General features: G+C 41.2%; 4 protein-coding genes across 5 annotated transcripts in view; 2 read left to right on the top strand and 2 right to left on the bottom strand.

Annotated features, from left to right (window-relative positions):
- desma (desmin a) overlaps positions 1-1,943 on the top strand; it is a 7,354-nt gene extending 5,411 nt beyond the window's left edge. For both annotated transcript variants that reach the window (XM_070914839.1, XM_070914838.1), the window contains 2 exons: positions 460-551; positions 1,191-1,943. In XM_070914839.1, coding sequence (XP_070770940.1) covers positions 460-551; positions 1,191-1,232 — 134 coding nt within the window. In that variant the 3' untranslated portion in view covers positions 1,233-1,943. The remainder of the gene's footprint in view (positions 1-459; positions 552-1,190) is intronic.
- Positions 1,944-7,098: 5,155 nt separating this feature from the next.
- tmem198aa (transmembrane protein 198aa) lies at positions 7,099-19,158 on the bottom strand. Its single transcript, XM_070914911.1, has 6 exons — positions 19,020-19,158; positions 14,044-14,282; positions 13,367-13,579; positions 12,484-12,607; positions 8,060-8,364; positions 7,099-7,251 (listed from the first exon to the last, which is right to left on the bottom strand). Exons 1-6 carry the CDS (start codon positions 19,156-19,158, stop codon positions 7,099-7,101), a joined length of 1,173 nt encoding a protein of 390 aa, XP_070771012.1.
- A 19,138-nt stretch (positions 19,159-38,296) lies between these two features.
- On the top strand, positions 38,297-50,233 carry LOC139292265 (myc box-dependent-interacting protein 1). Its single transcript, XM_070914535.1, has 20 exons — positions 38,297-38,383; positions 39,323-39,403; positions 39,668-39,722; positions 39,867-39,961; positions 40,547-40,642; positions 40,986-41,096; positions 41,621-41,713; positions 42,048-42,133; positions 42,315-42,390; positions 42,586-42,641; positions 43,134-43,178; positions 44,068-44,137; positions 44,371-44,493; positions 44,699-44,782; positions 45,885-45,905; positions 48,266-48,670; positions 49,232-49,294; positions 49,727-49,801; positions 49,916-50,017; positions 50,132-50,233. The coding sequence occupies exons 1-20, from the start codon at positions 38,297-38,299 to the stop codon at positions 50,231-50,233; spliced, it is 1,926 nt and encodes a 641-aa protein (XP_070770636.1).
- A 5,342-nt stretch (positions 50,234-55,575) lies between these two features.
- Positions 55,576-60,791, bottom strand: LOC139292213 (indian hedgehog B protein-like). The gene is made up of 4 exons (XM_070914438.1): positions 60,486-60,791; positions 58,946-59,103; positions 58,476-58,579; positions 55,576-56,321 (listed from the first exon to the last, which is right to left on the bottom strand). The coding sequence occupies exons 1-4, from the start codon at positions 60,789-60,791 to the stop codon at positions 55,576-55,578; spliced, it is 1,314 nt and encodes a 437-aa protein (XP_070770539.1).
- Positions 60,792-67,560: the final 6,769 nt, after the last annotated feature.

Genomic DNA, 67,560 nt, shown 5'->3' with positions numbered 1-67,560 from the left:
ATGACATGTGAAAAACCTTCATGGCTCTTTGGTTCACAGGGCAATCATCGCCAAGCCACACATCAATAATCACACAACTTAGCCTATTCACTTGATGTATTAACTGTCCAAACGTGCAATTAATCTCTGCCAACACCTCCCCTCCGCTCCGCTTTGCAGCTGCTTAAATGTAATTTAGAGATGATGTAATTTAGAGATGATATATTAGGTACAGCCATGATTCATTAGCGCCATTGATTTTTAATATGAATTAAATTATTACACTTTTAAGCGGCAGTCATACTAGCTCCACAGACTGTTTCATGGCCGTCCCCTTCATGTGCAAAGCATGTCATCATGTTGTGCAAAGCCAGTTAACCCTCTTGGAGCAGTACTAAACTAATGTGTGTGACTGTAGCAAAGCTTACTGCTTATATGTTCATGAAGTAGTGTAAGAGCTGTATTAATGTATTCTTACAGAGACCAGCCCTGAGTCCCAGCATCAGCGCTCCTCAGAGGTTCACTCCAAGAAGACTGTTCTCATCAAGACCATCGAGACCCGCGATGGAGAGGTTTGAGCACACACACATGTGTATATATACATGACATACAGCATACTTATAAGCCCCAACACACACATAGCCTTATATACTGTAATAGAGTTAGAGTCAATAATTCTGCCACTGAATGACTTTGATTTGTTATATTCTCATCCAGATGAAGTATTCTATGAGCCAGGGCGCTAGTGCCCAGTCTGTAAGTCTGGTTCCAATATCCCACCTACGTTTATCATCTGTTCACTAATGGGCTGAAGCAAACTACCAGATTTGTTTTTTTGTATTATTTCCATGTCTAAAATAGGCTAAAGTCATACAGAGAGAATTAAGCAATCTATGTATTGAAATCTTAGCTGCAAAAACATTTCTAGTTTCTAACTGATCTTGTAGTTTGCGTCGACCCTGTATAGACACTTACTGTATACCTGAACTGCGATACTCCACACTGGCTTCCATGAACCAGCTTCACTGTCAGTGGCAACTGACACCCCCCCCCCCCCCGCCCCCCCGCACAGCACTCCAAACAATACCTGCTTCACTGATAGAAAACACTCTGAGGTGTTATCTGCAGCACTCTGCCGTCCTCAACATAGATAATGAATATGGTTTTCCTTCTTTCAGGAAAATTTACAAAACCTCTTCTCTCCTCCTCAGGTTGTCAGCGAGTCCACACAGCACCAGCAAGACATCATGTAAAACAGAAGAGGCGACATCAGAAATACTATATAAAATAAATTAATACAATTTTAATAACATTTTCCTACCACTACTTTGATGATTTCTAAGCTGAGCCTATTTTTAGAAACAGAAGGCTGAACATTTCAGCTGATTTAAATGGAAAAACAAATGATATGAGTGCAACCAGTGTACATCTTTACAGCATAGATGCAGTATGGAGGCACAATGCATTGCCTTTAGCCTGGTTTTAAATAGAGGTCATTCCAGGAATTATGCTTTACTCGTGTTACTTTCCTTCTTCTCAAAAACACCTGAATTTGTCATATCCTGTCTGCAAAAGTAATTAAATGGCAAGAGTAGAGTTTCAAAGTAACAACAACACTGTATTGGCCCAGTGTCCACAGGGACGTTTGCAAGGTGTAAGACAGATCAACGGGCCTGAAACACCACAGTGAAAAGTAACGGTTATTTACACTGCACATATTCCAAGTCTTCCTGTGCAAATGTGCAAGTATAGGACTTGATTAGGAAGGGCTTTTATCTTTGTAACTGATTGAAGGGAAGTGAGATGTTGGTTTGAGAAATGTCAGAAACACAAAAAGGAACTCAGCTTTGATTGAAGTTTGAGCTCAATAGCATGTGTTAGGTATTTGATTGTATGCGTACGGGCGACCATGTTATGCTGCTTCACTGTGCCATAAATCTCAAATAAAGACATTTGTTATCACCGTTTGTCTCTTGAGAGTCAGTCAGGTTCTGAAGGTTTTGGAAGAAAAAGTCTTTGTTTTCGTGTGTCTGTACATAGCACACGTATTGTGTAACACAGTCTCCTTTTCAAAGTATTTATTAGCAATCCTCAGATGGCGTGCGCGCCTTTGCATTGGTTCCTTTATGAACTGATGCCACCCACTGCATTCATCATCTGATGTGGGCTGTGTTAGCTGTCTAAAATGATACTAGCTTTCCCAGCCAAGCGTAACCGTCTTCTGTTAACATTTAATTCACTTTCATAAAAGGAAATAGGAGTTGGAATTATCCGTAACAGGACTGGTCTTGGTGCAGGGAGAAGTGAACAATGGCTTGTTAATGAGCTGGCCCCGGTTTTGCTTTGTTTCCAGCAGAAAGCAGATTAACACAGCAACAAGAATTATATAGCTGGCGCAGTTTGTGTCTGAAGTCACTGGACTGAAAATGTCAGCAGAGATAAAAAAAAAAAGTGGGGGTGGAGGAGGAGAGTGAAAGCAGACAATAAATGAGCATGCAAGAGAGAGAGCGAGGCGAGGAAGGTGACAGGGAGAAAACAAGAAAAAGAGTGGGTACAAATGTAATGAAAAGGTTATTCAGAGGCAAGATTTAGCAGGAGATAATTAGGCAGAACAGAGAGAGAAAGTGAGAGATTTCACTGCTTTTCCAAGAATTACTGGAGTATTGTTGGTCAGAACGTTCTGTCTCTGTTACTTTCTTCACAACTGCTGTCGACAGCAACAGCTTCCCAATCAGTGGAGGTCAATAAAAAGGGCGGCATGTTCCTCTGTTCCATTTCCTTTGAATGAAGTCAGCTTACCTCTGTGACCTCCCCTCGATCAGCTGGTGAAAGTACATGTTGTTGCCATTCAGGCGCAAAAAGAAATGTTAATTGTTACATGTGTCTCCCTTTTTGTGCTGATTAAAGCAATTTGTAGAAAACACTTCTTATATCCTGATTAGATTTGTGTTTGACAGACTCAGTGTACAACAAGTTATACCATTAGTTGTTACAATGCATAACTGCTGTACTGTAGTGTGTTATTAAGCTGCAATGCAAATGTAGCCTGAAACCTATTGTCCGACTACATAAATGCATTTGTGAAGTATCAGTGGAAGGGACGCATGAACATGAACTCAGCCAGCCAGCCAGATGCTTTGTTTTTCCATCTGTTCTGTTTCTTCTTAATAGTTATTTATCGTGGTTGAGACCTGGCAGAGCAGTAAGAAGTATTGCATAAATCAGGAAAAACCATACACTGTGTATCCCGACCAATACTGTTTTTGTGAGGCTGATACCGATATCGATATTTGGGTGTTTAAAAAATAAATAAAGATATATCGGCCAGTAGTATATATATTTCTTTCCATGAACACATACCATAAAAAACAATCTTAGATGTATTTTTTGTATTGTGACCAACAAACATAACGAGCGGCAGTTGAAAAATAAGCTTGTCAGTGCTCCCTGGTAGACAAACTATGTAACGGTAACACTGTTTCTAAACCACCTCAAACCTAGTTTGGCATTTCTGTTCTGCAACATAAGCCGACATTTACACCACTACGATATATCTGCTGCTATATCTGTCTGGCCGTCTAGCTCGAACTGTGTCATACTGGAATAAACATTATATAGAATCTGATTTTTCTGTAATATCTAGCTGGTTTGACTATCACTGGCCACTCCTAACAAACCTTATTCTGTTCTCTGAACTATGGCTCTTATGTAAAATGTGTGTGTGTGTGTGTGTTTCTGAGTATTTGGTATTTGTATTCATGAATGCACCTCTGTATACACAATGACTATGTAGGAACAGCAGAGACAACAGCACTATTAGATTGTAGAATCACAATGTTTATCATATTTTAGGTCCATATAAATTCATGCTCAATAATAATAATAATAATAATAATAATAATCAGATGATTTGTACAAATCTAAACAGGGTGGTAGGAAAATGAATTGCCATCTCTTGTGGAGCAATTATTGAATCACTGTTGGTTGCTGATAATCAGAGTCAAGGCTCAGTTTGTTTGCTGATTTTCAACATCACATGTTGAAACACCAGGATGACAATGATACAAGTGCATCCACCACCCAGACAAATCAAACCAACAGGACATACAGTAGTAACACAATATAAAACAGGCCTACTCCATTAGAAAATAATCAGCTGGATAAATTACATAAGCGGCATGAACATGAAAATGAAACAAAACATTTGTACATTTAAAAAGTTATTTACAGTTCAATATCTACAATAAGTGTTGCCCCAACATATATTCAGCAGTGATGAGCAATCACAGAAAATATTGAAAATAAAAATAATAAAGTTAAAAAAAAAGAATTGAAAAATGAATAACATTAATTATTTTTTCCCCCAAATTACAAACAAGAACGGGGCTCATGTTGTGAATGACCATTTTGTTAATTTTTATCTTTCCAAAATGTAAAGACAGTGATGATGTTATAAGCGCACCACAGTAAAACCACAAAAGAGGACCAAAACAGGACTGAAGTGTAAGCAAAAGCCCCAAGTAACACCTGAACAGCTACTACTGCGAAACATTATTGGAGTAACACTGACACAGCAGAAGAGAAGGTGAGCGTAATGCACGTCAAGAGGAGGGAAACGATTCAAATGCCTTTTCAAAGCCCTTTACCTGGACAGTGCAAACAAAGGAAGGAGAAGAGAAAACAGAAGGTGTGTTTCTCCTGAGTCCTTTAGTTGGACCTATTCACTGTGGCAGAATAGGCTACACTTGGTCCTTTCAAAATGTTCATTATTGAAAATGTGCACAGAGGTTACAAAAAAACAATGAAATTATAATATTCCTTTTCTGCATACCGTTGATATTGAAACACACCACACTTCATTCAGTCAATGTGGATTATGTTTTGTGCACCATGGGACCAAAAAAAACTAAACTGGAAATGTGAGGTTTTCACAAGACAACAGTGACACACTGAAACATTGACACATTGGAAACGGTTGCACAAGGATTATCATGCAGTAATGGGTTATGGTGAAAATGTTTGGTCCTCCAGTGCCAATCCCATCGCATATCATCAGGTATTTAGTATTTCAGTACAGTACTGTGGAATATTTTTGCTTATCTAAACTTCAGAAAGTAAAATCTCTAAAAATTACATAAAACATAAGGGGTCATAATCTGTTTTGCTGTTGAATTTCAATACATTTCTTCACTTGTGTATATTTTGGTCTTTCATCTGTGGCTCCTCACAGCAACATTTAGTCTCAGTTGTAACTGTAACATTAGGAGAGTTGGTGTTTATTGTGGGGACCTACAGTATACCCATTCCAAAGAGGTTCAAATAAAACAAAAAGTAGCTCCTGTGTACTGAAAATACATCGTATACAAATCTAACTCCTCCAACTCTCTGGATGTTCAATACAACAGCATCAATGTTCAGCGCACATTTGAATTTAAAAGCAAAATCACACGCAAATGCATGTACACACTAACATATGCACACATACACATTAAATCTAGCAAAAAAAAGGTCCAGTAGTAAACAGTAGAGGGCGCCATTTGCAAATGCTCTCATCTTGTCACTATGTCTCACCATTTACATGAGATTATCTTCATTTCAAACTTCCTCCTTTTCAGCATTTAACACTTTATCCAAACTAAGAGATTCACATTTTTAACTGGACCAGTATATCGGCAAAAAAGCATGTTTTACATACATTACAATGAATCCCCCTCTCCTTGTCCAATATTTGGTACAATCCGTCACTTGCCACAGGGCCCATGTGTCCACTCACACATGCTAACACACTATATTTAACATTTTCACTGTCATGTATTGTCCCCTCCAAGCTCTCAAACTGATTTCAACAGTCGTATCCCTGGATGATCGGTATCAGACAGCAGTTTCTTGTCTTTGTAGGCAAATTCTGCAAAGGTAGGTTTGTTTTGGGGATGAGAAGAGGAAAAGGGACACGAGAACATATCAACAACAAACAAATTACATACAGTAGCTTACAAATATGGTTTAAATGGAGAGAGGAAAGAAGAGGGGAGGTCTGGATGTATCTCCTGCTCAGGTCCGTGTTTAAAAAAGTCTGCGATCGAGGGCAAAAGGAAAGTGACGAGATGTGAGCTCATTCCCCTTGGAAAATGGCAGCAATGTAGCAATGGTAGGCAATGACACGCAGGGTGTTCATGGGTGAAATAACATAAAGATTGTCTTCAGTGTGAACTGTTTGATCCTGTACACACCCAATACCAGTCCCTGTTCTGCATGTTGAAACAGCAGAAGACTTGTGCTGCCTGTCTGGGTTCACAGCCTGTCAGTGAAGATAACGGGCTGACTTCATGAACACCTTGCTTCATAAAGTGACCTTTCAATGGAGAAAATGATGAAGAAGAGTTGCCTTTCTGTTTGTGTCTTTGCTGTGTTTCTTGTTGCTGTCATTTTCCACTGAGCGCTCTTAATGGAATCCTTGAAGCAAACTGTTTACTCCTTTGATTACCCTCGAACTAAAGATACTGTAAGGTTTATTGAAGGTAGTGCTACCTTGACTCCATGAAAGCCACGTGATGCATTCTTATCTGAAATGCTGCAAACTTCCTGTGAATAAATGAGTGTTTGGATTGTTTCCACACTGCAATCCCACTGGAAATTACTTCTTACAGCTTGAAGCAACAAAAATCTTTCAATCAAACGTTCTACAGAGATATTTCAATTAACTCCTCACTAGACAAGATCAATTTTTTCCAGTATCCTTCAGACAGTGACAGTAGAAGTTTGAAGTCAAATACAGTATGTGATGATTCAAGACTTGACCACCCTGCCTTCAACAGCAATCAGTTCTTGCTCCATCCAAAAGAAGAGGCTCTGCTCTTGTGTCTTGACATTCATAAAGAACAAAAACTGTACCAAACTGGCCAAAAAATACAACCTCTAACAGGTCTGAGAGGAGAAAACCGGTGTGGGACTCAGTCATACCACCTTATGGACATGTTGAGTTCCTGTTGGGTTAATAGGCAGTTGATTAGGTTGGCACGGTAAGGTTAGGTTGTCTATCCCAAACTGTTACAAAGAGGTTTGACGTAGCCTTGTGTGACTGTGTGTGTGGTTGGGTGTGTGCATGAGCATTTCGCTGTCTCAGATGCGAACTGGAGGTCCACTGGGGGCCGTGAGGGGCACTTGAGAGCCGCAGTCGTAGTCGAGTTCGCCCATCCGTGTGCGGCTCATCATTCGACTATGGGAGTACGCTCGTCTGTCTGTCTGTCTGTCCCTGAAACTCCTGATGTAGCTCTGTGGACAGACAGATGACACAGGGTTGGGGTCAGAATATATAGTGTACAGGCATGATGTGATATGACATAATGAAAGCTTACTCTCACGTACAGCCATTATTAAAGGAAGTGTTCGACATTTTGGAAATTGCACTTTTTCACGCTCTAGCCAAGAGTTAGATGACCATTCATTATGAAACAGGAGCTAGTAGACGGTCAGCTCAGCTTAGCACAAAGACTGGAAAAGGGGTAATGAGCTAGCCTGACTCTGTCCAACGGTAACAAAACTTGCCAGTCAGCATCTCTTAAGCTCATTAAGTAGCATGTTGTGTCTGGTTTATTTAATGTGTGCTAAAACAGAAGTGTAAAAAGTGTAAATTTGTGGTTTAACCATGGGTTATTTGCGACTGTTTCTAGGCCGGGAGCAGTGACTTCCTGAAGTCTCCGCTGGTTGCCGGGTAACTTCACTGAGACAACAAGACTCCAGGAACTGCTCAAGGCCAAGAAACAGTCCCACACATAACCCCCCCTAAAGGTGAAAAGGTGGATTTTGTTACCTTCGAACAGTGCTAGGTTAGCTTTTTTCAATCTTCATGCTAAGCTAAGCTAACTGGCGGCTGGCTCCTGTTGCATATTGAACATATTGACATGTCATCTAACTCTTGGCAAAGAAAACAAATAAGCACATTTCCCAAAATCTCAAAAAGTAACATGTAGCTTATTTTTTTATTTCTTGAAATATTTTTGGAAACCATGAGATTTTGACCTATGTAACCAGAAGCTCAACTTCATTTCATCTTATGAGTAAGGAGACTTCTGCATCTTACCGGTGACAGCACATCTCCATCAAAGCGTCTTTTAGGGTTGGCCTTGCGGGGGTAGCCAGGTTCAGTCTGAGGAGGAGGGACTTTTGGCGGCTGAGAGCTCTGGGCTTGATGATGAGGGTGGGATGCTGCTGGGTGATGGTACTGCTGGTGGTGGTGGTGGTGATTGGTATGAGTTTTCTGCTTGTGGCTGGTCTTCTGGCTCTGTCGTTTTTTCTTCTTCTTGTTCTCCTTCTCCTTTTTCAGCCTCTCTTCCCGCTGTCGGATACGCATGAGCTGGACCCTCCGTTGCTGTCGACTCAAAACCACTGGAGGCAAAGAGACCAGAGACGTGATAATGAGTGGAAAGAAAGAAAGAAAGAAAGAAAGAAAGGAACAATATTCCCTAAACATAAACCATTCAGCAACACATATACACACACACACACACACACACACAGGATATACTGTCTATATATAATTAATGTATATCAATCTTGATGTGCTAATGTTCATATTACTGTTATTGTGTAAATATCCAAATATTTGGACACATTGTATTTTGATGCTTTGGCAACATTGTTTTTGAAACTTTCATGAAAATGAAGCCCTTTGAATTTGAATAGATAATCACAGGAGAGTGAGAGGATGATGAAAACAGAACAATACAGCTTTTATAGAGGAACAAAAGTAAGTGATTAAGTCAAGACGAAAGGACACATTCAAAATCACTCAGACTGACAAGAAAAATAGGAGAAATCAGATGAGACTTTTTCTGAATATTTTAATTAGCTTTTAAATGCTGATGGGGAACTATCCCTGGGAGGGTTATCGTAAGTACAGACAACAAAAAGAAAAAGAAAGGAAAAAAATGTCCCTTTTCTCATTTCCTTCGTGCTATTCAGTCAGTTGGCAGACAGATCATTTTCCTTGCTGCATGTTCTCGTAGTGAGCTGCTCAGTCTCCTGACATATTGTGAGTGGGTGAATGTATTTGTGTTTTTTTCACACCCTCCCCTGCAAAGGATGTCCAAACCTCCATCCTGTCTCACTGTCCCACGACCTGTGTGGATATTTTTGAGTATGTTTTTTCATACAGTGGTTTAAAATACAGTAGTGTCAGGGATCTGTTTCATGTTCATTATGTGAGGTCAAAATGTTGCCAGAAGTACAACAACCCTGCTGAACTTCCATGAAGACAAGATGTACTGTATGCGTCACAGTAACTGTGTGTGTGTGGGTGTGGAAGTGTTATGAGGTCTATTGTTGTTTCTTTGTGCGGGCGAACAGCTAACGAGGCACCATCTGCCAGGGAAACTGCTTAATGATACCCCCCTTTTCTTTTCCTCAGCTCACCCCACCTCAGACCCCTCTGGCTACATGCTACTGTGTGTGTGTGTGTGTGTGTGTGTGTGTGTGTGCGTGCGCGCATGCTCTATCACTGTCAACACATGCAGACAAAAAAAGGGGGAAAAAAGAGAAAACCTTAACATATGCGAGATAATTCATTCATGCCCGTGTCCTGCATGCTATTCAGTCAGCTGACAGACAGATGATTTCCCTTACTGCTCCACTTGGGTGCCCAGCTTACCCGTTGTGCCCCAGTTCATCACCCTCCCCTGCCCTTCCCCCAGTTCACCAGCTCCTTCTTTTCCCCATCCTCCTCTCAATACAGTGCTTGTCACCACAAAGGACGCTTTCAGGAGTTTAAGACTACAGACAAACTCTCACTGCTGCACATAAGATGTGTACATGTACATGATGTACAGGTGCATTTAAAGATGTTTCTAAGTAATACAATAATGACCCTTACTGACCTGGGTCTTATCGCAAAGCAGCAGGAACTGCAATAACATTCATAGTACTCTTGCTAGAGCTTCAGCTTCATTTTTCCTCTCATTCATCTTCCCAATCCCAGTCCGTATCTACAGCAACAAGCACACAATGCTAATGGTGCTTTCTCCTTGTTATTTGTCTTTTTTCATTATTATTCTTTGTTAATTCTGTATTATTATTTTCCCTCTTTCTTTTCACCCCTCCTTCTGTGGGGGGGATTTAATTGCCACACTGCTGGAAGAAAAGTCTCACTACTATTATTTTTTGATGCAGTATTTGTTTATTATGAGGTAACAGGTGTAGTGTAGAGGGATATTGCTGTAAACATTTGTTGTATGTTTATAGAATCCACTTATCTGTGTGTGATTGTTTAACAGTGAGAAAGACCTCAATATATGTTGGACCAGCTCTTAATCATGTAGCCACATGATAAGGAATAAAGGCTTTTTAGCAACGTTTTGGACAAATATCTTGAATTTCTGGAGAATTGATTCCCTCTCTTATAGAGAGTTTTTAGCCGCCCCGTGCTTCCTTCATGTCTCTTTCCCTTTCTAGGTCTCTTTCCCCCCCACACTCAATTGCACATTTTTCAAAATAGCACTAAAAAGCTTCCTCTATCTCTTTGCCCACACCCTCTGACTGGAAGCCATGGCAGCCTGCTGTTTAATCCCATTATTTGAGGCCATGTGTGACTTCTTCTAAGACACTGTTTAACTCTGCGCGTCGTGCGCCAGCAAAGATCAAATGTAAGAGTTTATGTGTGTGTGTAGGAATGAATGACATGTGTGTGTTTCTATTTTCCTGTAGTTAGTATGTGAGTGAGAGACTATGCCTCAGAGTATTCCTGTCTCTGTCTGTTTGTGTGTTTGAGTTGTGTGTATTATGTTTGTGTGCGTGTGTGTGTGTGTGTAGGATCTTGCCATCTGTGTTGTGGTTGCTTTCAGAAAGGCTGTTTCCGTCAATAACACGTTCCGCTGACACACTGATGTTGGTATACTCGGACTCTCCAGCACACACACACGCGCACACACACACACACACACACACACAGTTCCCTGCCCTCATAATGATTTTGATTTCTAAAGATGCCGATAAAACTACAAATTTAATAAAATTAGGACAGATTAGTCAGTCTTGATAAAATGGCACCAGCTTGTAGCGGCCTTTGTGAGATCGATACTGAAACAAGCCACATCATCATTCTGTGTACTTGACATGCTCACTGTTTAAGACTAAACTTTAAATCTAATTCAAAAGTTGAAATTAAAATTTTGCGTTGCACATGTATTACGTTAAACTGAGTTGAAAGCATCCTTAATTACACATCTCATGCTCAAACTTCAACATATGCACACACTAGATTATCCCTCCCTGGCCAAACAAATTGTGATTTTGGCTTGATCGAATACATTCTGTAAACCTTTTCAAGAGGTCTGCTCCAGCCTTGCCTGCAGCCTTTGGCTGTGGCCTACATTAGAGCGGACACGGTGAGGTGAGCACCACTGCTCTTGAATCAGCTGTTTCTGAGCATATCCATCACAAGTTCCAGGTTGGTGCAGAAGCTGTGTCTGACTGTAGCTGTATTTCAGCAGTTAACTAATAGGCCGAATTTAAATTTAGGTAAATTAAATTTACTCTCTATTCATAGGATGTGTGTTGGGCCATTTTCATATATTCATTAGCTTTTCATGATGTTTTTATTCAAATCGAGGAAGAGATCAAAGTCTTTGCTACTGTCTGCCGACATGTTGTGAGGACACGTTCTCTGTCTCTGTCCCTACATTCAGCCTCAGACAGTCTCACTTCCCCCGGGCCCCTGAATCTTCATGGAGTTTTCCAAACCTGTCATTTCCATTGTCCAGAAAATGGCCCTGGTGTGTTCCTGCCTTCCATATGAGCTGTCCTCCACACCCACCTGCCAGCCTGTTCCCAATCCCCCCCATTAGCCACTCAGTAGCCCTTTAGCCATTGTTCCCTGCTAGATTAACTGTACTTGCTATGCCTGTATCCTGTCTCTGCCCCTATTTCTGCATATCTGCCAGTGTTTGGACCTGCTGCGTGATTCTGATCCCTGTTGGATTTGTTTGCTTTTGTATTTGTACTGATTTGAAAGTTCCTTTAGTCAACCTGCTCTGCCTACAAGCGTCTGCATTTTAGTCCTTAGCCATGTAGCCAGTACATTAACTGTGACAACTACATATTTTTACACAATATCCCATTATCAATGCAAAAGAAACTATCAAAAATTGCTTTTCTGGTTGTATTCTTGGACTTCAGTTATGTTTTGTACACGTTGTCATGACAGAAATTATGTTTTGGTCTAATATACCTTTAAACAGTTCTTGAAATTGTTCATATCCTCCACATATCCTACCCACTAAAAATGTGTGTTCAGTGTACTGACATCCTGTGACACCATTTCTTAGTCATAAAGTCCTTCACATTTTCATAAAATCAAAACTACTACTTCTTGTTGCCAAGAAGCAAAATAAGCAATCATGGCAAAATAGCTAAAACACGATGTCCCAACCACAACAATGTCTGTGTCGTAACTTAGCTTTTGAACCTGCTTAAATGAGTCTGGTTGCGTGTATGTGAAGCAGCATCACTCACCCTCTGTGTGAGAATATCCCTCTGCAGTGACTTTCCATTGGATCAGCACTCCGAGGAAGGCCAGGACAGGCCACACCCCCAAGATGACCCAAGTAAACCAGCACACTGGCCTCTTTGGCGCCACCTGCAAAGATTACACTTAGAATATTAGTTGAATAATTTCATTTTGATAAAGTGCTGTCCTCCATGATGATGACACTTTTGTCAATTTCCCAAAACCTCTTTGGAGTTTAGAGTTATTCTTGCACAAGAAACCACATATAATGGTTGAGACAGTGTCATTATTATCACAACCCAACTGAACACCTATAGGAGATTTTAGACTGACATGCACTCAGTTCAAAATCTCGTGCAAATGACTGTATTCCTATATACCACTCTGATAACATAAAATTTCATTTACTCTAATTGAAGATTTTATCCACATATCCCACCCTTAACTCCCACCTTTAGCCTGTGTTTAGCCTGTGTTTTCCACATCCACACACATGTCAAATGCACAGATCTCCTTGTTCTCAGATAAACACCCAAATCAACTGTTGATCCACTCCTTCCTCTCAATCCCAACATGCAGGCTCCTGGCAAAGCTTTGTAGGCAGTGCACCGAGGTCAAGTGTCTGGAATCGTGGTGTTAACTGCTCTATAAAGTGGTCAATATCAAAGACCGTATCTGTCAGCCTGCCCAACTGTCTGTCTGTCTCTCTCTCTCTCTGACCAAGGCAAACAGCACAATAACGAGGGACACAATAATGATGTATGCACGACCACCCTCGAACATATAGAAGAGAGAAAAAACCTTCTTCAAGGTGACTTCAGCTAAATCAATAGCATTTCTTTCTCTCTATCACTGACAGTTTCCTCTGAAACACACTGACAAACCTACCCTGAGCCTTTCGTAGACGTAGTGTACCAAGGCGAACAGCTCTATAAAGTAATCCACGGTGACAGTGATGATGGCGGAGCCGAATGTGGCGGTGGAGAAGGTGACAAAGCAGCGCTGCCATTGAAGAGTTAGGACGGCAAATAACGTCCCAGAGCCCAGGAGGATACCCAGGGGAACCCACACGGTTCTGGGGTGGTAGAACTCCTCCATGACCTTCGAGAGAGAGAGCGAGGGGTTAATTTTAGTTTGGCACTTGGTGTTTTTTTGAATGGCAGTTCTTTTTGTTACAATCAGCTGTCAATCAAATTAATTTGAGTGGAATCGTTAACGGCAGCAAAGTGGCCTCATGTTTAACGATACGACATTGATACCATCGCTTTAGAGCTCACAGTCTTCTTCCAAAATGGCGGAAGCTATCGTTTTAGCCGATACCATTTATGCTACTAAAATGAAACCTGAAGGCCTGCCCCGCCCATGGTGTGCTTTGCAGTCAATTATGATTTATTTACTTTGAGTAGATGTTTCAAGTGCAAATGTGCTGATTTTTAGTTGGCAAGCTGACTATTTTGCCGGCAGCTTAAATGACAAGCTAAATAGAGAGTTAGCTAGCTTTTGATATTGCCTATGCACTAATGGCTTTTCATCTAAACAGTGCACAGTCTAATATGTCTCCTCACCACCAGTGAAGCCACTCCAAGCAGCAGGCCCAGCAGCAGGCCCACCATAAACAGTCCCACACTGCGAACCAACATGGTCACCAGGCCGCACAGGGTCCCGATGCCCAGGCCGATGCCCACTGATGCCTCAACACTCAGCTGAGTGTCCATCACCCTCTCCTTGTAGCACAGCATGAAGATGACCACAGAGCCAAACATTAGGCCCGTGAGGAACAGTACGGCCTTGAAGCATCGATAGCCTGGAGGAGAGATGGAACAGAGACCAGTGTGAGGCTATCGCAAGCATACTGAACTGATACATGCTGTAGCATACGGTGACAGGGAGAATATGTATTTGGGAACCATTTCCCAAAGAGGCACATGTTATAAAGGGTTAAGACGTTGTAAGCATCAACTGATTGTAACTAGGGGTTAGGGTTAGTTATGCTTTACAAATCTATAATAAGCCATTAAAACCAATGACAACATTTGGGTTGCAAGGCTGTAAAACATTTTGGCTGATGGTTATCATCCTCCATCATATAACTTGTTTTTTCTTTCTATTTAGCTCTTTATTTCTTCTGGCAGATCCCACCAATCCACAGTTTGACCACTTTTTAAATACCGGCAGAGCAGCATCTGGACAAAAATCTGTTTACTAAGAACGTATTACTCTTTAAATCTGCAGTTGATGGATGGTTGTACAATTGTAGTAACCTGAAATTTTTTCCTACAAATGGTTTATGAGTGATATATATATTTAATAAAAATGAATAAATTATTTATTGACCAGTAATTACTAACTAAAAACCCTTCATGAAGCAGGCCTTATTAGAAAGTGGTTCATTCTACAGTTTTCTCAATGTAGCTGATTAAATGTAGATTGATTTGTGGTTATACAAAAGTCTCTTGAAAATAAACAGGTGCTATCATATCTAAACAGGGAAGATAAAATATTACAGGAAGGATGCACAATGAACAGCCACCTTCCTTCCACAGAGAGGCATTTCCTCATTGGAAGATGATGGGAAGAGCAGATAAACTGTCTCTACAAACCTTTATGAAACTGCTTAAGATATGATAATCATCATATTACAAAAAGGTCATCCACATTCATTAGTCAACAGGCCTGCTGAATGGAACAGCTGCTCTCCTTCCACTTTTTTTTTTTTCCCATCACATGGTCCCTCCTGTCCTTGGCTTTCTCTCTTTTTCTCTTTCACCGGTTTATTTCCATTTTAATGTGTTTTATTGCAACGAAAACAGGAAAAAAAGCTCAAATGATCAACGGTTAAAATCTCATTGGCCTTTGCTCCTGTGCTTATTAGTGTTTGCGTCTCGCTTTATTTTTGCTCTATATCTCCTTTTTCTCTCTCTGTCTGACTGGACTCAGTCTCGAGGGGAACCAACATGAGATTGTTATCTTTGTGTAATCAGGCATTGCACAGCTGAGCCGAACAATACTCTTCCTCTCATCCAGCCCACCGTCCATGTTCCTCCTGCGTGACCATACCTCATTTATTTGATGCACTTCTTCTGGCATTCTTTATTTACTTCTACTCAATCCTGTGTGCTTTCCTAGATTTCTCTCAACCACCAGACCCTTAAATAAAAAGTGCAGCGTCAATGATTACACTTGAAATATCATGCCTCTCCTTCGCTGCTTCTCATCTTCTGGTCCACTTTCCTAGTCCACTTTTCTCTGTCCTATCCTTCCCTCTCTTCTCCTTTCCCCCTTTATCTCCCTTATTGTTCCACCGCTCCACTCTTCTGCTACTCCCTCCTACTGCTTTTGTTCCTCGTTTCTTCCCTTACTTTTCCTCCAGCCATCAAACCCTCTATCCCATCTGTTCACTCTGGCTTATTCAGCTCTTGTCTCCCTCCCTTCCTCTCCCTTTTTCCTTTGCCTCATCCATCTCGTTCCTATGAACATCACTCATCGTTTCTGCTGCAACTCTGCTGTTTTTCTGGGTCAAATAAATTACAGCTAACCTTTTCTTCTCAAGACCTTGGGACTAAACCAAATTCTACAGTTGCAAGAGGCACCTGTCAGCAGGGAGAATCCATTTTCTTGAAAACCAACAGAAAATTAATTCACTCAAATGTTACTGTGGGGTTTCTGAGAAATGTCAACAATATGCATTTTGTCTCATTTGCAGAACAGTGATTTTGTTTGGTTATAGAGCAAGATCTGGCACTGAGGGTGAAAAGGCACTTCTTTGTCTTCTCTATTTCACAGAGTATCCTGTCAAACAAACACATACAATAGACAACAAACAAATAATATAGACAACAGATGGTGAAGGACTGAGAAGTTTCAGTATTTCAAGTAAAATGATGCCATTCCATCTTGTTAAGTGAAGCATGTCTGAAACAGACTTTTTAATCAGTGTGACTTTCTTAAGTTTTTTGTCAAACTTTCAGAGCTGGTGTTAATTGAACAGATACAGAAAACATTATCATGCTAACGTGGTTATTATGTAGCTTGCTAAATCAATGATTCTAGTGTTGGCATGCTAATGCTAGCAGCATGCTTTAAAGTACATTTAAAGTGGGACACAACATGGTCTTTTGTCTGGCACCACCCTGAGGGCAAACTTGACATTTTCTGCCGTGCTCGTGGTGGGGATCTACAAATAGCAACGTTCTCTACATCTTTTATCCACCCCACAATTTCATTCCAGGGCTGCGAGCCGCTATGGTCTTGTTGCATGCTGTCAACTTTGTAAAACTAAGTTGTTGGGTAACCTGTTTGTAATGCAGGGACTGACGCTGCGGATGCTTTTCCAAGACATATACAGTGAATGTTAATGCTGTCTGTACGCTTCAGTGAATCCCTCTCTGTCTATTTGTATGCAACGCATCTGCAGCTTCAACATACTGTATATCAATATTCATCCAATTTTGCTTTCCCAAAATTCTATATATTTTCTACACAACACAATTCTGTATTTTTATTGCATTACCTTGTTAATTTTTTTGGATGTTTTTGTTTAGCAGAATGTTGTTGTTTGTCTTACTGGCAGTATAGATATTTAAATCCCTGTACAGGTCTGCAGGGAAATGATGTGAAGGATGTGATGTTATTGAATGTATTTTAGTTTACATAAAGGGCTACATACATTAGCAGTGACCAAATAATGTAACAAGGGATGATTCATCACAAGACAACACATACAAATTAAAAATTCAATGCATTGTTTGCTTAACAGCGGACACTGATTGTGTGTTGTATTGAGGTTTATTGCTTCTGTGGGATAATTTATAACTTGCATGGCTCAATGTGTACAGTATGTTGTGTTCTTGTTCCGAAATCAAAATGTCAAAGGAGGATCGTGTAAATCAACTATCTAATAGTATTTGTAGAACGCCCTGGTTATCAAGTGGTTACTGATGTATACCATGTCACTGGAAGAGAGTTCAAGTCATCTCTATACTGTCTGTTGTCCTGTAAAGGCAAGAATACACACATAAAAATGTGCTTCCATCTCCTACAGTCCTTGCAAAAGCATCACAAATTCCCACAACCAAAATGATTGTCTGAAATTGTCTGCCCTCTACCACTTTCACTAGAAAACAGCTGCAAATAAATCATTACACAATTACACTGCAAGCCAACCCAAGGCAATACACTGAAATTAATTGCAGCTTTGTACAAAAAGGCATGAGAAATTCTGAATGCCATGTCATTATCTGAGCACTTTTATGCGATTTTGCTAGTCCCTATTCAAGCAGAAATTCAATTTTTAATCCGTCGCTTTTTTTGTTGCTACAAAAACAACTCTAATATAAAAAGTCTGTAAACCATTACAGCAGATATCTCCCTCTCTGTAATTATTTATTGATTACACATTCCTGTAATGACTTTACATCCAAACTCATTAAGATGAGACCTCGCTACTTATGACGCAATCAAAAGCAGCCACTCACTGGGCACAAAATTAAGCTTCAAGTGAAGGACTTTGTGTCTTAACATATGAACTGACCCATGCATACAGCCCGGACATTTGATGGCACAGATGAATTAATTTATTTTTAAAAACAACAACAGGGGGTCCACTGCTTGTTAGGCCTGGTATATTTGATGAATTGCAAACTCCGTGCTTCTTTTTTCTTCCGGCAATGCTGCTGCAATATTTAGTTAAAAGAAATGGGAACATGCCTTTGAATAAGCAGCAGAAGATATCATGTTTTTTTCTTTAAAAAAGACAGCAGGCAGTCCAATCTTTTTAGGATGTTAGTATGCAAATTGGGATAGAATGTAGGAGTTTGTAATGGCGATTCGTGGATTTTATAAGATGTAATTCTAAGAAAATGTATGAGTCTGAGTGCAGACCATGAGTTTACCATTGGTGTAGTACAACTTACCCACTGAAGTAGTAGTAAATAATGTTATAGGGAATGCCACAGTGGCTTAGTCTGTAGGAATGAGATTTCAATATTGATTTGCATAGCCAGAAACAAGAGATCTACTCTGCACTGCTCTTAAATCAATAACATCATACAATCAATAAATATGCAGCGACATACAGTGTTTTGGTTGCATTGGTGCATTTTGGATGTGAGATTAACTGCTGAGCTGAACTGCATGTTGCCGAAGAGATCCGTATGGAGAGTTTTGAAAAAGTGAACTCCAATAGAGAAATGTGACATAGCAATTAAAAAGAAAAAAACCCCGTAATCTTTTCATCTAACTCTCGGCAAGAAAACAAATAAATTAATTTCCCAAAATGTTGAACAATTCCTTTAAATGTCAACTGAACAGGAAACATTAGTTTCATACAAAACAGGACTAGGATGAAAAGACCCATAGACCACTTACGCAAATGGTAGAGCAGCTCTTACTCTTAATTGATGGCGATTTGCTCTTTTCAGCTGGCAATGACAGGCACAAGTGGCAAGCTATATTTTGAAATTTTTCAGGGATCCCATTTAATGCACGATAACTTTTTAGATACATTTTAGTGAGTGCCAGCTCAGACAACATCACCACTTACCAAAGAAGCAGTAGATGATCCCAAAGAGGCAGCACATGGAGCAGACCACCGAGGGCACAATCTCATATCTCCTCTCAATCTCCTGGTCACACCTCAGCCCCACCTCAGCCAAACCCAGCAGTCGGCTGGTGGAAGTCATGATGACTGAAGTGAAGGGGGGGCGCCGTTTAGGGGAACAGAGTAGGGCAGGGGGGAAGGGTTGAGGGGGTGTGTCGGGATGACTGGATCAGTGGGCCTCACCCATTGAGACGTGTCTACCTGCAAACGGGAGGCATGGAAAGAAAGAGTGATGGAAAGAGAGAGAGAGGGAGGGAGTGAAAACGAATGAGAGAAAGAAAAGACAGAGGAGAGATTGATTATTGATTGCTCATTTTAAGTACTCAGCTGTGAGTGCTGACGGAGCAGTAAGCATGCATTACAGTTTTGAAAAAAGAAACATCTCAGCACAGCACAGCCACTCTAACAACTACTGCTGCAGATGAAATGACTGCATAATAAAAAATAAAAAAGTGCAAATTCAGCCACTATAATTCACTTGGATGTATAGTAAAGAGGTCGCAGCAAATTGTTGCCAACGGTGTGAAAGTATTTGACCAGTAGCTGAAGATTTTGCAGCACACACATAATGGTTGCCATGGAAAGATCAACAGAATGCATTTGCATACATTTGCATGTTGTGGGAAATTGTGGCACAAGCACAAGACTGTTTTTGGGCTATGTATTAGTGCCACAAATCTGAGGTTTTTCAGAAGAATAAAAAAACGAAACCCCTTAAACATTCACATCTAGACTTAGTCCTGATCTGCCGCTGCTCTAATCACTCACTTGAAATAATACATCAGCAAATACTCACTCGCTGCTGTTGTATTGTCGAGCTGAAAGACCACTATGTCATAACTTTACATGGTACAAAGTAGTGCTGCAGTATTGACGTATGTGGTGAGTGTTTGATGAGTACTTAACTATCATTATGAAACACTCATCAGGAATAGAAACATGAGAATATTACATGTATTGATTGGTCATACTGTAAACGCTGAATATAATGCATTTTCTACTGGGGCATTTAGTGCAACAGAGTAAAAAACAGAAATATGATAGTTAAGTCACAGCATGAATAAGGTAGTTAGCAGGTAGTTATTAGAGGGGGATCATACCTCAATATAGCAATTGCAATGTAAAGGAGATACTACTGGAATGTGTGCTTAAGTGTAAAAACAAATTGAAAACATGAGCAACTGAACAGCCATTTTAGCTTCTAGTATTACAGGAAGCCAGGAACAGAAACTCTTGAGACATAGGTTTATGAGTGCAATTAACAGGTGAAACCTTGCACAAAATGAACAGAAGACTTTTCTCCATCTGGGATGGAAAGGGAAAAACGTACCAGAAACACATCACACCAAATGAAGAACAAAACCAAACAACTTTAGTGTGTTAATTATACATGAAAATAAAGTATTGATTCTGACCTTTAGTTAAATCATACACTGTGTTTATTAACCTAATCCAACACAATATTAATATAAAAGCAAGGTTATATTGCACCAGTAACTCAGTGTGATTACCTTCTGTAAATAATTCAATTTAATTGACTTTAATGTGTAAATGTTGCCATAAGGCAAATGGAGCTTTTGCTATTACACTGTTCGTCAGAGCAATTACTGACTTTTTTTTTCTGTACCCAGTGTGTAATGTATATTATAACCTTTTATCAAAAGAGGTGTTATGAAGACATGTGCTGTTACATAATATAGCTTAGTATTGATAACTGTATTCTTAATTGATCTCCTTGTGTCACCAAAAGACACAAGCAGATCAATAAGGAGTGTAGTGTCAACTTCAGACACACTGCTTGGAAATTCCAATCCTTTCCTTTTTCTTAGAGGCATTTTGTTTTAGGTCTCTGCAGACTTCTGTCATATGAAAATGTGCCTGGGGCTTCCACTTTGGTCCTTTTTTTGGTAGTATCAGTGCCATCAGCTAATAAAAAGTGATCAAAGTCAGCTTTGTTTCTCATATTGTGTGTGAAGATAGCTGAAGGCAAATTCAGTCACTGTCAATCACTGTGTCACAATCTACCAGAACATAACAGTATAACCCATAGACCTCACAGTTTTAGTACGAAATAACAGCATTAAGGTAAATTCTAAAAGCACATCTTTAAAGTAAATTGGGCACAAAACCCCATACAGTTGCAGTGTAATGGGTGCTATTCAAACAACATTGACACACACCCACACACAGGACCACACTTATTCAGGCACCTAACCCAATGGTTTCATTTCCAGCTGAGACACAAATTAAGACCTACTAAGCGTATAGACTCTCTCAACGGTGGAAATGAGTATTATGCTACATCTTTTATGTAGTCGTCAGAGTTGCTCTCTGTCTCCATCATATCTCGCTAAGGTTAAGCCATTCATGCCATGTGTGACCATTGACGACCTGCTCTCACCTTCTTTACTCCCACCTGCATGCCAAAATTACAGTCTGCCGTGCACTTCAGGATCAGAATCAGCTTTATTGGCCAAGTATGTGAACACAAACAAGGAATATGTCTTTTTCATTTCATTTGCACTTCTTTGTACCAAAGTCCATTAGCTGTTCCACAACCTCTCCACTGCTGCATCTCTGGCTTTAAGGAATTGACATTAGACTCGAAACAATTGTACTGAACAGTTTATTAGCTTAAGAACCAACCCCAAAGCATACCAGCTTCTTCTACTATAGTAATAGAATGCATTCAAAACCAACTGTTAGGTACTGTTATACAGCCTCTGTGGTTCTGTATTACATTTTAAGTTCTGTTACTCCATTACCTTTGTCTTGTTTTCTCCTTCAGGTCACTGCACTCGTCATGTCAGAGTACAGATGACATCTCTCCTGCGTTTACTCTTGCACACGCATACACAAATATACAAACTGTGCACAAATACTCGCCTGCCTGATTGCACAGGGGAGGTAAACCCTTGTTTGGCACAAGAGCAGCTGCAGTGATTTTTAGCAATACAACACCTCCGGAGTCCTGTACAATCAAACTCAAGTTTTTACAGCATGACAAGTTGTGAACATGTTGGAGAAAACAATACTACACAGCAGTGGGATTCAAGAAGAAATCACAATGAAGTAGTCCAATTAGACTAGCTATTGAAATTAAATTGGTTTGCATTTTTGGTGAAAATATATGTTTTACAGTGGTCAAGATAAGATAGTAAAATCACAATGCAGGGACCATTACATTATGGCTACAGTAGGAAGAACTCAGTGGTGGGCTGATTTCAATTTCGATTTCAAATTCCTTTGCAGTCACATTGGGGGAGAAAATCAACCAATTGTGCACTCAACATCAGTCACGGTCTAATAGCTTTCATTTGCAATAACCAACTGTATCAACTGTATAACAATGATGGAAGTGTGGAAAGCTATGAGCAAAGTGAAATGAAAAGGTTTGCAGTATACTGAAAAAAATCTAATGGCAGAGATAACAATTGACATTCAGTGAGCTATAATATAAATGGGTGCCAGTATCTGATCACCGCAGTGTCTCAATAAAGAGCTGCTCAAAGTTTCCAGGTGTCATTAAGACATCTAAATGTCAGCTGTAATTGCTTTTAAGCCCTAGCCACAGCACCTTCCATCAGATCCGTTATTATGTCAGCAACACCCACCTCAGTCTGTGCCTCTGGGCTTCTCCGTCACTATTAATATGGAATTAAAAGCATTAACATAGATTAAGATGAACTATAAGCTAGTATTAGACAGTTGAATGATACGGTGTAAACGATGCTTCCTGTGGGAGACGTTGCGAGTGTATGACTCAGAGCTAAACGGAAGCTGATTAGCATTAATACAGGGGGTTTGAAGGCAGCAGTCTTCAGTGGCAACAATGTTAGCTGCATAGCATGTACTATACGGCCATGTCAAGTACAATAACAACAACTGGGAGGATAATGTGTGATACTAGATTGATTTCTGAAGTCAAATCCTTAGACTCGAGTACAGAGTAGCACTCCTAGCGCAGGAAAATTCAATTGAGTAGGCACTTCTTGACAGGAGAAACTCAGCTGTCTGGTTCACTGAGCGCTCCCCCTACACATCACACCTGCTGCTCTGCAGACTTGTTATTCTATGACAACTGATTTTCATTATAAGTTGCCACAGATATGGTGATTAGAAAGCATTACGAGAGCGCATACTCACCCAAGGCTGTACAATCCCCTAACTATGTTGAAGTAGAAAATGTTTAGAAATGCTTAATCTGCTTCTGGAGATAATAGACACTCGTGGGATACATGTGTGAGATTTTTGTTTCATTCGTTTAAGTGCAGTTGTTCAAAGGAGAATAAGAAAAATAATTGCCCATGTTGCAAGTTAACAAATCTTGGATATGCACCTGCATCCAGATCTGCAATTTCAAACAAAAAAACCTGCACCAGTTTGCATTTTGCGCCAAGTTGGTCAAAAACCTGAAAAGCAATTGGAGGAAATCCAATTCATAATTGCCTGTCTTGGAAAGACAGACTCCAATGGTGAAACAGATTGTGAAGGCTGCAGCTCAGTTACACCACAGGTACTCAGGAGAAGGATCCAGCTGAGAATGCATGACATAGGATGCTACCACACTGCCAAAGTGAATAATGACAAAGTGAAAATGTGCTCAAATGATTGGGTCTCTAAAGCTGCCTTTATTTTAGTTTTCTGTCAAGAGACATACCGAGTCATGAAGGACCTTTCTGCACTTCTCAAGGCATTATAGTATTTTTAACTTGTTAACTGTTGATTTCCCAAAAAATCTGATATAGAAAAACAGATGTAGTGGAGGGCCAGGAGGTTCAGTGGGAAAATGTCTGGAGGAGAAGATTACTACTGCAATTTTGTAATTTTTGTTTCTTTTGATTCTTGTGCATGTCCCTTGCATCCAAAAGTACAAGTGGAAACAAAAATGTATTTCTTTGTAACACAAAGTCACATAAATTGTTGGAGAAAGCGGTATGTTGCTTAGTTATGCAATGTTTGCTAACAAGCAAGCTACATGCTACACTTGACACCCCCACAATCCCAAGGAGACAGTGTTGCACAATCAGTGTGATTCCAGTGGGTCTTCAAAAGAAGTCCCAATGAGAAAAAAGGGGGAAAAGTTATTTAATAAACCAAAAAAATCATTAGAAAGAAACAAAAAGGTGATGCTGCTGCTGCTTGAGTACCATGTCATTCCTCTGTGTCCCAAGCACTGCAACAATACATATTTCCATGACAGCTTCATTAAATAAACTTTAGTAATCATCCTCAGTTTAAACCGACTCTTCAAGCTGAATGTCAATTTGAAAAGTTTCAATTCAAATTCTGTGCTGACCTGACACTAACTCTGTTAAGTGCTACACCCACAGAGAGATGACATGATTAGAAAATAGCCCACCAATAAGGTCAGAACAAGAAAGAGGGAAAAAAAACAACATATTATGCAACAGTGTCACGTCCTGTCGGTTGCTATAACAACCACCACCAGTACAAGGACCCTGCAAATGGGAAGAGGGGCTTGTCTCCATGGGAATGTGCATGTTAAGAGCCAATCAGTGATGGTTTCATTGAGGCCCCTGGCAGAGGACGGGCCTGACCTCTGACCCCATTCAGCCAATGCCTCTTTATGAATCACCAACATACTGGGGTATCAGCTGTGAAAGTATTACAGCCCAAAACAGTCCCATCCTTGATGTTTAAGCATCTTTGCAAGTGTAATGCAGTGACTAGTGTGTAGTGGTCTGAAAAACCTATATGCAAGTGTGTGACAGTGCTACAGACACAAAGTACCTTGGACTAAACCATCACATTGATGGCAAGGACCTTGTGACAGTAGGCATTTGCCCTAAACCTTGGGGTTAGTTGAGGGTTTTGATGGATCAAAATATTAAGTCTACAGTAACCTTTAGTGAGGTTTAGGTTCATAAAATGATTAAAGCCACTTTCACACTTAATAATTTGCACTTTATTCATATCTGAAAGCTTCCTCCTAAGCTGAACATAGTCTCAGTTGTGCTGTGAGCTCATTTTTGCATGTGTGATTGATGCCTACTACCAATTCAAAAAGCAAAGCCAAAATCATCAGGGGATTATGGAAGTGTTCTCAGCCTCAAAAACATGCGGGGGAAGTCATCACACCGTAAATTAATATCAACGCAGGAGACCAGCCTGTATTACTGTGGGTTTCTCTGTGTGATAAACAACAATAATACACCTGCAGGTTACTGCTCAGTGCAAAAACAGTCTTTGTTTCACTGTGGCACTATGTTCCCATAGAGACTGAACTATGGATCTAATCATTACAGTGCACGGTACTTGCACGTTCATAAAAAGTGCACTGAAGTTTGCAACATGCAAGGACACAGTGGGGTGTTTAGTTAAAATAATGCAGGAAGATCAAAGTAATCAGATTTTAGCAACACAGGTGTTTCCACTGCACTGAATAACACTGAAAGATTTCACTTTCCATCAGCTCCACTTGAGAGCTTTAGTATGTAAACTCTGCAGTGAAACCAACATCTACATGCTGTTTCACAGGCTCGCCTTTCCTCCCTGCTGACAAACGGGGAGCACTGAATCACACCGCAGCGCTCCTGACACAAATCACAGTTCACATGATGATTTGCTCAGCCATGTCCTTGCTTGCATGCCTCTGTCAGCCCGACAGGCCAATAACGTTAGGTTACATATCAAAACCGCTGGCAGTATAATAACCTTTCTGCTTTGGAGTTATGCTTCTGTTCTTCTCTCCTCCAGATGAGTAGACAGTCTGAGGTTACAGATCAAATCGGAAGACTGCTGGCACAGTAATAAGGATTTTATGATTTGTTCTGCTGCATGCCAGCTTGTATCTCTGGCCTCGAAACTTGCCATTCACAGCGCAGTGATTTCACCTTCACCTCTATGAATGCGCAGACTTGTACAGATCTATGATCCTTAAATCTTTGATCTATTGTAGAAGACAGTGCCCTTACAACTGATATAAATAGTTGACATGAAGGATGCTGCTCTCCCTGAATGTCGCTGTATAAATACTTGATTCTGTACTTGCACACTCGAACATTAACATTATCATGTCAAATGCAAACGGAAGAAATGTGAAGTAAATATCAAACTGCATTCTGCAAGGAATGTGAAGAGTAGTGAAGTCTTCGTCGACTTTGCGGTGACGTGGGTGTGTTTGCACGTGAGTAAAGCGTTTTCTCCCCAAACCTGCTGCGAGATAAATTATATTTTCTAATCTTCTATTGACATGGGCAAACTGACAGGGAGTGTTTGTGCCTGTGTGTGTGTGTGTGTGTGTGTGTGTGTGTGTCTCTAGGTGTGTGTGTATGTGTGTCAGCATGAATATTTCAGAGGCCCCACACTGAGCGGTGGCGACAGAGCATCACCAGAACGAGGACACACTGCTCTCCAGGGTGGGGATTGGAAGGGTTGGACAGAGGGGGGGGGGGCAGAAAGAATGAATGAAAGGAGAAGAGAAAGAAAACAAGATCAACAGCAGAAATGTTTCACAGACAGAAAAGACTCAAAACACAAACCTTCACATATTTAGGAAGTCCCTGCAGGTTAGGACACTACGACTGTGAACCTCATCCTCTTTTCAAAAGTGTGTTTGCAGAGAACAACAAAATTAAAATGAATGTTTCCTCTAAGACAGCTTGAGCCTGACTTCACAAAAAAATCAAAAGAAAGAATAGCTTTCAAGTACTGGCAACTTGAGGTCAGTTTCCTGCCTCAGTGTCATCCTCAACACAACCAGACCTCAGGTCAACAGAAGTGTCTCTTTGAAAATGCTCATCACATTCTTTGTATCAGCATTACAGAATCAACACAGTAGCATCTCTTGGATTCCTCTAGCTTGTTGTTTTGTGAAAGTTAAAAATCTGACTGTGATTCAAGCTCCAATACAAGAAAGCAAAGTTGTAGCGACATGTTGACACGCAGATGGTTTTGGTTTCATTTGTCCAGGGTTTGAGATATTTGTCTCAGAGATTTCTCCAATAAAATGACTGTGTGTGTGAATTTCATTCTCGATGTTGCCTTTCCAGAAACACTGGTGTCATTACTCTGGATAATAAACAGACCTCGCTCTGAACGGTTTTCACTGGAACTACTATTGAAGAAACAGTCCCCAGAAAACTCTTGAGAGCGTGTTCTGTGGATTGTCCAGAGTAACAGGAACAGCTTGCTCCTGAAAAGTTGAATTTTTTAAAAGTAGTTTTTCAATGCTATGAGAAACACTAAAAAAAATCCATCCACCGCTATTGTATTGAGGTGGGAGCACAAATCTCTGCTATCTTAAAACTTGGATGATTAAAAGCAAACAATAAGACTAGAGGTATTAAAATGTTTGACCATTTAAACCCTATATATAGGGTTATATATATATATATATATATATATATATATATATATATATATATATACAGTACATATAGAGGGTACATATAGAGGGTTTAAATAGATGCTATGTGGTGATATTGATTTTTAAATGTACCTAAGTGTACTTAGCTCATCAGATTAGACCGAATATTAGATACTGGCTGTGACTAATGTAATGTAATAATTCTTTTTGTATCACTTGATGACTTGTGTGAGGATACAATACAACCTATGGGGAGGGGAGTTCAGTGGGTCATAGTTCAGTAGGTTAAAGCAAGATGGAGATTTAGCCTGGTTAGTCTAAGGTGAAATGTTTTAGAGGTAAACCTTGCTAATATCACTAAAGCTATTACTGAGATATTAAGCCTTTCCCCCTGGTGATGTTAACAAGATACAACAGACAGGATCACTAGATTGTAGAGACAGCAATCTTTTCTCCTTTGAATTGCATCCATATTGTCATATCTTAATAGCACATTTTCAGTAGTAGGCATTTGTTTTTAAATGCAATTATCAGATCAAAGTTTCACTTTGTCCAATGTACCTGTAAGTATAATAACATTCCCATCAGTCTCAGCTGTACTTTGTGTTTCGTGATAATTAGCAAATGTTAGCATGCTAACTAAATGGTAAACATTGCAAACACTATACCTGCTAAATATCAGCATGCTAGCATTATCATTGTGAGTATGTTAGCTTGCTGAAATTAGCATTTAGCTCAAAGAACCACTAGCCTCACTAGCATGGCTGAAGTCGCTAGCATGGGGTTAGCCGTTAGCATGGATCTTAGTCTTGTTCTTTGAAGGACAGTATACCAGACATAAAATTTGTATTTAATGTATCTGCAAAATGGTAAGGATCATGCATACTATGAAAACTATAATACTGTAAACATATTAAGATTATGAAACAGGACAACACAACAACCCTTACACAGCTATCCACACCCCAACCTCCAGACGCTCTGATCAGCACTGAACGCTGCTAATGAATGTAGCATTATTAATCCAGAACAGTTGTTTATCAGTAGGGGACAGGGATGCAGAGAGTCAGTGTTTCTGGGAAGCGAATGTGTAATCCATAAACCGGAACTATTTGACTTTCCATGTAACAGTCTCTGCATGGTCTGACTCATCATTTGTGTCTTTCTACAGATGTATATCCGACTCCCTTGCTGTCAGTTTGGCTTTTTCTCATTCATTTGTCTGTGCCTACTGCATGGCGGAGACTCATATCCCAATAAGATTTAGGATCTTGATTCTGAACAGAGAGACAGTGACAGAGTGTCACGTCATGGTTACTATCTGTCAGCACCTTCGCTCTTCTGCTCTGTTTCCAGTTTAGAGAACGAGAGATGGAGAGCATTCATGTACATGTGACAGTGAGTAACACTGTTGCTGATGTCATGGTTACTAACAGGATGACTGTGTTTCCATCTTGCCCATCTGTCACTGGGGAGACTACTACTGTGTGTGTGTGTGTGTGTGTGTGTGCGTGTGTGTGTGTTGCGGGGAAAGCAGAAAGAGACTTACAGAGTTAGAATCTGCTTAGGATTCGAGACAAATCTGACATCAAAGAAATAATGCAAAACAGTCCTATCTAGAATCTGTTCTCATGCACTCTGCTGTAGAATAAAGACACAGAGCGATTCATTCACAGTGCAATTATTGTTATTTTATAGACCATTGAGATGTAATGTAAAATTATCTCAGTTCTACCAATATACACACAACAATGGCCTTTATTTCAATAATGAGCTTGGCAGTGATGTGACAATGTATAGCTCTATAAGTGCAGTGTTTTAAGAAAAGAGCAGTACGTGCGCACCGGTGACCTTTGTTATACACAGGAGGATGTTCCTTACTGTGATAATAGGTATGACAGTGATGCAGTAATGTACAGAATTTGTACCACTTACCACTATTTCCTACAATGGTTACCAATTGTGTGCCATTTAAAATGCTTACACAACAGTTTTTTCTTTGATTTATATCATTGCAAATTGTATATTTGGGTGCAAGACTTGCTATTTCAGGTGCTAGGGCTTTGGGAACTTTTGATTAGGCACATTTTTTGACAATTTTTAGCCTAAATTAACTAATTCATTGAAAATAAATCATTGATAAGGTAAATAATCACTATTGCAGGTCTATTTCTTAGCAAGCCAGACTGTGCACACTGAACTAGCTCCCTGGTCAATTGGCATAGTAACCAGAAAGGCACATATAGCCTTGTTTGGAAATGCCTCCATTGTTGCATCTTTGATGAACTGGACTGCTTTGCTGAAACCACTGTATCTACTGTACTGAAATACTAAAAATAGTATTTAATAATAATAATAATAATAATAATAATAAATAATAAAAGTATTGCAGATCAACAGTGTAACAGTTAATAGTCATTTGTACAGATATTCAATGTTTATTACATGTTTATATACATTTTATACCCAGTTAAGTATCAAATCATTCAGCACAGCATCCTCGTCTTACTGTAATTTTGTTTTCTGGTTAAAAGATAAACACAAATTCCAAGCTCTCTGCCCCCTCCATCATGCACACATGCATTTAATTTACCTTGTTTTTGTGTATCTGTAAAGTAAAAGTAAACTAGAGGACACTCAGTGAAACAGCCTTGGTTTGGGTCATTTGGTTGCCTGGGTCAATGGGTTTAAATGTAGGAGGGTGATTTGTATGGGAGCTGTTAACTTTCTCCTCACACTCTCCCTCTCTCCCTTTGAGCTGCAAGTCTATTGAGATGTCTGAGTGACCTATAGACCCTCACACATCCGCCCACCAACACACACACACACACACATACATACGTACATACGTACATACGTACATACGTACATACATACATAAAAAAAAACACCAAGAGATAAAAGCATGTCCATAGACTATTCTAGACATAATGTCCTCATCTCTAGCCAATCGTCCTCTCGCCCATTCCCATTTCATGCATCTATTCATCCATCCATTTAGCAAATTACGTATTAGGTGCAACAACCAAGTCTGGAGGTGAGCAGAACCTGCTTTGCCGTGCAGTGATCTCAGGTGTATCTTCAGATGTTGCATGTGTACTATGGGGAGCCTCGAGCACCTAAAGTGAAGTGATCTGAAGAGCGTATATGTGTGTGTGTGTGTGTGTGTGTGTGTGCGCGCGCCTGTATGTTGGTGGCCTCAGCATTGATCCCCCTCTAAGCCGTGGTCATTGCTTGTGGCCTGAAGGTGAGGTGACAGGGGAGTAAAGAGGCTTTCATCAGATTACAGCTCATTCTCTGTCTTTCACCGTCTCTCTTTTCCCAGCATCATTTATCTCACTGCTGCTTTCAACCACTTTGCTCTTTCTCTCTCTTTCTCTCTTGCTGAACACTAGACCTACTTTAAGCCACAGTGTTAAAATTTGTCTTCAATCCCACGTGGGTACATTTGTCTCCTTCCAAATGCCCCCCAATGAGCTGATAGTGGCTGTTCAGAACTGTATGACTACACTGCAAAACGAACACTCAAAAGGCATCAAACTAACAATTTTCAGAGCAACTCTTTTTCATTCAGGTAAGTGAGGTCTATCTATCTAAGTGAGGTCTATCTATCTATCTATCAGATTTGCCATTTCTTACAAAACCATTATGCCTCCATTTCCTACGTAATTATTTTCAAGCTGCGTTATTTTAGTGTTTCTGCTTTCAGCGAGCCATAAAAGAAAAAAAGGAAAGAAAAAAAATATTTTTTGTACTTTTTCCTCTGAAAGTATGACTGCTAGGTATGCACATACACTAGGGGCCTACAGCTGCTGATCAACAATGTACCAGTGCAAACACCAGTTGTGAAAGAAGTATACAGATCTTTTACTTAAGAAAAATAGAAATACCCCCACGTACAAGTATTATCAGCAAAATGTACTGAAATAATTGGATTATTATTATTTATAGATTAGTATATAAACAGCATTAATGCTTTATCTGGTCGAGGTGGAGCTCATTCAAAAAACTTGATATGCTGCTGGGAAGTTTTATGTATAGTATAAAACTTTATACATATATAGCCTGCTGCCACCGTGACCCAGCATATGAGGGAGAAAATGGATGGATGGATGGATGGATGGATGGATGGACATATTCAACATTATCCATTCTATTATCTATAACCGCTTATCCTTTAGAGGGTCGTGGGGGGGGCTGCAGCCGATCCCAGCTGTCATTGGGCGGGAGGCGGGGTACATGCTGGACATGTTGCTAGTCAATCACAGGGCTGACATATAGAGACAGACAACCATTCCCACTCTCAGGTACATCTAATATAATATACAATATGTGCCACTGAAATGTAGGGGAGAAGAAGTATAAAGAAAACAATTGCAATATTCAAGTAAAGTACGTAAACCTAAGAATTGTGCAGGACTTGAGCAAATATACTTGGTTCCTTTTCACGAGTGGTGAACACACAGTACATCCTGTGATGGTGTGAAAACAGGACATACAGGAACGCAGACTCGCGCACACACACCCACACCCACACCCACACACACACACACACACACAAATACACAGTTTCTCTGTATAAATCTTTGCCTTCTACCTTTCACTGTTTCTATTAGCCATGCTGCTCACAGCTCTGTCTCTCTGTAGACCCGTCCTGAATTACTGTATTCAATTGTAGCTTCGTTGGCTCAATTTACTGTATTTACTTGTTGATATTTGCCTGTGTTAACACACGTCCACATACATACAGTATTATTATATATAACAAATGAGGGATGACAAGTTACTCATAGATTCCTTGGCCAGATTTAAGTTAAAAATCAACCACAATTCTCATGAGGACGAACCAGTATTTCCTATTCCAAAACGTCTTATTCCTGAGTCTTCGCTAATGTGCAAGCAAGCACATAGTCAACACATAAAGTTCACACACACTGCACACACAACACATATACAAATGTCTGCATCTGCACACACACAAGTTTTTCAGACGTTTGTAAGATATCGTTCGCATCTACGACATAAACGTTGGCAGATGCTGCAGATGTGTCTGCTCAGACAGAATGGAGACTCTTTCAGCTACAAACCAACATTACAGCCTAACACACACACACACACACACACACACACACACACACACACACACACACGAGCCACATTGCCGGAGGGCTCTTACACGCTGTGAGTCAGATCTGGTGGAAACTAGTGGCTCCCGAGCTGACGTTGTCCTCATTACACTGACGGCGTCCTGACCACCATACATTTAGTGTACAGAGTGCTCTAATCATTAAATGGACGTCCAGGCAGTGTATTGGTGAGCTGCATAATAAACAGCAATATATCTCACCAGTACTTTGAACCAGTGTGCGTGGTGTGTGTGTGCATGTGTATACGCCAGCGGGAAGGACAGCACTGGTGTGTATTAATGGGATTAGGATCGACTTTACCCTTTCTCTCCCCTTCACTTTTGCACTCATCCTTTCTCTCCTAACTCTTCTCCCCTTCCTCTTCTCCCCTCCCTCCCTCTGGGTTTTTTTGTATTTGTCTCCATCTTCACTTTTCATAAGTCATAACCCTGCCCCCTCCACCTTTTTCCTCCTACCATCTCTCATTTCACTTCACTCTTAATATGAATTGCTCTAATAACTCCCATCTTCACTCACAGTCTTTCCTCACTGTTTCTTTGCCCGCCCCCTTTAACCTCCCATCCATCTTTCTTATCTTTCTTGTATATATCAAGAACATTGAGGCCTTTTGCAGAGTAGCTCTGTCAGACAGAGAAGCCCCTGTAGACGTTTTGTGCTCAGTCTTGAGTCTGAGTCTTTTGGCTTATGTTCCCTGCACTTACATAACCAGTCGTCAAAGCAGAGTGCAAGCAACACAGGCAATCCTTGAACTGTATGAATTGTATGAATAATAGTCTCATTGGTACCCATCCTCACCTCAACACCGAGATAAAGCGTTAAAGCGTTTCTATTTAGATCGATCTTAAGACTGTTTTTTACTTGAAACAATATTTGTGAGGTTGAAAGCTTTCCTCTCCACACTGAAAATCTCTGTTTGTTTGCCTTAACTAGGCTAGTTCTTAAGTGTAGAATATTTTGAAGAGGTCTGGGGGAAAAAATTAAGATATTCTGTTCTTATGGTTGTTCAAATCCTTAGGAACCCTAACCCTCACCAGCTTTTCACACCTTTGCCAGCTTAGGTTAAAAGGAGACAGGATGTTTTACTTCTGGCCAGACTTCTCATCAACTCTGAGCCTGTCACTTTGGCCGAAGTCCTAAGTCTGAGGACTGCTTGGCTCTTGGTTATGGTTATACAACTATCAGCAAAGCACCATATGGGCGCTTCATTCAAACAGTCTTTAATAGACTTTGAATCCCAGTGCATGGTATGTTGTCACATTTCTATCCCTTCGCTGTCCTCTAACTTCTTATTATTATCTTATCTAAAAACATGGATCTAACCAATCATTGCATGGCGCTGAGATTGAAGTGGGATTTCAAGAGGTGTCATTATTCAAACATTGAGTCAGTAGAGAACAGTGCATGAAAATAACACCTGACAACCCGAGTAAACACAGTGTTTGTACCATTGGCCTATTAGAGAAATGGGGATCTGACTGGAAAATTGCTGGCCGGAACATTTGGAGATCATCGGATGAAAGTAAGTGTTGAGCACTTTCATTCTGCTCAATACCTCCTGTGACAGTGCCCTGTTGTTGAGGGACCCCCAACTGCTCTAGTGAAGCAACACGCTTGCCAGCAGTTGTGCACACTGTTGCAGTAGAATGCAAACATGTGACTGTAAATATTGGATGTTCCTAACAAACAACATGCATGCTGAGCCACGTTTTTATCTGATTAAATGGTGGCTATTTATTTTCCAAAAACCAAGACCACAGCTTTAAAGTTCAGCCCAGGAAATGACTCACAAACGGAAGGAGAGTCTTATTAAAAGATTTAATAGCACTACGAAGAACTCTGTGGGTTGACACCAGTGCACCTTCTAATGCATTACAAAGCCGAACAAAAGCACAAAGTAAATAACTAGCTGCACAGTAGGGTCTTCACATTGCATCTTATTCATGCTTCTTACAGTCGTCTTTTCCTTCACACCCTCTATTCAAACACTGCACAGCCTTCAAATCCACCATTATATTTCAAGAGATCTCCAGCTCAGGGATGTCATTTTACAAATTAATGGTCATTGGTCATTGTAATTGTAAAGATCACACATGGACAGCTGTGCACGCCACACATATGCTAACATATACAGTTCCAAACACTTTACTAGTACCAACAAATAAGGGGAACACTGGGGAACTGTTTTTTCATGCCGAATGGTTTGCTTTTGATCCATTCATGAATAATGTTATCTTAAACTGCAGAGGCGGGAGAGAGAACACACAAGTTCAAGCTGTGCCATTTTCAGAATAGAAGTAGCATGTGGTACAAAAAGACAACATTTGCATGTTTAACAAAGGAAATAAAAGAAAAATGCCTGCACACTTAGCTCAGCAGGCTTGCTGCCTATAATTACTTCTTCTTTGCTCAGGCAAACTACTAATTATGAAGACGTTTCATGTGCCATTACTGTGCCCTGAAGAAGAGAGGAGGTGGGAGAGAAATCCAGCCAGAGAGAGAAAATATTTTCCCTCTTTCTCTCTCAATGTTTGAAACTAGTTAATTAATCTAGATAGATAGATAGATAGATAGATAGATAGATATGGATGCAAGTGACTTTCCGCGAGTGGAAATCAATTTGGCTCCCAGTGTTTACACGCTGTCCAACCCAATCATGCACACGGGTTCGGAGTTTAGTCTTTTAAATGATTAATTCCCACACACCATGAAGGATTCATCTGCCTGTCACTGATCGTCCGATCGACCGTCGCGCGAGGTCTTGGAGTGCTCGTGTCTTGTGTTAGAGCACCAAATGTTCCGTTAAGCAACGCTTGGACAACAATAGGGGGGAAACAATAGCGGGGCTGAGGTAGCCCTCCATGTGTCTCATTTTCAAAGGCAATTACAGTGACGGGCAGGAGGCTGTGGGGAACATAATTAGCTTCAGGGAACCATTTTAACAGTAGGAAATTTGGATGTTTCTGTTGGGTGGAGATAACAGGACAAAACGTTACACTTGAAATAAAGCCACGCGGTAGACTCAGTTCAATGAAAAACACATCTATGTGCAATGCTAGCATAACATAACTGTAATGTGAGGTGAACAAAGAAAACTCAACTCACCTCAGAAATGCAACATATCAGCGTGTTGTTTCCTTTGTCATCCCCGAGTCCAAGAGAGGAAAACAGATTAAAAGAAACCCCCACTTGGTCTGCTTGGTCAGCTTGAGAGACCCATCCTCGTGGTCTCGGTGAACCGGGTTCGGTCCAAAACCAGAGACCAACTCCAGAAAACCCTGAAGCGCTGATGAAACAATGCTCAACTCCTCTCCCCTCTCATCCACTCTTGGCTTCAATGTTTTCACTTACTGGCCGCCTTTCGGTGTCCAGACAGACGCGCTGTTAGTCAGCCAGGACCTCATGTAATATTAACCGCCGATAATGGACCGGTGCGACGGGAAATGGAGAGGCTGTCTTGCGGTTTTTTTTATTCCGTGTTTACATCAAGCTGTCCTATTATATCCCCCCTGAACGTCCAGTGTATGCGCTTCCTTTGTGCTCTCCGTCTCTCTCGCTGTGGATAACGGGTTAAACCATTCCCGCAGCGCTAGAGGGGGGTGCGGAGGAGCTATTCATGTGAGTACACGGGGACTAATAGGCTCGGTGACTCGTGGCCAAATGTTGTTATTGTCGGGGATAAAGAGACGGAGAGACGGGAGGAAGAGAGGAGGGACAGGGGAGGAGGAGAGGGAGAAAGTAAGGGAGAGAGAAAGAAGAAAGATACGAGCAAAGAGAGGAGGGGTAGACAGTATGGATGGCGTACAAGGAAATTAGAATATGAAAAGTGATTAAAAAAACACAAAAATGTTCAGTGGTATGATCAAAACAACTCAGCCTCATTTACATGTTCTATGTTCAGAGGAGCTTCTTGGTTGTTGTTTTGGCACATTATGACATACTGTACTGAAGACTGTATAATCACCCCCACTGAAACGCACCCTCCACACGCTAAACCATTTTACTTCTCACATGCAAGTAGGGTTTCTGGTAAGCACGCTCTCATGCTAGATTATGCAACAGAGATATAATTACATCCAGTGTAATAATAGGGGGAAAAACACAAGCATAAGTACGAGAGCTTTTTGTTCTGCTGCCTGTTACTTACCCAATACAGTGTTGGTTCAGGACCTTGGAGAGCTCCCAGCATGCGCCAGCCACCTGTGTCAATAAAGAGCTGTAGTTTATGAGAGTTACCTCTATCATGAAATATTAAACTAAATGTAATGTATAAATACTGTATGGGTTGTTAATACACATTCAACACATGTAGTCAACATGTAATTGTGACCGTGTCACTATGAATTCACTAATAACATCACTGAGAGCAGCCGGATCTGTGTGATGCTGGCAGACCCCCCTCTGTACGTCTGTAGAGCTCCAGTCCACCAGACCTTTCCAGTCATGGAGCAAAAACACCCAGATGTGTTTTTTAAGAAAATGAAAGACTTTCCTCGGAGCTATATGGAGATAGCCCACTGTTTGTGCTTGCTCATGGTGGGAACTGTTGGGTCTGTGTAATAACATTATAAAGAGTCGGTATAGTCCTGCTCTATTTGTTAAGTGTCATGAGATGACTTTTGTTGTGATTTGGCGCTATATAAATAAAATTGAATTGAATTGAATTGTTTGTACGTGGATATGATGTGAGCCAATAGCGCCATCTCCTGGAGAGCAAATGAGCTTCTCATGGCGATGTGAGGAATATAAACACATTTTATGATCCAGATAAAACCTGTTGTAGTCCATAGTGGCAAATGTAGTTGAGAGAAAACATTTGTTTTAATGGTTTATTGTCACATAATGTTGGGATACAGGCCTGCATCTCTGCTGGGTCATCACTCACTTCGACTCGCAGCCTGCTGTGAATTTGCTTAAAGAAGCATTACTCCAAAGCTTCCTGCAGAACATTCCTGTTTTTCTCGAAAGTTAAGAGAAATTTAGCGATTTGGCAGAAAAATATTCATCTTTATTTCATCTTTAAAACCTTAGTGTCCCCTCTTAGTGTTTATTCCTTCAGTCTCATGACTGCTCTTCAGTGATACTCTGTCATTGATTACAAGGTTTACTCGCCACTTCACTTGTTACGTAACTATGTAATATCAGACTGAGACAGATGGGCATTTGAAGCCTTAATGCAATGCATGCTTAGAAGTAGGCCTGGCTGTTTCTTACCATCGTTCGCTATGAGTTGTTGGTTATTTGTGAACGCTGGGCAGGATATTTATTCACCATGGATTTCATACATTGATCTTTTAAAGACTTGACTTGATGATCACACGATCTGAAGCTAATTTTAAGATAAACTTGAGAATACAAAGATCAACAAAAAGCATTTCAAAGGTCGCAAGTGCATAATTTTCCACTCGTATTGTGGCTTTACCGGTGAATTTACAGTCTCCCATATCGTACAGTTTCCCTGTGTGGACGCGCAGCAGCATCTGCGCCTTTAAGAGCATCTCTGACAGCATCCTCCTCTGTCACGGACGAGCATACAGCAGCTCAGTATTTGAGAATACAGCTTAGCTCTCTGCACACACATCTTCCTAAAGATACATCCTAGCATCACACAATTACATTTATCACCATTATTTCTCCACTGGACATTGATGAATTTGCCTCAACGGTCGCCGTAGCGGTCCATCCGATCGTTATTGCTTTTATTTCCTTCCCTGCCGCATCCAAAGACTGATCTACGCTACAAGATGGCTGAGTTGAATTTGGGGAAGGGGCTGACTGCAGGGAAAGTAGCCAGCAACGTTCAGAAAAAACTAACGAGAGCCCAGGAGAAGGTAAGAGCTGCTCGCTAACGTGTGTTCATGTGTGGGGAATGATTATTCAGGCCTACGAGCCGCGAGCCAGCAGTGCCGCATCCTCCACCGAGGCGCAGTGTCGCATCACGACATCATAATAATAAGGGCAAGGATGCTGTGTTTGGGGATGTCCACTTCAAATACATAATTCCTGTCGCACAATGTCACCCAGCGGGCACGTTCATTTTGCAGTGAGATATACTGTGGGCTAATTTAACCCCTGACTGGTGTGTTTCTGGTATTTTAAACCAACATCTGGGTGTTTGTCACACACATGGTGGCTGCAGGAACTCTCTCTTACATTTTTTCAAGCACTGTGATAATATTTATCTCCCATGCTGCAATATGTTCAAGTGGTAGTAGATATGAGGCCTAGTCTATGCGTTCATGCACCTGCGCGTTGTGCACTGAATAAATGGCAGGGGGCGCTATTTGTCTATCATAATGCATCATGTACTGTAGGGCTACAGAGATAAAAACAGATCAGGGTACCCCTGTAAACCCAGTGTGCGTTATATATGTGTGAATGTCACTGTATTGACAGCATGTGTATGAGTTCATGTGGAAATAATGTATAGAATGCAAACATGCATGATATACTGTCAATGTGGCTTATCGCTGTTATTTATTTACTTATCATTAGATTAAACAGTTGTTCTTTATGCTCCCACTGCTCTTTTCAACATTGCTTATACATGTTGTCTCATATGCTGCTTTTGCAACCCATGCATTCTACCCATGATTGCAAAGAAATCCTATATGATCTTAAAGTAAACACAGGAAAACAGGTGAATGATCGTATGTGTAGTGTATGTCAGGGACATGTATTGTCCTCTGTTTTAAAACTGAACAGAATCAGTTGCTAACTTTATCATTGGTATTGTCTCTAATGTTATTATTTGTTTGACTAACTGATAGGTTCTTCAGAAGCTTGGCAAAGCCGATGAGACCAAAGATGTTGCTTTTGAGGAGGGGGTGATCAACTTCAACAAACAATATGTGAGTACAGTCCAGTTGATGGCACCATGTTGTATGGCGGAGTCATATATGACCAATTATTGCACAATGGTACAGCCTGAAACGAGATATAGCTGGCCAGAGTTTTTAGTCATATCTATACCTTGTGCATATACAAACTGAATTTTACATTAGCTCAAACTGGTTTGCATTTGCTGAGACTGAAATATGTACTGGCTCAACAGGCCTGTAGCTCCTCTGTACATGTCTCCTCACACTGCCTCATGTTTTGTGTTTCGCCCCCAGACTGAAGGCAGCAAACTCCAAAGGGACCTTAGGGCGTACCTGGAGGCAGTGAAAGGTAACACACACAAACCCAAACTGATTCACATTGCTTGATATGCAAACGCACACTTGCAAGCCATAGATTACATACAATATGCACCCTAACCTGCAAATATCCACTGATGTTCCACTAATGTAGAATATGTGTGTTTGTCCTCAGCCATGCACGAGTCCTCCAAGAATGTGCAGGCGTGTTTGGCTGACATGTATGAGCCTGACTGGTACGGCAAGAACGAAGTGGATTCCATTGTGGAGGTCAGAAACACTTTTCATAAATGTGTTAAAAATACAGAGATTGTCTGCATGTGTGTGTGAGGACAAGCTGGTTGCCATATAGAGGTCAAAACCACTTTATTATATTGTATGTTAGTTGATTGAGTGTGTGGGTGTGTTTGGCTCCTGATTAGCTTATGCATTGCAGCAGCTGTTTTTCCCAGAGTACACACAGCTGTGTGTGATTGTGTTACTGTCCTCTTGACATCAAAATTACACGTTAGCATCTCTTGTGAGAGAGTAGCTCTTTACATTTTCCTCTGGCTCCATTTAGTTTACTCTTGAAATTACTTTTGAATTAATGGCTCTGATCTGACAAAACTACTACAAGCTAGCTGCAAGAAAATACTGCAATCATTTAAAAGGGTTTGAGTTTAAATACAAGACCATAGGCCAAGACATAGCAACAGAGCTACTGGAATTAACTGGAATTAAGTGGTGGAGAAATACATCCAGGAAGCATACTATTGCAATAAAACAAGCATTGCAAGCAATTTGTCTCATTTAATGTCTGACATTGTGTGTCTGTTATTGTGTATGGCACTGTTATGTCCATCCACGCTGCAGGACTGTGATGTGCTGTGGACTGACTACCACCAAAAATTGGTTGATCACGCTCTAATCTCCATGGATACTTACCTGGGCCAGTTCCCCGATATCAAGGTAAGCTGTGTGGTCACAGACACCCGTAGCAACCGTGACCAAAAATGATTAGCATCCAGTGTTCATGTAGTGGCAGCCAGGCTTTACTCCACATCATACTGTATATTGTGATCTTACTGAAATTCTAATAATCATACACTACTGCTTTTGTGTTTCAGTTGCATTGAGTCCTAAACATTTCACACAAATATGGCTGTTGAAAAGGTGTAAGATGCAAAAACTGTAACAAAATTAGGTGGTGTGAATGCACCTGATGTTTAAAACAGATGTTCACACAAGCTAATGAAAAACAAGTTCATGATTGAAAGATGAAAACTGAGTTCTCCTCTTTTCTTTGGTTCAGGCACGTATAGCAAAGAGGGACAGGAAGCTGGTCGATTACGACAGTGCGAGGCACAACTATGCCACCACGCACAAGACCAAGAAAAAGGATGGGAGCATTAAGATTACCAAGGTAAAAGATATAGTTTGATACAAAATGCTTGTTGTATTTGCATTCATCAAATTTAGCAGCATTTAACATACGATTTCTCTCTCTCTCTCTCTCTCTCTCTCTCTCTCTCTCTCTCTCTCTCACTCTCTCTCTCACTCTCTCTCTCTCTCTCACTCTCTCTCACTCTCTCTCTCACTCTCTCTCTCTCTCACTCTCTCTCTCTCTCTCACTCTCTCTCACTCTCTCTCTCACTCTCTCACTCTCTCTCTCTCACTCTCTCACTCTCTCTCACTCTCTCACTCTCTCTCTCTCTCACTCTCTCTCTCTCTCTCTCTCTCACTCTCTCTCTCTCTCTCTCTCTCTCTCTTTCACTCTCTCTCTCTCTCACTCTCTCTCTCTCTCTCTCTCTCTCTCTCACTCTCTCTCCTCTCTCTCTCTCTCTCTCTCTCTCTTTCACTCTCTCTCTCTCTCACTCTCTCTCACTCTCTCACTCTCTCTCTCTCTCTCTCTCTCTCTCTCTCTCTCTCTCTCTCTCTCTCTTGCAGCCCTCCTCTTTGTTGGAGAGGGCCACTCCAGGTTGGGCTCAGGGTATCTTGTCTGCACACAATGTTGCCCAGAGCAGTCTGTCCAGGAACCAGGTACATGATAATCTTACTGCACTTCTGTTGACTATGAAACAATAACGAAGGGTGTCCTGGTAGCCCAGCGGTCGAAGACACATGAGATGTAACAAGGAGGTCTTCAGTTTGACCTTGTTTTTGCATGTCATCCCTCTCTTTTTCTAACCATGTTCCCTGTAACTGTCACTGTATCCAAACCATGCTGGCACATAATCACAAGCGTTTTATGTTACGCACACACACATACAGCACATCATTTATCAACAGAACATCAAACACACACTTGTGAATGTGCCCTAATGCACTGTCAACACATTGTTTGTTTGTGTGTGTGTGTGTGTGTGTGTTTCAGGCTGAGGATGAGTTGGAAAGAGCCCAGAAGGTGTTTGAGGAGATTAACATTGACTTGCAAGAGGAGTTACCTTCACTCTGGAACAGGTGTGTATGTGTATGTGTGTGTCTGAGTGTGAGTGTCTGTGAAAACTGAGGTTCCAACTGATAGCTGGATGCTATAATTACATTTCACTTACATTTGTATGCCATTTACCCTTGCAGGACATTCAACTAAGCCAGTAATCCAGACAACACTGTCTCTCTTTCTCTTCTCTGCCCTCTGTAGTCGTGTTGGGTTTTATGTCAGCACCTTCCAGAGTTTGGCTGGTTTTGAGGAGAAGTTTCACAAGGAAATTGCCCGGGTGAGACTTGTGTATAGACCACTATTAATGCTGAATTAAGATAAAGGTGTATCAGATAACAGTTGAACACAATGTAAAGATTATGTGATATAATGAACATGGACTGTGTCAGAACAGTGTAGGATGATGATGACGATGGTGATGGTAATTGGTGTTAGCTACAGTATCTAACACCCTGTCTTTCCCCCTCTGCAGTTGGATCAGGATTTGTATGACGTCTTGGTGAAATTAGAGGGAGAAGACACAAGCAGGTTAGTGAGCAGTGATCCATCATGTAAACTCAACCACAGCAAGACAGCAAGACTTTGTATTGCAGAGTGTCTTATAATAGACGACAGTTTAAGAAAAAAAAAATCATTGCATAAACTTTTAACATCAAAGATTTTGATTCTGATGAGATTCATGGAATTCAAGGTCAAGATATATTTTCAGCATATAGGCATCTTTTGAAATCTATTAATATAAGCAGTTTAAATAAATACTAATAGGTGACAGTGATACTATTCAGACTCAAAAGTACTGGGACAGTGTGGAAAAGTCTGGCTTTTCTATTTTGTTAATATTGCACTCAGGTGAAAGCCCTGTAACCTCAGGTTTTAGGGATTCAAAAAAATATCCCTGCTATATCTGGAAAATATGAAACTCTTGGATTAAAACACAGTTTATCACAAACATTTTAAGCTGCAGGAATAAACAAACAAAATGGCATTAACCTGGAGCCACCCCTGAACCCCCCCTTACAGAAAGACAGGTAACAGCGGCGCCTCATCGGCAGGAACAAATAGGAGGTAACCGGCAGCAACTGTGGTAACCATGGTGACACAACTCTTGTCTGTCTGTCCAACTGACCTGTCTGTCCAGCCGTCTGTCTGTCAGTCAGTCTGCTGGCTTGGGAGATTTAGCGAGAACTAGTGCTTGGTGATGCATTTGAATTCACAGAAAACATTGATCAGAGAGTTGTTCGCCCAGAGCTGCAGATATATGAGAGTTGAGCAAACCTGTATGTTTAACGCTGCTCCAGGCAACACTGTTAGCTAACAATACAACCCAAATCACAAGGAATGTAGTATGTCATCTCCCACTAACTGAGACTTGTTGAAGAACAAAGCATACACCTAGAATATGCCACTTTTCACATTGAGGCAGGTGTATTTTCAGTCTTGCTTCACATTATTCACCAATGTTAGATCTTTGGGCTGGGCCACTATTAACCCCTTGTTACTCCCTTTCTATGTGTAATTTGTACAGTTTTCTGACAGTTGCTGCTCAGTTGCTGAGTGGTTATTTGACTCCATGTCAAGTTGCAGGTTTTCTGACCCTTAAAATATCTACAGATCTGGGGCTGCGTTTGAATGCCTCTGTCACTGCTCGCTTGTGAGGACTTACTGGAGGCACAGACATAGCCTGCTTGCATGGGATGGAAGGAGGGAAAGGGGGGAGGAATGGAGGGAAGGGAGGTTCACTTTTCTTGCATGACAGCTCTTGCAATGACAACTTCCGCTTGGACTCTTGTAGAGCATGCCTTCTAACTTCTCAAGTTGTGTTAGCTCTTAGCTGCTCTTTTTAACCTTTGCTAGATATGTCTCTCACATTGTTCGCCTTCCTTGTTACTTTCTCTGTAATCAGTCTGTGTTCTTTTTTTGCCCCTCCATCTCTCTCTGTCTCTCATTCACTCAGTGGAAAAGGAGCATCTAACCACACTCTTAGGCCAGGAGGACCTCCGCCTATCCCCAAATCTCCATCCAAGGTAAACCACACACTCTCACACACACACACTGACACACTGACACACCGTCACTAAATTATGTCTCCACACAGGTGTGACCAATAACACTTATGATGGCTACATTTCATATAGGAGCCATTGTAAATGTTAAAAAATCAAAAACAGAATATAGAATTGAAATTCAGAGCCTTGAATTTATATATTAATTTGACTTGTGGCACAACTTCATCACCATATTTCTTTCTCTGTCCTAGCTAAGGCCAGCAGTGCCTCCTCCACCCAAGGTGACCCCTTCTAAGGAGTTGAAAACAGAGAACATCATCAGCCTGTTTGATGCTGCAGCTGCTCCTGATATCAGCGTCACCTCCCCTACAGAGGTTAGTGAGCAGCTGCTGTCGCCAAACAGCCACAGCCCTTTAACTTTCCTCTCTCCCGCACAGGTCAGAGCCTTTAAGTGTTCCTTGTTCTGGCCTGCCCCTCCTTTCTCCTATTCTATTCTATTCTATTCTATTCTGTCCTGTTCCTTCCCCTCTCTATTGCACCCAGTCAGCCAATGAGCCCTCCTATTCCTGTTGTTATCAGTTTGACAGTCCTGCAGTGGGCAGCCTGTTGGACATGGACCTGGACCCTTTCAGTGCAGCAACCAAAGCCTCCACGGTCACACAGGTGGATGATTTATGGCATGAACATATAGATCGTAGAGACCCTCCGCTGCAAGAAATGCCAAGCTTCACAAGAGATTTGATATTTTATCCAGAAGATAAGATAAGATTTTAGTTCATGTCATGATATTTAAGTCCCAAGAGGACTTCAATCAATTTATAATGCTGGACATTTCCAGTTGCCAGTGCAGTTGTTTAAATATGTTGAAACAAGCTTCTAGATACAACATGAAATCACTTGGTAAGCTCGGCATAGTTTGAGGTGTTACCTGAGCTGCTTCTTTCCAACTTACCAAACGAGAGGTGGATGATGGCATGATGATCTGTAGAAACCTACTTTTAGTGACCACTTCTTCCTGCTTCGGCACTATCCACAGATCACTCATGGCATGAACTGTAGACTAAAACCCTGCTCTGCTCTTAACGTCTTTCTAATGTAGTTTTAGGTACTGGAATGACATGAGTAACTGTATCTGAGCGTACAGTTGAGTAACATAAATGTTACTGTGAGATCAAATCTACAGCAATCTACAGCATGACAACACTAACATTAACATGCATCACAGCTTTATCATTTAAAATTTAACTGATTTTCCTCAAAGGTGGAGTGAAAATGATTTTTTCTTAGTTTTAACACATCTACCGACACTTCTCATTGCAAGGGTTTTGATTCTAATTTAAAGGTAAATCTTTTCTCAGCATCATTTGTGAAGATACTCTGATGCAAGTGAAATTTCACATTGTTAGGAGGGGATTGTGTGGATTCTGAATGAAAATGAATGAAATTAGCTTTTGAGACTGATTGCAACATTTGTGTTTTGCAGTGCACCTTTCTCCTACATTCCACTCACTCTGTGGGTGACTGACAAGTACAATAAACATATGATAGTTGCCATCTCCTCAGACTTGCGTCACTTAGTGCTTCAGACTTCACCAAGTATTGCCTGAACTCTTGTTCTGCTGGAGCTCTTCTGCTATGGGCTTGTAGGTTTAGAGCATGGGATCTGCACTGGAAATTTCTTATTGAATGCAACGGGCATAAGCAAGAGCTTTGTGAAGAGTTTGGTTTTGTCTTCTCATTCTGTTGCTTCCTCTTTTTTCCACAGCCTGCCAACTGGGACACATGGGTAAGCATAATGCATTTTTTTAATTTGCAGAAATACATAACTATCATTATGATCATCATCTTCTTCAGCATATTCTTATTTGTGTTCATATCAACATCCGTAACTCCACTTCATTTGTCATTGTTTACATTTACTACTAATGTAGCCATTATACAAGCTCCACTCTCATTATGCTCACTGCTACACACCCAGAGTATGTTTGAAAGTCCTGTGCAACACATGCAGGGCATGCTGGGTAGGGACTTCTATAATGGCCATCTCTGTATAAGCTTTCCCATAACTGGATCTCTTTCATTTGTCTGTCCCAAATCTGTTTGTGCGTTGTCTTTGTGTCTGCAGTGCTTGATGTGATAACACTAAACACTGAAGAGATTGTTGAACAGCACAAATAGAACTTGGGAATGAGCATAGATAAATTCAGTGTCAAATTGACATTTCACACTGTTATATATAGTGAATCAATATAAATGGTGTCTGATGTGCAATCCTCTCTTAAGAGTTGTCTTTCTCCATCTTTTTACAGTATATGTGTGGGATGCTGATATACAGAATACTGTAGATGCAGAACCTTTTAAAGATTGATTGTAAGACACCACTGATATCCATAAAAGACAACAAAAAATTTAATCGTGCAGTAAATGTAAATAAAAAATCCCTTCCGTGTGAAATGATTTGTAACTGAATTCACTTCCTTTCTTTCCGTTTCCCCTCTTATCCCTGTATGTTCACATGTTGCACTGAAAAAACATGTAGCCTTTACATGTTAGCATCGTGCGAAATGTGACACAGGGAACAGTTTTGTTCTGAAGTTGAGTGAAGTTGCTCATGTTTTCGGTGGATTGTTTCATAGAAATGAGACAAAAGATAAGCGCTAGTGGGCAACTTCACAAAGCCTTGCTTGCGACTTGGCATTCTGATCATTAACTAACCTTTTTGTTCATTCCTATCACTGTAAGAGAGATGTGTCACAGTTCTGCTGTATTACAGCTTGAGGCAAAGCAGCGGTAGCTCAGAAAGGAACGACACTTCTACTCTTACAAAGCTTCCTTCCTCTTTCTCCATCTGAACATAGCCGTGGGAATATAAACCATGCTTGCAAACTACACACAGAAGATCCAACATCTATTTTCTGATGGGAAAAGGCTGCAGTTTTTGCGTTTCTGCCTTCTGCTGCCACCCTTCCTCTTCATCTGTCTTTTAATTTAACCTCAACCTTCTCTGTAAAGGTTTATCCTTCTACATCAATCTTCTTGGGTCTTATGATGATGATGATGATGGTGATGATGATGACTTGCTGACATCTTCTGCTGAACTCCTCACATCAATGACCATGGCATATGTCATGGCCCAGTTTCTGCTCATACGTTGCTCCATTTCCCCTTAAATACGACAAATAAGTTTAATCTAAATAATACTTGATGCCAACTCCCCAAACCCTCATCCACGTTTGAATCCTTTAAAAGGCCATTCTTGTGGTTTAGCATGTTTTAGCTCTTTTATTAACCATTACCAACCATTTTCAAATGCCTCTAAAACTGAACTTGTCAGTGAAATGCTAACACCATGCTAACATTCTCATGCTGATGATTAGCAGGTATAATGTTTCCCATGTTGTAGTGTGTTAGTATGCTAGCATTTGCTAATTAGCACTAAACGACTGAGCCTGATGGGAATGTCATATTGTCGGGTATTCGGTCATGAACCAAAGTACAATTTTGACCTGATATGGCGCTAGAGGAAAATGCCAGATGATCACCACAGCATCAGGAATCATCCTCAGGGCACTATGAATGTCTGTACCAAATTTCATGGCAATCCATCCAATAGTTAAGATATTTTAGTCTGGACCAATGAGGCCAACCGACCAACATTGCCATACCTAGAGTCATGCCGCTTGCGTGGCTAGAAATATGTTATGTTGTAATATGGTCAGTCTAAAATATAGTAAATGTAATTTTTTAGTTAATGGGCTGAAGCATACAAAATCACTTGTATGGTCCTTTAATGTCTGAAATTCTTGAATACCGCCATTCTGATAATACAACCCTTATGCACCATTTCAGTGCCCCTTTAATATCCCTATCATTTTCCTAAACCCTTGTCCATCAAAAGTATTTTACTTTGATCCTCAGCCCTACTTATACTATTTGATCCTATTCTCCTCGTACTGCTAATTCTCAAACCTTTTGTCCCATAGAATTGCTGAATCATTGAATCTGCTCTTAAATATTGCTTATACCTAGCCTTTCTGTCCCTTAAATTTCCCTCAACCATTTGATTTACGAACCCCATAGAATACCAATAAGGTAAAATATCTCTTATGACCTCTGACTCCTTGAAACCTGACCCTTGCCCCTCAGCCTGAGGACAGTGGTGCCCAGGAAGAGGATACCGAGCAGCACTATGACCCTGTGGCTGCTGCTACAGATGCCTGGGGGGATGACGGTTCACAGCCCGTCCGCTATGACCCCATAGCGGCTGCCACAGAGGGCTGGGGGGATGACGGAACCAAACCAATTCACCATGACCCTGTGGCTGTGGCTCAGGAGGGAGGGGGGGATGATGAGAGCCAGCAGGTTCATTACGATCCCGTGGCTGAAGCCCAGGAGGGCTGGGGCGATGACGGGGGCCAGCCGGGCACAGAGGTGCCCGCCACGGAGGATGAGACACCTGCAGCTGAGACACCTGCAGCTGAGACTCCAGCTGACGCTGTTGAGGAAGAAGCCACACCAGCTGCCACCACGTTGGATAATGAAGAGGGTCAGGTAACCAAGGAGAGAAAAAATGGAGAGATGCATTTGGACGAAAATTGATGGATGCATCGATTTTTGAGGAGGAGGTTTAAGCATGGGGTAATGGAAAGACACAGATGATAGATGCATTGTGAATGAAAGGTGGAGAGATGGAGAAATCTTGAGATGATGATGATGAAGATTTAGGATGCATCAGGACCAGCAGCATGGATGCATCAACTGTGACACAGAGGGCAAGTTGGAAATGAATTGCTGAGGGAAAGAGAAGAGTATAGACATGCTCCCATATACAGTCACTGCTAACCACAAGTTCATGCAAATAATATGCTGTGCAAAAGCTTTACCTATATGGCAACCGTGCATTAATATCCAAGCTTACTGTCTATTCAACATACTTGCTTGTATTAGCCATAACTTTGCTGTTTAGGCTGTGCGGCTGTGTCTTTTTGTCTGTCTTTGTCTTGTCTGTCTGTTCTTCTTTCTGTCATTCTTTCCCCCCTCCTTATTTCAAGCTTTCTTTTGTCTCGTTCTCTAACCTCCCTCTGTTATTCCTCTATGTCTCTCTGCTCCCAGGGTGAGTCTGCAGCAGCTGCTGCAGCAGCAACAGAGGAAGTACCAGCGAAAGAGGAGGAAAGTGTAAGATGAACTACTATAACTGTTATAATGTGTACAGGAATAAATGTAATGATGTAACATTGTTTCCGAAACAATTAGCAGTGACGCAGTCCAACCAAATACATACATAACTATAGAGACGAGAAAAGCCTTATATTAAAAGATTGTTAAAATATAATACACATTGTTATTTATGGTGTTTACACACATGTTTCATGATTATGTTTTAGGTGGCTAGATATGTCATTAAGATTCTATAATTGCCACACATGCCTCTTCTCATTTACTTAAAAATCCATTTTATCAGGTAATTTTCATCTATAGTAAGTCAAAAATACCTTATTTTCTTAAAATCCTGGAACGATTGTGACACTAAATTACATTTAATTGAAAACATTATTCCAAGCTGGACTGTGCGCTACATGTCAGTAAATGGAGCCTCTTTTTTTCTAGACACCTGAAGTAGCACCAGAATCAACAGAAGTAGTATCAGAGCCCGCAGAAATGCCAACTGGCTTCGTGTTCAAGGTAAAACAGGATACAGAATTTAAAAATAAAATCTCAATAGTGATGAGCATCTACTTAACCCAAATATATCTGGTGTATATGAAGGTAATTCATCTTAGTATTTATGTGATATAGGTCCAGGTGATGCATGATTATGCTGCCAACGACACAGACGAACTAGAGATGAAGGCTGGTGATGTGGTGCTAGTAATCCTCTTTGACAACCCTGACGAACAGGTACATACACACACACACACACACCCGCACACACACACACACACACAGATTGTACTGTGGTGTCACAGTGACAATGAGGTGAATATGTCCTTATTTGCATGTCTGTGTGTTTAGGATGACGGCTGGCTGATGGGAATGAAGGAGGACGACTGGAAGCAGAACAAAGAAAATGCCACTAGAGGAGTATTCCCTGAAAATTTCACCCAGAGGCTGTGAGAGAGGAGGACAGGGCGTCATTCCAGCTTCCTTCTTTTTGTCTCTCTTCCTTTTGCCTCAATCCTTCCTTCCCTCTCTTGCCCTGAGATCTTTACTAGGACTTTGGCCATAGAAGCAGAGCTATCACAGCCCTGGCTGATATCATGCACTTCTAAGGTCTGCTACACTGTGCTAAAAGTGGATCTCGGCATTTCTGCCAACATTTACAAATTACAGTTCTAGCCATTTCACAGGTGCTCACTCTTTGCTGACTTGCTGCACTATTGCTGCTCCTCCATACCAGAGGGATTGATTAGAGGATCCTGATCATACAGAATAGATGCAGGGATGGGTGCCTCTGCAATGACTACCACTGCAATTGCATTACCATGTTTTATTCTTAATCATGTCTCATTGTAAACTCTCCAAGGCATATTCCACCACCCTAACAGAGAAAATGTCTATTGAGACGTGCTTTTGTTCATCTGATTCTGAGGGATTGAGAACTTAATAATGAGACAATGCCAAGTGTAGCAGAGTATCCCTTACATACATATAAGCCCTCAGATCTGTTTCATGAAGGATAATTACTAACACTAACTAAGTAACACGCTGAAAAAGTGGAACCAACTCCTAGCCGGCAACTTTCCCCCAGTCAAACTTTGAAAAGACCTTTGAACACACAAGGTGCAGAAGTCTAACCAGCACATAAACAGTAAGGAATTTACATAAACTAAAACTAAAAATCTCATCAACAAGTGGGCTTGAGTTGAATCACTCATTAACATTGCTGAGGCAGATCTCCGTCTTCTCAAGCTGACAGATGGGTTGTTGAAACAAATCTCTATTTTTGGCAATAGTCCGTTTTAGCCACATGTGTAGCCATCAGGTGTCATTTTATTTTTTGGCATGCAGATGTCTTTCCTCACCTGTGCCCATTGGGTTGTTTTTGGTGGCTGGCTGCAATTCTGACCACGTATGAGTGGAGGTGCAGCATAGCAGGCCGTGTGTCAGTAAAGATTCAGCATTGCAGTTTTGGTGCCAGTATTTGTATTTATTATTTTCTGATCTACAATCACTTAGTGCTGGGGTTCTGCTGCTGACCCAATGCCTGTTGGACACATCCAGCCCATCTCCAAGTCCTACTTTAATTATTTACTTGTGAAACATGGGCCCTTGGTTGTTGTATTAGTTTAGATTCAATGGTGGAAGTAATATGAATCTGTTGTTAAAATCCAAATAAATGCATATGCAGTTATCTTTACCCGCATATGCAGTTCAATATAAAAATGTTTTAAAAAATCCAAACAGAAACACTGATCTTAGACTCCTATAGAGCAGAAAAACACGACTGTTTTCATTTTGGACAGTCGTGTTTTTTATTCCTTGTTGTTTGAATTTGTGTGAAGTCGTGTGGAGTGGGCATGTAAAAACTCTTCAAGGATTTTTCTTTTCACAAGGGATTCCAAATATGCATTAGCCAGGCTCGCTAAAAGCTAGCCACCAAACCACAACAATGACACGCTGCTACTGGTAGTATAATAGTTAGGCAGATATGGTTACACCCCAACGTTATCAAATATATAATAACTGAACCAGCCTCATTCGTTTTTAAAAAAAATGTGCCGAAAACAATTCCTTCCATTTGCATAGAGACGACTTAACTCAAATGCAGATGATTCCAAATATGCACCAGAGCAACTTCTTTTATTTTTGTATGCTGCCAAGCAATGATTACATATAGCCTAATGTAACTATGTCAACATAATTGCCAACTTAGGATGTTATGGAGCGTTTTGTACTTCTGTCAGGTTTACTGCTCTCAGCATAGCCGCTTACTGTAGGTAGTGAAAACTATCTCACGTTCAGTCATTCATTCATTCAGTCTCTGACTCAAAAGAGATTCACATTTCTCATGATGTTATTAACATGTAATAAGTGTGAGAGAAAAATGGTTGTGTGTGCGATTGTATGTGTGTGTGTGTGTGTGTGTGTGTGTGTGTGTGTGTTTACGGGTTGTTTGGAAACATAAATTCTTTATCTATAGGCTATTGTTATTGGACGATATCACCACCATCTAGCAGGGGATGACGTTGTCTGTTTTACAGGAGGTTTTTCTGGACAGGACAAAGACAACTCAAACATATTCGGGTCTTTTTCCGCTGGCTGGTATTATGGTTCCAGGTGTTATTGTGCATTTGTTGTGTATAACTGTAATTTTGCCAAGCTGTGATGACAGATACATATTCTATAAAGACATTCATATCTGTATGTGAGTTACTGTGAGCATGCTGACTTCCCATGTGTTGTTGTGTGAACACCCTTAATTTAAGACAATGATACTTGGGTCACTTTTGAGGCAGTTGAAACAGGCAGTTTTTTAAGTTATTTTTTATTATTTATTTATCTTAGTAAGGGGAATGGTGGGGAGTTACGACTGTGTGTTTTTCCACCATTCTCCCTCTCAAATCAGTCCTGATTATAATTACTGGTTGTCGGTCAGCCTTGCCTCAAAGTGTTGCCGGGGTATCGTGGTCCAAACAGAGTTAAACATGATTACATGGAGACAAGACAAATAGAGAAAGATTTCAAACCACCAGACTCAGGTGGACAGATTTTTGTAATGATTTTCAGTATTTTAACCAGTTGAAATGTGCATGATTTTTTTCATGTGTATTTAAAAAGCCTCACGTGTGAGAACATCACCTGTAGGTAAACGAATCACTTTCATATTTTTATTTTCAGATACATGTAACTTGGTGAGTGTTTCACCTGGGTCTGGTTCTCTATCTGTCTATATTGATCAGTCTCCTGCAGTGAGCTATGGGATACGACAAAAAGGTTTTTCCTGTACCTAAATGACCAATAATAATAAAGATGACTTGGAATCTCCTTTTGCTTGTTGATCTTTTGCGTCTCTTGTGTGTAATCTGCTTTGATTTAAGGGGAATGAATAAAGTGGGGGTGCTATTCCCTTTGTTAATAACACTTCATCATTCATCATGTGATCAAACTTGACAATTCAAAGTAATTTCAGTCAGTCCCGTTTTTTTCTCTTCCAGATCAAAAACTAAGCTGTAGAAAGGACAAAAAAAACCACAAATGTGCTAAATTCTGTTAATCTATGGATTTTGCTCTCGTGATTGTCTTTTCTGCAAATATTAAAGCATCCAGCAGGGTGTGCTGTGTTCAAGGACTAACTCGCCATCCTGGAAAAAAGAAAAAAACATCCAGACATCATGAGGAGGAAAGAGGAGTGTTGCTGGGTGCTGCTGTCCGTGGTACTGAAACCAACCAGCAGCCCACCCTGTAACCACAGCTATTCATGCTGCATTCACATTGTACCAGCTGTCGTGATGTATCGTCATTTATAGTGATCACAAGCTGCTTATGTATCAAAATGCAACAGATGATTATCAGTACCCAGTTGCTAGCCCTCATTAGTGTCTCTGAATCAAAAAAGCCAGGGCCTTCCTATCCGAACAAGCATGATGTAAATAAAAAGGGACTTTATTACACAGAGTAAACAGTATTTCTTAGCACTTTAGTGATGTATTTAATATATGGCATCTGAGCTTTTTAAAATATGTTGCCACCAAATAAAGCACAGAGTAGTTTTGGTTTTAAAACAACAACTTTATGTTTCAAATACAAAGTGTATGCACAGAGTTGCCAAAAAAATATTAATAGCTGACATTATTTTCTAAAAATAGATCTTTAAATAGTCTCTCCAACAACAGCTTAATATACACATGTGACAAATCTTTTAGCAGGCATATAGAATAATGCCTTGGAGTTCCTAGATACTTGCAATGTTTTGAGTCTTCACAAAGCATACTCAATAGGTGTCAACTGAAAGGACACTTGGGCAATATGAACTACGTTTGTCCATGTTCATCCAGCCACCTATCACATCTGCTTCCCATAGTGCTAAAAACCAAAACGTCTGTACCTCTGCAAATCTAGGTCTTAAGTCTTGGGTGAAAGATGGAATACAAAAAAAGACCATGCAAAGGAGAGCTATCAAGTAACTTACTGTTCAGGATTAGAGAGATTTACTATCTGTTATTTAATATGATGCATAGCTGTTGCTTAATACAGTAGTTGAATACAGCCTGAGTGTTGTGTATGCCTTAACTAGATACAACTGACCTGAAAATTGAAAACCCGAAAACATTGAAAAAAACGTCACAAAATAACAGCTTTTTAAATAAAATAACATGAAGATGTATAAATGAACCATATGAATCAGTTTGACACAATCAAAGTTGACTGAAAGCAAATGACATACTTGGAAAAACAGGCCGACAGTGTGGCCATTATAACCCCACGCACCTATCCTGCATCAAATGTTGTAAAGTTGAAGTATACACAAAGAAATACAATTACCGTGTCTATTATCACTCCCTTGCCATTCAACAGTTTTTCCAACAAAGCCCTTTTCAGCTGTGAAGCTATAATGCAACACTAGCAAATTGGTACACTGCATTCAGTAAATACAAAGAACTTCATCCCCCATTGTCCAGTTAAATATTATTTTGTAAATTACTTGTAATAAACAGTATAGGCTCTATAAAAAGAGTAAAGTATCAGTGGATTTACTGCAGTGATGATTCTGACAGTAAACAGCAAAGTCCATTTGTAGTCTTTCTTTCCTTCTTAACATTACTTAACTGTATAAATATCTATGTATGTATAGAGCTTCAAATCACACCTTGTTCAGTCACTAGTTTTCTCCATGCTTTTCTGTCTTCTCTTCCTCCTCCACAAATGTTTCCTTCGTGCGTTCACCTTAACCTTTTCTCTGAGGCACGACGCTCTCAAAAGGTGTCACAAAAGGTGTCCTTGTGTGTTGAAATGTCTTATATCAGTAGACCCCAGCGTGATCTCAAGATGCACAAATGTTGACAGATTACAGTAAATACAGTACAAAGTAATGATGAAACCTGTCTTACTTCACTACCTACTTTGTAAGCAGTTTGAAAGCTATCGTTTTGAATCACAGTCCCTCTCTCTCTGAGGCGGTCTGAGGGGAACTTAAAAATATTGCTATAGATTGAAGAATTGAACTTGAATTTGAACTGATTTAAGCACTTACAGAAGTGTCTTGGATATCCTGTCGCACCTCAGTCTTTCCAGTCCTCTAAATCTTCTGGAATTAATGAAATTGCAAGTATAAAACAAATCTTCTCAGTCTCATCTCTTTGTCTTTCACACAATTTTACATGTGCTACAAAAATAAGTACAGCAATTACAGGCAAGTAGAGTTGGTGGTCTTTGGTGGTCCTTCAATCTGTGCTTTGGTGCTCCTGAATACAGGTAAATGAATGAAGTCATCAGTGTGAAACATGTCTCTGGGGCTCCTATCTATGTCCTTGCTCGATCCCCCAGGGGTGGAAGTGTCCAGTGTCCAGCAGCATTTGCCCCAGCCTCTGTAGAAGCCATGGGTACCAGTGCAGGCCGTCAGTCTGCGGTTCTGAAGGTCCCATCAGGCTGTAGAAGAATCTCAGTGGGGCCAGGACCCAGTGGGCCAAATAGTGATTGTCCACAGCAGCATAGCAGGATGCTATCACACCGTTCACCACTATGGACCCATGCTGGGTTAGCGGGGCATACAACCCGGTGCTCCTCTGTTCTTCTACAAAGGTCACGGCTGAAAGTGTTGCCTCTGACCCCACTTTCCCTTGTGACGTGAGTACGCACTGTCCTGGCCGGACCTCACTGGCAAAAACTGTCCTCAGACCTGCTTCCCAGCTAAGCCTGCCCTCCCGTGCGGAGCCATAAAGTGGCTCTTCAGCTGTTTCTTCCTGCTTCGGCTCACTCAGCTCACTAGTGCAGTCTGTGACAAAGATCAGGTGAGCGGCTGTGAGAGTAATATTAAGTCCTGTGTTGGTGCCGATGATGTAGAAGATCTTCGTGACGTTGGGCTGGCGGTCCACAAAGGATAAGACCGGGCTGTAGAGAAGGGGGCCATGACCATCTGTTGATGAAGAAGCCAAGACACGGTCACCGGGGTGAAGGTCACGCATCTCTTTAGTAGCCCCACCCTTGAGGATAACCTGAGCATCGCCAGGGAAACAACCACCAGTTTTGGCTGCCACAGAGTGTTCTGGAGAGATGAAAGAAAGAGAAATACGATTATTTTATTTGATTTAATTCCGTCCTGTTTTGTTACTGCACTACTTTTTGGATGGGTAAGGAGTCAAAACATAAAGAGAGAGGAATACAGTTTGATTGTATTTCAGGAGTGGAGCAACAGTGCAGACGCACCTCTACAGTGGCTGCATCTGCACGTTATTCTAGGTCACAACTATAAAACAGGTGAGACTTTGACACTGACTCAAGGACAACTTTATCTCGGTGGATCAGTAGTAGATTTTTAACATATGTATTTATTATGTCTCATGTTCAGACTGTCTCTTCTGTCTGCCTCGTGCTCCCTCCTTATTCTTAGAACTCATTCACACACAGTCACACAGAAACACTGTTTTAAGCCAGCAGATGAGAATTTATAACCCTATCCACAGTTTATCATTTAGTTTTAGACACTATATTAATGATTTCTGAGTGATCTCAAGTAACTGGTGCTGTTTGTGTGGCCCTCTGTGCATTCTGTAATACTAAGGCTTATGAATCTGGCTCAAAATCCATTATATTGTTTCCTAAAGGAGCCCTCTTAAAATGTTGTTGGGCAGTTTGCCCCGTCACTTTGCTATGGTAATTTGACATTATGACATAAGTAATTCGACATTATTAATAAAGCATGTTTCTGTCTGTTCTGTCAGGCTATTGTCATTCATTTAGACAAAGATGCCACAGGCCGTGCATTTGGTCTTGTTGGAGTGTTTCTGAATAAGTTGGCCCTTTAAGACGCAGTGAGACAAGGTGGCAAGAAGAGGCAGTCAGCAAGAGCTAATGGATAACCAGCTGATTGTATCACCACAGTCAGAGCATGGCCTGGGGTCAGAGAGACAGGAAAGTACACAGACTCAGACCTGGGTCTAGATATTGTTTGGATTACAGCAGAGTTTGTGTTTTAAACTGAGTCACATGTCCACTCTCAATGGTTCCACACAAGGAAAGAGCATTAACACATTGTAATGAGCTCGATTTCTAACAATGAATTGAGCTATTTTGGAAAAGAGCAAGTGGAATATGACCTTAAAGAAACTGGGAAGGCACTGGGAAACAAACTGGAGAGGCAATAACAGGCAAGAATAGAATATATGCTGGGAAAACTGAAGGCAAAATCAGTTTGACACAAGAAATTCATTAGTATAAATGTGTGTGTGTGTGTGTGGGGGGGGGGGTTGTCTTAAGGCAGCCAAATATTTGTCCAAGGTGTGTGTGTCTGTAAGCCTGAGGGCTGCAGAAAGGAGGGCTGTGACCAGGAGGTGATAAGACTTAGATAAGAGATCTGAGAGAAACCTACTGAAGGAAAAGCAACAGCAAAACAAAGAGAGAGTTAATCATCTCACAGCCTACTAACCTCAATGGACTGCTAGAATGTAGTTTGGCATCAAATAACAGGTAGTACCAGACGTGGGTAAATGGATTTCTAAAATGTCTCAAAAGTTAGAATAGCTTGAGGTGCAATGCAGTCAAGTCTTGTTTGAATGAGGACTGTATCTGATTTACATTTCATAAAGTGTGTGTCGAAATAATGTAAGTTCATATTAACAAAGAAATTAGAAATAATTAGACAGCCAATCATAAAAGTGCAAAAAGGAGAGTTAGACGTCACTTTAAATATACTGTAGATGTTTATATATACTTTATTTTACTGTCAATTCAGTTATTGTTATTTTATCCAGTGGATATCACTCCACTAGTTTTTGACTAGAAATGTCCTATTGTATATGCAATATTAGCGATTGCACTGTCCCACCACTAAACATAACAAAGCCTACATCCATACCAAAAATGTTAGTTTTACTCTGTCTCTATCTGCAAGTAAATATTCTACAATCACAAAGAATGATCACTTCATGATGAGATCTGACCAAGAGGTGAGACTGAATACAGCAAAGAGCACAGGTGCACACCCTGCTTTGATTGGCTCCCAATAGGCCACACACACATAGACTGATGATAGCGGCACTGGTAAACCATTAGTGAATCACCAACGAAGGGTCTAGCATCAACCTCATTAGTGGTAATGACAGCTGGCCGCAAACATACAAACACACAAACACACATAAAGATAATGCACACACACACACACACACACACACACACACTGTAGCTCCTATCCATCTCTTACCTGACTTGACGCTGCAGTGAATGTGGGCTTTGGACTCGTAGTAGACCCAGTCAAATCCAGCTTCCACGGCCAGCCGGGCCAATATGGCGTACTTATTTCTGTCCCTATGAAAAAGAATAAAAACATTGATAACTCCAAATGTGATTCAATTGGAGCTTGACTGATACTGCAATTTTTTGCAGAAATGCACAGATGACCTTTACTGTTCTACTGACATCCATACATTTATTTATATGATGTAATGCATTGAAAATGTGGTAATTTCAGGACTCAAACTTGGATTTGATCATTTTAAATCCAAATTTGACTTAGTAAAAAACAAATAGGTAGTTTGCTGACTGATTGGTTGACTCATCATATTACTGATTGTCAGCTGACTGTCTGAACTGACAGACTGTAAGCAGTGTAAATGTTGCCTGGCCTATGACTGGCCCGTCTACACCCCATAATGTGATGTATTGCATGCCTACCTGTCTGAGGTGGTGATGTCGACAGCACGTCCCTCATAGTGCAGCGAGTCCTCTGAATGATGACCGTCCTCATCCCAGCCCTCTGTCACTCTCAGCTTAACCCCTGGCCACATGTTCATCACAGAGATGGCCAGAGAGTTTAGCTTGTCTTTACAGCGCTAAAAGAGGTACAGGGAGGGGAAAGGAAGGCAGGCTGTTAGAAACAAACAACACAAATAGAAAATGAATTTGTCCTAATAATGCTGAGAGGGTAGCTGGAGGTAGAGAAAGATCAACTGAAGAGAGAAGAAAAGAGGGACGTTGTGAGAAGAGCTGGGTGTGATGAGTCTGAGGGATGGTTACAGCCATGTGAGATACCCAAGTTCCCAGGAAAAAGACACATATACAATGTGGACAGTGTGTATGTGGTGGGGCATCAGAGACATAAGTGTCATCGCATTAAGGCGGGCCAGGGAAGGTGGAACAACAGTAGGATTACAGACAGAGGAACAGTGTAGCCCAGAGAAGGGGAGCAGAGTGTGACTGTGAGAGTGACTACAAAGCAAACTACATGCCCATCAGATACTAAAACCAAAGTGATGACGGCATAAGGTACTGCTTAACTAACACACACTCAAAACACATACAAAGAAATGTAGATAATAACGCTATTACAATTGTGTCAGGTGAATGTTCAAAGCACACACAACTATCCATGTGGGCTTGCTTGGGATGATTTAGCAGTTTTCAAGAAGGCTTGAGGTCAAGATGCTTCTCAGCATGAGAGATCAATTTGTTCAATGTAATGAATCTGAGTTGATGAATTGTTAATGCTGTGAATGTACATGTATATCTTGAATGAATGAATGAATTGAATTGATGAATACATGCTAGATTAAGGTATTTGTCTTGTGTATCACCCAATTTACAAACAAGGCTCAGCAGAGATTTGGCGCGCTGTGCGTAAAGGAGCCACTGCTCGAGTTGTTACAATTAGATGAGGGTGAGAGGTGCCTTCTTATGGGCTAAATAAACATTAAGACTATGATATGAAATTAAGAGTAAGATGACTTTATTGGTTGGTTAAATGTATCCTGCATAGACTTTGGTTAAACCCTAAAATGAGTGGTTTTACGCACTGACGATGTTTGAGACAATTCAACAAAGTGTGACTTTGTTGAATTGGGAGTAAAAGCGATACTTCAAGGCAATAACAGCAGCTAAGTATGTCAGGTAGCAAAATCCTGAAGGGCCGAGGGTCAATGAAATCAATCATTTTGGTTTAAACATTTAACTGACAACAAACAGCAGTTTGTTCAGCAGACAATTGAATGCAAGAGTGTGGTTACTCTAGTCTGAAGCGATCCAGTTCAATCGACTACATGGAGTATGTCTGCTGCAGCTCAGGATTATCACATAAAACATTGTAAATTCAGTTTTTTATCACTGCAGCCAATGGACAGTGCCATCAGCGCTCACGAACAATGGTCCATGTTTGCGCATCTGTGCAAGATGTTTTGCATCCGTGCCCACCGTGTACTCATTCTTCTGCCCTCCTTACCTGGGTCATGAGCCTGTCAGCGCCCGTGTCCTCCTCATCTTTGAAGATAATATCTGTGTTATAATTCGGCGTCAGTTCTTTAAAGCGCTCGGAGTTGCGCGTTATTTTGCCCTCGGGTCTCCCGCTGGCTCCCAGGGTCTTCTCGGCGACTTTGGGGCTGAATTGCTTGTAAGCAAGCGGGATGAGCTTCTTCGGGAGCCGTCTCTTGCCGTACCCCCTCCCCGGCCCGCAGCCCTCCGAGGCAGGTGCGAGGAGGAGGACCAAGGCACACAGAGAGGCGGTGAGAAGGAGGAAGGAGATCCGCATCGCCCCGGGGGGAGGGAGGACTCTCCCGGGGGAGAGAGATGACTTCAGTACCTCCCCGGTTCAGTTCCCGACTCCATCGTCCGTGACAGTCGCAACATCACGTCCGAAAAACTCGGATAAAAGAAGCTCAGCACCTCGGCTGCACCAGGCACCATGAGGACACCAGAAAGTTTTAAGCTGCTCCAAAAAAAATTGAGCCAAATTGAGAAACTTCGCTCCCTCCGCCTTACAGAATCAACAGTAAGTGTGCAGGCTGTAAAGTCCGTGTATTTAAACAAACAGGTTCAAAGTCGATTTGGTGGGTGAGAGAGTTAAAGAGAGAGAGTGGTTACTGATATCCAAGTTGCAGTGTTGTGGTTTCTCTCCCTCTCTTTCTTTTTGCGCCGGGAAACTGTCACAACATCAGCCACTTTCGCCCGCTGTTTGGTTGGTGCCCTCTTTGGATTGAAAGCGTTTCCTCTCCATATGCGGCCGGCGTGCAACAAGCTGCAGCTTTCCAGTTGAATTGAAGAGATTTGAGTGATCCAAAACGATCTGTTGCCACTTCAGACCGCACCCTGCCAGTCCTGCCCTCCTCTCTCCTCTCCCTCTCTCCCTCTGTCCCTACACTGCCACCCACCCCGCCCCTCCTGGGCACAGGGCGCGCTGGAGAGTCCTGTCCACACTCTGCTGGCAGGCAGGCGAGCAGCAAACATAAGCTTTGCCCTTTATTGCTGCCACTTCGCATTTCCAGTTGTTGTCTTTGTCTGTCTGTGCCCTTGACAGCTCTGTATGCTGACAACCCCGTTTTTGTTGTTGTTTTGCTTTAGACTGTAAACAACAGGCAATCACAATCAATTAAACCAATCAATTTCCTGGAGTATGCAGCCACTGGTGTTTTTTTTCCGGCTGCATTCCAATATCAAATAAGATCAAGGGTCATTGGTTGACTGGCTGGCTAGTGTTTGGTTGACTTACTGGGTAATAGGGTAATTTACTAGCTGTGAGGCAGACTGATTGCCTGGATGTTTGGCAGGTGGACTAGCTGACTGGCTGAAGCATTTTGTTTGACTGGCTGACTGACTAAATCTATGATTGGCTGGCTGCCTGACTTACTGCAATGCCAATTAATCTAGACAATTGTCCTAGTTAATGGACAAGATTAATAACTGTATGCCAGTTTCCTAAAATTGCATCTTTAATTTAATAACATTTGGTCGTCTAGATCCCCGGGCTGCTGCCTGCGTGTGGCTGACACACACACACACACACACACACACACACACACACACACACACACACACACTGTTTAACACCAGCAAACCCAACCCTTCCAAATTAGCTCTTCAAATATTTGCCAGCAGAAAATCAGTGGTCTCACCCCTGTTTCTCAGGGCAGGCTCCTTTGAATGAACTGAACTGTACAAGGCTGAGGGTTTCCACAATTTATGTTTTATTATTTGTGAGTGTAAACACCATAAAGTATTTTTGCTGCGCCACCGCTTTTCATGTCTCTTGGTGGAACAGCGAAAAGCAAAGAGAGGGATTCACACACAGTAAACAGCCATCTATAGCTATGTTGACCTTTTGGCTGAAATAGAACATCAACTGACACTTGTGTAAATTCATTAGATGTTCCTGGTATGGAACGTACGAGCCAGTTAAAATAAATCAAAATGTGCCATATAGAGGAGTCAGTGTTTTACCAAATTTGTTTCCAGCTTTGTAAGGTGGAAATGCTCTGATAATGAAGCATCATCTTATTCATTCATCTCGTCTCAATTTTCAAGGGGAATTCCTCTTTTTGTTTTGTGTGGAGGACATGGTCATCAACCACCTTTTGTGAAATCTTACACCTAAAAAGTTACCTTGCAGAGCTGTTAGCTTCATTAATGGCAGTGCATCAGGTGGTAGAGCATGTTGACCATTCAAGCAATAATTTGACTTTTTGGCGAAAAAAGTTTATTTGCTTTCTTGCTGAGAGTTAGATGAGAAGATCAATACCAATCTCATATCTGTCCAGTAAGCATAAAGCTACAGCCAGAAGCTGGTTAACTTAGCTTAGCTTAGCACAAAGACTGGAAACAAGGTAAAACAGCTAGCATGGCTCTGTCCAAAGTTAACAAAATCCACCTACCAGCACCTCTAAAGGTTATTAATTAACACGTTCTGTCTCGGTTGTTTAATCCGTACAAACACTGATTTGTACAAATGACAAGTTGCAGTTTTTCAGGAGGTAAGGTGCCGAACTATTCCTTGGCGGGAGAAGTAACTTGGAGTTTGCACTGGTTGCCTGCCAGCCTTACGGTGACGACAAGACTTCAGGAAGTCACTGCTCATGGCCAAGAAATAGTTCAGCACATGAACCCCTGTAAAAACACAACTTGTCCTTTTCACCCTCACACGAACTTGAAATAACCTGTTAATTAGTGAAGCTTAGAGGTGCTTAGAGGTCTTTATACTAAGCTATGCTAAGCAGCTGCTGGCGGTAGCTTCATATTTATCATACAGACATGGAATTGATCTTCTGATTTACCTCTGTAAGAAAGAGATTAAGCATATTTCCCAAAATATTAAACTATTTCTTTAAGGGTTGGTGGTTCGACCTCTGGCTCCTCCAGCCTGTTTACAGTAGGTGTTCTTCAGCAAGACACTGAACCCCAAACTGGTACCAATGAGCAGGCCAGCGCCTCGCACGGCAGCTCTGACACAGTCGGCATGTTGATGTAGGTCTATGTAAGGCATTGTAAGGTATGTTGCACCACTCTCAGGTTAAAGGCGTAAGTTCAGGTCATTTACTATTTACACTATTTAACAGCTATGCAGGCGGCATTTTTCCATTTAGAGACACAACTGCAGAGCTGCTGCGACCCATCACATACAGTATGTGAGTGCTGTCTGCCTCATTTAGTGTCTCTGTTTCTACATGTGTACAAAGATTTGTCTGTGTGCATGCGTGACCAGAAATCTATATGCAAATTTGTGTGTACCCACGTTTGCACAAGCATATGTTTTCCTGTAACTATCAACATTTTGTGGGTGTGCGTGAGTGTGTGTGTGTCATCCTTCCTTTGAAGATCATAAATACGGGCGTGGCTCCAGGCCGGCCCGCTGCCTATTCAGCGTGGCTGTCGACAATGCTTCAGAAGTGGTCACATTCTCCCATCCATCCATCCATCCCTCCCTTCATCCATCCGTCTTTCAGTTCCTCTTTGCCTCAAGAAAGGACACCATGGCCTTTCATGCAGGCAACAATCTGATCAGACCAAACCAGAGTGGAGCCTGACACCCCACACCCCCCCAAAAAAATCTCTGTTAGTATTCATCAACCTGTCAATTTCTCTGTCTTACACTATTTCTGTCAGTCTCTTTCTGCACCACCAATGGTTCACATGTTATAAGGTATGAGGTCAAACACACATGTGCAGACCCACAAACACACAAGCAAAAACACACACATATCCAGGCATGTGTGCACAGTACACACTCACATGCTAACTTATACACCAGGCCAGCCGACAAGCCAACCGAGCGGCAGGCCCTCGCTCATTGATGTTTGTTAAAGTTATTAATTTTCTCTGTGAAATAAGAGGCCACGGTGGCAGGACAGAGGGAGATGGGTGCCAGCCCCAGAATCTCTCTCTGCTTTCATCTGCTGGCACTGGGGCTCTGTGAGTCCACAGCACAGGGCCTTTACATGGGCACCGGGGTTACCCACGCATACCCGGGGCCCTAACCAACAAAGGCTCTGAGTGGGGCAAAAGGAGGAAGACACAGATGAAAGGAAAATGCTAAGTAGCAGAGATGGAGCGGATGTGAAAAAGGATGATACAGAAAGACAGAAAGATAATGAGAGAGGGTGAGAAAATTGTACAAAGGGATTGAGGAGAACATATCGGGAAATGAGGGAGCAAGATGTGAATTGAGTTAATAAAAGAAAGAAAAAGATGGGAGAGAGGGGTTGAATGAGTAAGAGAGAGTGAATACACAGCATATTAGTTGGTAAACAAGTGAGTTTGGGTTTTTTTGCAGTCAGTGGAAGCTAGCGTGTTTGTGGCTTGTGGTGATTCGCTGTAATGGGGGTTAAAGGACGTTATGCTCAAGGTAACAACAGCTGGTGGCTAAAACCACCATCCCTCTTCCTCCTTCTCCTCCCTCCTCCTCCTCCTCCCTCCACACACTCCAGCGTCCAAGCCCAGACCACAATAAACACCTAACACTACATCTTTAGTCACCAGGCTTCTAAGCATCTGAGTGGTTCTGTCTGAAACCTTGTAAGCCTTAATCATCCAAGACAAGGAGATACAGCTTCCTGGATGTGCTGCACTTAACTACAGCCTTCACACATTTCGCCATACATTTTTGGCAGCGAGCGCTACTTGGCCAGGGCGAGCAGTTTTGGAGCTAAGCCGGAGCTAACATAGCAGCCAGCGAAAACCACAATGACCAAATCTGTCTATCAATGGCTGAGAGTGGCACCTATACGAGTCTTGCAGAAGGCCAGTTCAGTGCAGCGTGTTTGGTCAGAGAGCAGACAGAAGGAAAATAAAAGCAGGATGATATAAAAGTGGAGCACAGGCTAAATGTGTCTTGGAGTTAGCGGGCTAGGCTAGCCACCGCATGGCTAAAGCAAACAAAGAGCTGCCCAGGGGACTGAAGTACGCTGTGCTCTGACACTAAACCCAAATGCATGGAGAGACGGAAGCACGTATGCATGCACATACAAACACACATACATGAAAGAATAGCAGGTAGGTAGCCATAAACATAAACACACACACACACACACACACACACAAATGCAGTATACAGTAACACACATTTAAGCATTAATGCATGAGTACAAAATTGCAATATTACGTGCAAACAAAGTCGTATACAATCACACACACACACACTTAAATGTGCACAGACACACACTGCTTCTCAGAATATTTCTGTCCATCATAGAATAGAAAATAATAGAATACAACAGAATACAATATAATCAAATAGTTTCCATTAGTTGTCTGGTGGTCATTGTGAAACTTTTATATGACGAATAAACAGTTTGGTTTGAAAGAAAAGAAGAGAAATTAATTTTGCTAACAGTGATTGAGTACTGACACAGTGTAACAGTCTAAATGCAGCTGCAACTGGGAAGTCAAATTTCTACCTCAGAGAGTTGTCAAACTTCCTAATCAAACTTTCCAAATTTCATATTAACTACATTACAAGTTCCTTTAAAAGACTAGTCTTAAAATAAGACTTGAGGGCTGAGTGAGACTCATGCTCAAAAGATTGAAGACTTGCTTGAAGACTGTTGACGAAGACTTGAGTCAAATTTGTATGAAGTGTCCTAATAACAAGTCCAGTAGCGGGGTAATGCCAACAATAATGCTCCTGCTGTACACTCTTCATGTCAAATGAGGGATTTTTTCTCCTCCCTCTCTCTCTCTCTCTCTCTCTCTCTCCTGAGTGTGTGCCACATCTGTGGGCTCTGTGGTGATGTTTCTCTGCTCAGAATGGATTCACCAGCTCAAAAACGTCCTTATTATATTTATATTTTACTACACCACTAGAAAACCATGCCAGCTGGGCTGCAGAACTTTGGGCAGAAAGAGGGAGAGACAGCGAAAGGGGAGGAGGGCAAGTGAGAAAGAGAGAGAGCGCGAGAGAGAGAGAGGGAGGAATGAAAGAAGGAGAAAATGGAGAGAGGAAAACAACAAGCAAAAGGGAAAAGAGGACTGCGAAAGACAGCCAGGTAATTCAGAAAGGTGACAACAAAGTAAAGTGGAGTAAAGATGAAGAGCAAAGGAGATGGGTGGAAAAGCACAAGTGAGGCAGAGAAGTGGATAGGGAGAGGTTGAGTGGGCACCCTGAAATAGGCTGTGACAATATGATTACGCTGGGTCCTCAAAGGTAAAAACAGAAATTGGTTAACAAAGAGAGGATGGGATAGGAAAGAGTGTTGAGTCAAGTTACTCTGCACATACACACTCACATGCACACACACATACACATGCATACATACAGACATGCTAAGCAGAATCAGAGAAAAACAACAGTGACCTCCGAGCTGGAGGAAGGACGGAGGGACGTGGCTTTGAAAGAACGCAGGGAGGGACATGGAGAGGGAGACTTGATGAGAGATGAGGAAGGGAGAAAGTCCACAGATCAGGAGAGAGAAGGTCAGGCGAGGGTAAGTGGGATGACAGGAAAAGTTGGTTGAGTGGAGGGAGAGGATGGAAACACAATGAAAAGGTGTGAGAGAATACAAAGTTAGGAGGGGAAATGAGAGACGAGCATAAAGGCACATATAGTTGTATATGAAGATACATAAGTAATCAGAAAACGACTACACTAAAATCTCCATGAGCTCCATTCATGTGTTTTCATTCCATTATATTGATGCTTTTGTCTAAAGCAATTTACAATCCCTCTCAAACAAACAACTAAGATTGTGTTCAGTGCTACAGTAGTAAGTTTTATTTAAATTTGTTAAGAAATTAGGCAGTAACTCTGCTGTCCTGACTGCAGGGGGGAGTTTGTCCCATCACTGTGTGGCCTGTACAAAGAACATTGATCAAAATGAGCCCTATACAGTCCTGGGTAGACGTCTACATAAGTCTTGGAGACCTGGCCCTGGACACGAGTCAGGCCCAGTCCAAACTATATTCAATCTAATTGGATCGGGTAGGGTTCCATTGTATTGCAATGGGTCATTGGTCTTTGTGTCATTATGTCTAATACCTGAGGGGACTATACAGAAAAAACACAAAAAAATGCAAAAAAAAAATACAAAAATGCA

This window comes from Enoplosus armatus, chromosome 11, assembly GCF_043641665.1.
Source record: "Enoplosus armatus isolate fEnoArm2 chromosome 11, fEnoArm2.hap1, whole genome shotgun sequence".
NCBI classification, from domain to species: Eukaryota; Metazoa; Chordata; class Actinopteri; order Centrarchiformes; family Enoplosidae; genus Enoplosus; species Enoplosus armatus.
Note: the sequence above shows the minus strand (reverse complement) of the source record. Positions and strands in the feature narration are given on the sequence as shown.

Bases quoted from the DNA above. Each gene is read 5' to 3' on its own strand.
- tmem198aa (XM_070914911.1), bottom strand. From the start codon at position 19,158: ATGACTTCCACCAGCCGACTGCTGGGTTTGGCTGAGGTGGGGCTGAGG. The intron at 14,283-19,019 runs GTAAGTGGTGAT...TCTCTCCTCCAG, and splicing joins GATCATCTACTGCTTCTTTG to GCTATCGATGCTTCAAGGCC. The intron at 8,365-12,483 runs GTGAGTGATGCT...CTTTGCCTCCAG, and splicing joins GGGATATTCTCACACAGAGG to TGGTTTTGAGTCGACAGCAA.
- LOC139292265 (XM_070914535.1), top strand. From the start codon at position 38,297: ATGGCTGAGTTGAATTTGGGGAAGGGGCTGACTGCAGGGAAAGTAGCC. The intron at 39,962-40,546 runs GTCAGAAACACT...TCCACGCTGCAG, and splicing joins AAGTGGATTCCATTGTGGAG to GACTGTGATGTGCTGTGGAC. The intron at 40,643-40,985 runs GTAAGCTGTGTG...TCTTTGGTTCAG, and splicing joins GCCAGTTCCCCGATATCAAG to GCACGTATAGCAAAGAGGGA.
- LOC139292213 (XM_070914438.1), bottom strand. From the start codon at position 60,791: ATGCGGATCTCCTTCCTCCTTCTCACCGCCTCTCTGTGTGCCTTGGTC. The intron at 59,104-60,485 runs GTAAGGAGGGCA...TACCTCTTTTAG, and splicing joins CTGACAGGCTCATGACCCAG to CGCTGTAAAGACAAGCTAAA. The intron at 58,580-58,945 runs GTAGGCATGCAA...TCTTTTTCATAG, and splicing joins GACATCACCACCTCAGACAG to GGACAGAAATAAGTACGCCA.